This window comes from Pholis gunnellus, assembly GCF_910591455.1.
Source record: "Pholis gunnellus genome assembly, chromosome: 22".
Lineage (NCBI taxonomy): Eukaryota > Metazoa > Chordata > Actinopteri > Perciformes > Pholidae > Pholis > Pholis gunnellus.
This window is the reverse complement of record NC_136549.1, coordinates 14,527,777-14,588,317: the sequence shown is the minus strand read 5'-3', so window position 1 is coordinate 14,588,317 and position 60,541 is coordinate 14,527,777. Positions and strand designations below refer to the sequence as shown.

The 60,541-nt window shown below is 44.4% G+C and overlaps 2 protein-coding genes across 6 annotated transcripts; one reads left to right on the top strand and one right to left on the bottom strand.

Annotated features, from left to right (window-relative positions):
- Positions 1 to 5,560: 5,560 nt before the first annotated feature.
- ppp1r12a (protein phosphatase 1, regulatory subunit 12A) lies at positions 5,561 to 43,125 on the bottom strand. Of its 5 annotated transcripts, none has more exons than XM_079183828.1 (26): positions 42,842 to 43,125; positions 28,269 to 28,399; positions 26,147 to 26,265; positions 23,389 to 23,548; positions 22,698 to 22,842; positions 22,541 to 22,615; positions 22,289 to 22,380; positions 21,928 to 22,085; positions 21,640 to 21,761; positions 19,311 to 19,535; positions 19,051 to 19,142; positions 18,705 to 18,818; positions 17,873 to 18,025; positions 17,432 to 17,608; positions 17,110 to 17,283; positions 15,847 to 15,937; positions 15,474 to 15,656; positions 15,201 to 15,372; positions 14,023 to 14,153; positions 13,830 to 13,895; positions 12,751 to 12,767; positions 12,538 to 12,655; positions 12,134 to 12,238; positions 12,002 to 12,049; positions 10,645 to 10,695; positions 5,561 to 7,530 (listed from the first exon to the last, which is right to left on the bottom strand). In XM_079183828.1, the coding sequence occupies exons 1-26, from the start codon at positions 43,076 to 43,078 to the stop codon at positions 7,444 to 7,446; spliced, it is 3,243 nt and encodes a 1,080-aa protein (XP_079039954.1). In that variant the 5' UTR covers positions 43,079 to 43,125; the 3' UTR covers positions 5,561 to 7,443. The 5 variants fall into 5 exon arrangements, with proteins under 5 accessions (XP_079039954.1, XP_079039951.1, XP_079039952.1 ...); XM_079183825.1 differs by lacking the exon at positions 5,561 to 7,530 and adding an exon at positions 9,280 to 9,664; XM_079183826.1 differs by lacking the exon at positions 5,561 to 7,530 and adding an exon at positions 9,280 to 9,664 and having other exon boundaries at positions 21,649 to 21,761.
- Positions 43,126 to 57,786: 14,661 nt separating this feature from the next.
- On the top strand, positions 57,787 to 59,980 carry rps16 (ribosomal protein S16). Its single transcript, XM_079183833.1, has 6 exons — positions 57,787 to 57,836; positions 57,926 to 57,977; positions 58,489 to 58,590; positions 58,890 to 58,986; positions 59,100 to 59,147; positions 59,796 to 59,980. Exons 2-6 carry the CDS (start codon positions 57,930 to 57,932, stop codon positions 59,939 to 59,941), a joined length of 441 nt encoding a protein of 146 aa, XP_079039959.1. The 5' UTR covers positions 57,787 to 57,836; positions 57,926 to 57,929; the 3' UTR covers positions 59,942 to 59,980.
- Positions 59,981 to 60,541: the final 561 nt, after the last annotated feature.

Genomic DNA, 60,541 nt, shown 5'->3' with positions numbered 1-60,541 from the left:
GATCAAACAGAACGACTCCCTCAGGCACCGGGTGACTCGTCCAACCAGCTCTGATCACAGGAGAACCTCCGTGTTCACCTCATGCTGACGTACGCACACACACACATTCCAGCTGAAGCGAAGGTTGAGTACAATAAGATTGACAGGTTTATTGCTCGCTCTCGTGAAGCTCTATGATGAGTCACGTGAATACTAATACTGAAGGTAGAACATCTCCTCCACACCTCAGTACTTTTCTGTATACAGGCCACAGAGACAGCGATGCAGAGCCTTTATGTCCACATTCAGCTCTTTATGAGACGTTTTCAGTCGATGTGTAACACACATAATAAGGTACAGGTCGTTTTTACAGCAATTTTCAAAAGCAGGGTCACCGAACGACTTCACATGAGAGAAATAGAAATATAACAACACGTAAACACAAAAACAATACATACTTTAAGATGAGTTTACAGACTCATTATCTCAGTGATACTTTAATCTTAAAAACAGCTAATTATAGAGATTTAAATCAAACTGGAGGAGGGAGGTAGAGACGGTTTTAGTAAGTTTTATCATTATTGTGTCTATTTATTTGTTTTATTTTAGGTTGTATTACTCCTATTGGTTTTACTTTTGTTCACTTCGCTCCATTCTAATGTCTTTTATTGACTTTGTTCTATGGATGTTGGTTTCTATGGTGGAAAGTCCAAGTAAGAGTATGTAAGTATTATTAGCAAAATGTACTTAAAGTATCGAAATTAAAAGTACACATATTCAGAAAAATGTCCCCTTTGATTGCAGTACTGTTATACTTTATATTATTGGATTATTATTCCTGAGACATCATTGTGGAAGCAGCATTTAGACGTGGTTGGTCGATGTGTGTTTTATAAGCTCATCATACATTTTGTATGTTAACAACAATTAAGTAGCATGAAATGCAAACACTCAAGTAAAGTACCTCAAATTTGTATTTCAATGAAAACTGAACAAACTCCATCTGCTGAAGGAGACTGATCGGATGGAAACAGTTCACTAACATACATCAGAGTCTAAAAAACAGTCAAACGTTCAGCGTCAACGTCTGCAGCTCTCCTGCGTAATGATCCACGCTGAGAGGAAATAGAAAGAATCGAACATTCTGCGAGGAGTCATCGCTGCGTGCATGACGCAAAGATCCATCGTGATCACTCTGCACTGCATTCCAGTGACATTCAGTCCCTGAGCGTTTCTGTCATTACCTCACCGAGCAGGTTTCTCCCCACACAGTGATTTTAACGTCTGCTATAGGTGCTTACTGTCAGAGAACCTCACTATAAGTTAACTGTGCTGAAGGGTAGGAGCCTCGTGGCGTTGGATTTGTGTGCTCCCAAAGGGTTGCCCTGACTTTCAGGCAAGTGTATGAAAGCTATCACTGATAAAAGAGGCTGTTTGTTGTTTGCAGCACAGCTCCACATCCCCACGTTGGTGAGTGGGAGACGAGGCATTCGGCTATTATCTCCGTGAGTACCAACCCTGCTATGCACATAATGAGAAAACTTGGGTGGAGCAAAAGGGGAGTGAGGCGCCTTTCCTAAAAATAAACCCTGATCTGTGGACTCAGGTCACACTGCTGCATATTTAGCATATTTCTGTCTGCTCTTGAGGAGGAAAAAGGAGAACGAGGGGGCTGTTGTCGCCGACTGTTTTCCTCTCATGCCAACACAAACACCGCTGTGCTGCTTTTAACTGCATCCCATTCCCAGTTATGCATTCCCAAAGTAAGCGTGCTCAGACTCCACGCTAAGTGTTTTCATTCAAGATGCATTCAAAGCGTTCTGCGCCCTCTGAGAGCTCTTTAACTAACAGCCATATCGTGCAACACTTTCTTTTTTTGCGGTGAAGAGGAAAAGAAAAATGCATTGCTTTCTGTCAAATGAGCAACGCCAAGTAATCTGAAATTCCTATTAAACACGACACCGTGTAATGGCCACTCATGCGTTCACACATTTTCATTTTATTTGACAGTAATGTTTCAGTCAGAAGCCATTAGGTGGGTAATTTTGTAGCGAGGAGCTCACTCCCCCATGAAATTGTTTATCCAAGTATTCAAGAAATGTTTCTCCCGAGCCTCACAAAGCAGTTGTGCAGAGAAACTCTGCTGCAGACGGGATAAGAAAAGCATGAAACAGAGAGAGAGAGAGAGAGAGACTTGGGAGTCTGGTTTTTAGTCGCGTTGCTCACTCAGACATTGACGGTCATGAAGGTCAATAACATGATGATCTTCCATCGCAGACTGGATACGAGTTCTACACGTTATACGTACAATTGAACCCCTTTATTCATCAGTAAGGATTGCTTTTGGCAATGAAATGCAGTAATCCCTCTTTCTTCTTCTCTAAAGGAATAGTTTGACACTTTTTGGGGAGATATACTTATTTGCTTTCTTGCTGAGAGTTAGAGATATATTACATGATTTGTTACATGTTAATTAGTGACATTTAGATGTGCTGTGTGAGCCGTTTTTAATCCTTGTACTAAACAAAGCTAGCCGGCTGCTAGCGGTAGCTTCATATTTACCACACAGAGGACAGTGGTGTTGATCTGAACATCTTCAACAACAGATATTTACTTAGGCATGGCTAAAATAAACAGGTGGGAATGCATTAACATGGTCAGTAAAACACTTAGCTTTGATAATAATAATAATAATTAAAAAATATACATTTTTATCCTTAAAATAATTGAAATTAAACAAGCACAAAAACTTAAAAACATGCAGAAAAAGAGTAAGAATAAAATGAAAGACAATATGATGTAATTTACATTTTTTTATTTTTATAAAAGCGCTTGAACATGCACGGTGTAGCCTTAAAAACCCACCAGGTGTACACACAATGGCTCTCATCACTAGGAGCTGTCTAGTGAAACCAAAGGGCCTTTCTGTGATGCAAGAGGTTGAATACAGACACTCCCTGATGATCCTGGATTTGAGCTGCTGAGCTTCCTGTCACCAGCCTGCTGTGGCGTAACCCTCCTCTGTGAACACGACTGTGAGTCAGGACGTTTGAAGTGAGCTGAAGGCAGGAAGGAAGTTTAGTCGAGGGACAACAGAGAGCTTTAGGTGACACACTTCCTGTGAAACACAGAGAGTGAAAGTCATTATCTATGTGTACTTAATAGATAAAACCCTTCTGCAGCTGTAAGGTTGGGCTGGGTACCGTCCCAGCGCCATCTGCAAAGAAATAAGTACACTCAGCTCAAGAACTTCCGAATTCCGTCTGCGTCCGATACCGACACACAGAAGCACCCTTCAGTGTTTGCCTGCAACACGCTGGGCTTTCATCTGACTCCAATGTAAACCCAACGCGTCATTATTAGACGTGAGAGCAACTGAGGTATAAAGAGTGAGATGGTTCCCGCATGGGCAGGTGAACAAACACAGGACTTTCATCCAGGAGACCGCTGTTTGTGTCCCGTGTGACAAGAAAACATAATAAATAATAAATACATTACGGTGCAGGATATTAACAACGCAGCTGCTGACACAGAAAGAGACGTCTCCATGTCGTCTCTTCTAGATGCATCCTCACTCTTTTCTGAGTGTTTGTTTCAGTGAAGGACTCGAGCTGTCGCTTCATCAGGACGCCTCGATTTGTCATTGTCAGCGGAGAGAGAAACCCTGCTGCTGTTTGTCCCTCAGCGCGGAGAGGTTTTGCTCATCCAGTGTGTCTAAGTCCCAGGGGGTTTCAAAAATTGCAACTAGGGAGGTTTGTTTGGCTGGCTGCTGCACTTTACGGTAGAGGAGGACGAGTGTGAGTGTCTCTGATCTAATTCCTTCTTTGTGGATTATTTCCAACCTGGAAAAGCACAGCCCGTCATCTCACGGTGGAGCTGCTGTCAACAATCAAAGACACCAGCCAGCAATCAGGAGTTTTCTTCTTCTTCTTTTCTTTTACATGTCTCTGCAGCTCCTGCTGAGCCGCATTAATGTCCACATTTCTATGACACCATAGCAGTGTTTTCTACATGTTTTATTCAAATTCACGACACACGTTCTTTACATTCCGGCTGACGAGGAGGACATGTGGAATAAAATATGCAGGCTATCATGACAAAAAAAACCTATTCTTTATTCGCATAAAGATCCCATGAGCTATTCTTCCTGGGGTCCACACACACACACACACACACACAGTCAAACACATTTTAGCCACAAATACACAAAACAGCTCACTTTATTAAATTAACAATCACTTACATCTTTAACAAACAATCCTCATGAATTCCTAGGAAATTTTATCCAAATAAAGTAATTCTTAATGCACTTAACGCCTTCTCCATATGACCTAAAATTATATTTATCCACCCTGCGATTTCACACATTTAATTCCAAGAAAAAAGGGATGTGAATTACATTTATTATTCTCTGCTACTTTCCCCAAATGTTACATTTTATTTCTTACACAAACCCAATTATGGATCCTAAAATGTTTGAAGAGATCTTTAATATTCAGTATGCCTTTGAGCCAACAAAACGTCACCAAACAAGCAGCAGAAATTCAAACCATGTTTTTATTTTCTGCTCGTGATGGTTGAGGAAGCACGTCCGTGCCTCAGTAACGACACAAAGCAGACCTCCCAGCAACGTGCTGAGGCAACGGAAAAACAGAGAGGCCCGACGCTTTAGCATGACTCTGAGCAATTACAGCAGATCCCACTGCTGATCCCGCGAAAGCTTCATCTGCAACACCGGAGCCCTTCATCACGGATACAAAGAGCAAGTCACACCCAGTGAGCGAATACCGAGTAAAAACTAGAGCTTAAGAGTAAAGTTGGTTTCATCATCACTGTCGTATAAATCACATAAAGAGAGAATCTGTCTCATTCTGAGGTGCAAGTTGCCGCAAACGCTCTCACACTCTGTCACTTTATCATCTGAACCTTTTGTCATCTGGGAGCACAATGGAGCGCTGCGGATTAATGAGTGAGACTAAGAGAAATCCCTCCGCTACATTCTAACAATGTGAAGTGCACCTGATTTGAGTCTGCAGAGCTGTGCTCCATCTACTGGCGTGATGGCGCAGCAACAGTGGAAAGGCTCTCTGCTGCCCCGGATCAGTATTGACTCGAGTCCTTTGAGCAAACTATCATCAAAGCTCATCAGCCATGTTGGGAAATTTATCATGTAGTCGAAACTAAGACAGGGTTGGTAGTAAACAGCAGACATGGCCTGTTCAATTTAAATGTAATTAATGTAACAAAATAGGACAGTTGATGAGGATTGTTTGGTAACACATGTTTATAACGCATTATAAACACTTATAATGTACAATTATAGTTACAAGCATTCATTTTCATAATGCTTTAACAATCATAATACATTGTAAAGCATTATATTATAAGGTCAAGTATAATACGTCATTATTTCTGGTTATGATAGTTGCTATTGTTTTGCAAAGATGATATAATTTACATAGCTGGAGTAACTTTTAATCACATTATAACAGCGAGTATAATGCATTATATAAGTGTAGATATACCTTTAACATAATTATTATTAAAACATATTTAAATAATCAGACGGGGGAACTTTACAATGTACAAGTTTATTTTTAATGAACTCTTCAGTGGTTGGTAGTCACAGCACAGCTTGCATGTATTAAGCCACACACCTATTTTACAAGATGACGGGAAAAAAAAATAAAAATAAAGAAAAAAAACAAAACAAAACAAAAAAGTCTAAACCAGCGTAGATCATCAGTCCATCTACAGTGACTTTTCTTTATACTTCTTTTGCTAAAATATCCTTAAAAAAGGCCACTGAAATGCATAAAATGGTTTCAGATGCATGGAATATTTGACGGTGGCGATTTGCTTCAACCGGACGTAAAGACTCCTCACATGGCATCGACAGTGCATGTAGACATTTGTAAAAAGGACTGGGTTAGCGATACCTAAGATATTCTTTTTTTTTTTTAGTGACAACACCTTGCCTATAATACTACAGCTTTAAAAAAAAAGAAAGAAAAAGAAAGAAACAAAATGAACAGCACTCTTCCAAGTTACTGAATACAACGAAAGTGAAATGTAGTGAAGCGATTATTTTCTTTATCTCACAATTACGTGAACACTTATTTTAAACTGGAAAGAAGAAGAAGAAGAAGAAGAAGAAGAAGAAGAAGCACTGAACACCTGCCAGCCGTCCCGGGTAGGAGAGAGAGGCTCTAACTGAACTGTGTCCAACGTCTTTAGACTATAAAAGAAAAAATAATTAAAAACACACCTTTTCATCCTCTGGAATTTGTATACTTTTAATAGTAACAGACGGGAACCATAAACGCATGCCATGTGCTGGTCTCAAACAAATACATACAGGTATATACAGCATCACTCAGTACCTGCTAAAACAAAGTGAGAAATACAGAATATAAACGGACTACACTACAAACTTAAAAAAAAAAAAAAAAAAAAAAAAAGGAGGAAGGTGAGCGATGAAAGCAGTGGAAGAGTGAAAATCCTACATGTGATGGATTCATTAAAGCATAAAAAAAAAGAAAGAAAAATGCATATTGCACATACAGTGAAAGCTTAAATTCCACCAGGTCCGCCTCGTTTCGCTAAAGCGAGATTTCAAAAAAACAAATTTCCCTCTTGGAGGAAGACACAGAGGTAACAAGAAGTAGGAGTGTGTGTGTGTGTGTGTGTGTGTGTGTGTGTGTGTGTGTGTGTGTGTGTGGGGGGGGGGGGGAGTAAATGGAGAAGCCACGAGGATTGAATATGGGGTAGAAGTGGCACTCTGAGGGGTTGAAGAGAGGGGGGGGGACTGCACAGCACACAACACCAACACAGGGAGGAGAAACAAAAAAAATAAAAAGAGAGAGAGATTGTGGCACAAATAAAATCAGGTGTTGGATAATATCTGTTCTTCAGTGATAGCTGAGAGAGAGAGAGAGAGAGAGAGAGAGAGAGAGAGAGAGAGAGAGAGAGAGAGAGAGAGAGAGAGAGAGAGAGAGAGAGAGAGAGAGAGAAGAGGTCGCTGCAAGTGTTTTTTCTCTTTATGTACAACTAAGGCTTATTGGTTAAATAGTTTTCAGGCTTCCCCGCCCACAATGCTTTTACATGCCGATCACACAACCCTTTCTCCTGTTGCTCTGTAAACTCAAAGTGGTTCTATCGGGACAGCAGCCACACAATCAAGTGGGGAATAGTCGAGAAGGATGGATGGAGGGAAGGATGGATGCTGCAGTGGTGGTGGTGGTGGTGGTGGTGGTGGTGGAGGAGGTGGAGGAGCAAAAGGGAGATAAAGAGCCGAGAGGAGATAAAAAGGAACAAAAAAAAAAAACGTCTCGTCTCTGATGTCTGTTGCAATTAATATCTAAATGTGCAATTCCATTAGTCACTGCCATGGGGGACTAGGGGGTGCAGAGGACGGGGCGGGTCAGGGTGGTGGTGGGTGGGGGTGGGGTAGGGGGTCTGTTTCTACTTGGAAAGCTTGCTAATGACTCGAATGAGTGCTCCGTTCTCGTCCTTTAGTCTCTGGTTGTCTGCTTTCAAGTCTGGGAGCATCTGAAAGGGAATAAAAAGGAAACAAGGGAAGGGAGGAGGAGACACACACAGAGAGAGAGAGAGAGAAGGCTTAGACAAGTCTCCACCGATACATGAGTCGTTACACCAGTCAGGCCACTTTGTTTTTTACAAACTGTTAATTACAGCCTTGCAATCTTAGAGTCACACAGCATCTCTCATGTTTTGTTCTCCTCTTAAAAAAAAAAAAAAAAAAGAGAGACACACCACAGGCCAAAGGTCTGGAGGAAGCCATGCAGCATCTGAACAGCTGCTCACCGGCAGCCATTAAAACACAGCAGAGACACAAATCGTCACTTTTGGATCATCGTATAGGATCTCACAGAGCCCAGCGGGTGGCAGGATCATAAATATCATTATGTTATGGTTTTTATTACAGAACCTCAACACGCTATTGTACAGTTGTGACGCTACATTGGATGTTGTTTCAGCTTTGGAGGCTACTGGTTATGTGCACAGACTGGATGCAGCTTTGTAGTGGAAACAAAGTGCTGAAAAATGAAGCCAATGTTCCTGTAAATGGCTCCAAAACTCCCAACTACACATGTTTACACTTTGGTAGGAAAAAAAAACCATTTGGTCTACAGCCGATATCTTCCTTCATGACAACTGTATATGAGTGAGTTTATTAATATAACTCACCCGTTTACATCATATTAAGGCATAAAGTTCTGATGAATTAAGGGCCCCTTTGAGTGACAGGTGGGGGCCTCTGGGCTCCACCAAGCAGGAGCTAATCCGAATGAAACAGGTGGATTCAATGCAGATCTATTGAATCTGAGGACCTTGGATATGAGCCAGATTTCTGTAGCTCGTTAAACAACATCTGGGAACATCCATTAAGCACATGTCAAGATGTCAAGATGAGATTATTAATTAGTGCTTTAACAAGACGGACGAGACTGTTTGAGGATTAGTTTGTGCACATTATTTATGAATAGTGTGATGAAGAAGGCATCTTTTCTCAAAGTGACACCTGCCGGGTTCCATAGTATCCGAGGTAACGCTCCACAATATCCTCTTTTTGGATGTTTATCGATAGAACAAGACGTTATCTGACTGCAGACGAGTTAAGTCTGAGACACACTCCTGAAACATCCACCTGTTCGTGCAGCGGTGTGCCTTTGATTCTACTTGATCACAGACTTTACTACGTGAACTTGGTGTTTTGCTCGTCTTTAAAGAAAACTGTACAGATGCTGTGATGACGACAACTTTAAGTAGAAAATCATGATCAACACTCGACAACAAGAGAATTCAGTCCCCTTAAAAACAAACTAATTTATTTAATACAGATGACGATCAACTGCTAGCTTAAATATTCATGTTCTGACGTATAGCGAGTTACTTTATACTGGATGCTGATCGGACACTGCTGTCGGTCCATGCAGCGCACTTTTAGAATTTGTTGATGTCATCTGTCAAATTAAAAATTTGGGGGAGTAAAGAAAGAAAATAAATAAAGTTTCAGTCTCTGAAGATTTACAGGGAAGCCGGTTCATGCAAAGAAGCCAGAACAAGCCAAACTGAACCAGTGAGCTCCCTCTGATGGAAGCGTCACAGCTAGAAACTACAGAGGACACTTTCCTTTACAGCAACCTTTGAGTCAATGGAGTCAGTTCAGACGTCCGACATACTTACCCGAGGCTTGTTTTATCTACCATGTTGGTTTAGGATGTTTTTAAGATACTGAAATGTGTGGAAATCACCTGACAGATGTGTAGAAGGAGAGTGTCCTGTTGTAAGAACTAAAAAAAATAAATAAAACACCCTCCCCAATCTGAAAACCAAAAGCTCTGGGGAGGCAGAAAGTTTACAAAACCAGAGGTGGTTGAGCGGCCGGGCACCTGCCTGTCTATGGGTGCGGGCAGAGCACGAATGGAGCATGAGAAGAATGGGGTTTGGGAAGGGGGGAAGGTGAGGAAGAAAGAGGAGGAGGAGGAGGAGGAGGAGGAGGTGGTGGACAGACGGACGTAGCTTAGAGGTCGACGGTGGGCAGCTGGCTGCAGGCGGACTGCGAGAGCTTTGCCAACACTCGGGACAGGGCCCGGTTCTCAGCCTGCAGCCGCTCCTTAACCTGCCGCAGGGCCTGAACCTGCTTTACCTGGGGGAGGTTCTGCAGGGGGGGTGGAGGGGGAGGGGGGGGAGAACAACAACCACAACACAAAGAAAACAAAGTGAGAGAGAGAGGGGGAGGAGGAGGAGGCAGAGAGGGAGAGAAATAATGGCAGAAGAGGAACATATTTCAACAAATTAGGAGAGAAAAAGGTTTAATGAAAGACAAGACAATAGAAATTAACAGAGAAGAGGGGCCGAGGAGGAGGAGAAGGGGGAAGACAGAAGAGGGAGATTGTTAGAAAAATGGGGACAGATTTTTGGAAACCGACGGAATGATTAAGAGCTTTTCCGGTTCAGCCTGATGCTTGTAGATAGAAATGGGGAAAGTGACACTGATAAGATCAGCCAGCTGCCGAAAAATAAACACACTTCGTTATCACAGCGATGGGAACAACGCTCGCTTACTAGAATCTAATCTGTCCTCCTACGAAAAACAACAACAAAAAGGAACCTCTAATTAGCTTAAATGTCATGTCAACACGGATTATAACAGCTGACCTGAGATGTGCCCCGAACAGACTAAGAGATGCACATTTAGCAGGTAGACAAGCAGTGGAGCACGGGGACCGAGGTGAGGGGCCGTACGGGCAGAATACAAAACGCTGTAGTCGGCCCAATACGGTAGTTTGGGTTCAAAACTAAACCGAATAACGTATTTTCTAAATAAACACACCACATGTAGTCTACACACAGAATAGCTCCAGGGTCCTGTTCTTGTGCTTTATAGCAATATTACATCTCAAGCATTGTGACATTTGGGATAAACTCACCCCTCCTTTCAGAATACATTTAGAAATGAGTGATTCAGATTTCTATATAAAGGGACGCTGAGACGTTAAGTGACAGCTGTTAGCACTATGCTGGAACTCACAAGTACCACCTACACACTAGCTGTGATCCTGACTCCACTAATGGAAATGTCCTAAACCCAACTGCACATGAGAGAATACAACGTGTGACTGTGTGTGTGTGTGGTACCTTAAGTTCCTCCTCCATCTCAGAAATCTTCCTTTCTAGAGCTCTTCTTTCCTGCGGGGCGGAGAGCAGAGCGGGTTAAAACTCGGGACTATCTCACAGAGACGATCAGCAGAAAGCACACGGTGGTGCAGCCTCTACACACTGCATTGAATACGGTGGGGGGAAGATGGTGAGGGTGTAGCGGTAGCACACACACTTGAACACACGCATGTCTTGTGAGGCGTCTGCAAGCAACAGTCAGTAACAGACTTAAGTATTCAGTGAATCTATATGTTGAGGTGTCCAAAGACAGAGAGCTGTAGATGTTAATGGTCGAGCGATGACCAAAAAAATGACATTCTTGTCTCATAAGAATCGTGAAGACAAAATGGAGGATGGTCTTAAAGTCACTACAAGGAACGTTTAACTGCTTGTAACGGTCTCAGTTTAATACCGATGCCTCTATACGACCTACAGGAGAAGACTGGGTTTCTATGTCAGGATTTTTAATGCCCGTCACCGTCCGATAACCCGCAAAAAATCAACAAGTTCTCCAGAAACTTCTTCAGCGCCGACTCCAGCACAAAGGCCCAGACCTGCGAGGCACGGGAGAACCAGAACCGGGCCTGAGCGGGGCAGACTGTCAGACCCCGCTGCAGTTAAATGAGGTTTCCTAAAAGGGGAGTCTGGTGCTCGGAAACACTACCGCTTTTGTCCACAAGGGCCGCTAAAATCAACAGAATTAAAGTTCCTTGTAGCAGCTTTAAATGGGGCTTAAGAGTAAAGGATGGATTGGTTACGGTTCCACGGCTACACAGCTGTGCAGCTGAAGACGACAACATTATTACTGAATGAGTGATTGAGACAAAAAAAAACATGAAACACACACACATGCACAGGTTCATTCAATTGTTCTACTTCCTGCATAAATTGAGATAAACACACTTTCACACACACACACACGCATGAAAAGAACAAAGTAAGCAGTCTGGAGAAGAGGTGACCACACGCTGCCGCTGAGGGTTTAAAACACAGTGAGAGAGAAGTTTGGCGGTGTTCTGGGTGGCGAGGAGGGAGGAAGTCCCTTTGACCCCCCCGACTACATGTGACAGCCAGCAGCAGAGAGCAGACCGATACAGAGAGTCAGGTTAAGATCATACCGCTACCCAGATGATATTGGGGCCTGCTTGTTACCTTCAGACATAAACCCATTGGTAGTGTTACCAGCATGTTTGAAGCGAGGTGGATTTATCAAAAACAAACACTTCTGAGTTCTAGGTTTACTTTGAGAGACAGAAGTTATACATATGGTCAGTTCAGTTCATAGTGTTACCAAAGAAAAGGACATTTGTTACAGAGCTTATTAAACTGTCGTTACCCTTTTCTCCATCTCAAGCTGTGATCGGTCGGCATAGCGTTCCTGCCTCTGCAATGAAAAAGAAACACGTTGTCAGGAATCCTAATCGTCTCATCGATACGGATCAGCTGACGCAGCGAGAGCTCGGTGTACCTGTGTGGCCTTCTCTAGTTGTAGCTTCAAGTCTGCCAGCTCCACGTCCGTGTCACGTAACTGGGCCTTCAACTTCTCGTTCTCAGCTAAGATCTGCTCGTAGAGCTGAAGGGAGGAGACAAACAAATCCAACGGTCGACGTGTGTGAGACGAGCAAACCACCAAGGCAACAAAAAAAACACACAACGCATAGGTTACAACCTAAAAAGGGTCGAGTCTTACGTACATTCCACATTGTGTGGGAAGGAAACTCAAACTTCTCTCAGCTCTGCCCAAACAGCTTTGAGACCCACTTCTACTGTTTGGCCTGTACTGTTTTTGGGGGTTACGTAGTACCGGTACCGGGATTAAACCCAGGATCCGAAATGAGCAGACGCATCAGTTCACGTTTGTTTCACACACACCTTCTTGTAGTCAGTGGCGTCGTCTCTGTCCAGTCGGCTCGAGTACGTCCTCCGACTCTCCCCGTAGCCGCGGCTGAAGAGAATGTCGTTGCGATCTATCGATGAAGTGCTCTCGTTCCTGCAGCAGGAACAACAGGCGGTCGTTTTAAACACAGATCACATACGAGAGGTAATAAGAAAGAGCAGAATAACACGAAGGGGGGGAAAACGTACCTGGACAATCTGTCACTCTGTAAGAAAGGAAAAAAAGGAAAGCGGACGTTAACGTTGATTAACATCACACACACACTACATACTAATACATATAGACTTATTCCCAAACAGCTGCCAATGCAGCAAAGTGCCTCGAACATTGTATTTTTACATTTCGGTGCTGTTAATTGAGAGTGCCGGGCAGGAACGCTTTCCGATCTCCATGCGGAGATAATTGCTCGTTGTCCGTTTAGCGCTGTGTTGTTGCTGCTCCACCCTTTCTTCTGTCCTACGGAGAGTGAAGCGGTGGGTATCCCCGCTGACTGTAATCCACTACTGTCTGCTCTCTGTGTTGTTGCTGCTAAAGACACTCCCATTCAGACAGGATGTTCTTCCAGCCAGCAGTATTTTCACAACACTGCGCTTTCTGCTCTTCCATGGAGCCTCCAAAAGCTCACGGATAGTTTTTATTGTTTATTTCAGGGACTAGTCCATGTCTCACATGTTCATTTAGCCCATCACTGGTTCAAAATCTTATTTATTGACTTCAGATGAGCACAAACTGAGGGTTGAAAAGGGTTTCGTTGCTCCTAAATCTCATTTCAAATTGGAAAAACTCTCCTTCGTGTGTGTGTGTGGTCTGACCCCAGTGACCCAGACTTCCTTGCCTTTGTCTGTCTGCATGTTTTTAAAACCCACTGATCTACAGCTGAGGCCACTTTTGGTTTGCAAGGTCACCGCAGCAAGCAGACAATCACCAGAAGATGGAAACGACGAGGGAACAATAAAAACAAATCAAAGGGCTGCAGACGGTGAGAAGGGAAGATTAGTGGGAGGGGAGGAAACCATAGCTGAACGGGAAGGAGAAGTGGATATCAAAGACGACTGGAGCTGCTTGGCCTTGACTTCATGAGAGGAGACATGAAGAAGCACCAGGATGGAGAATAAATGAAGGAGGGCAAGAATCAAACGGAGGTCGGAGCCGCAGAAGAAAAGCAATAGGACTTTGGTTTTGGCTGGAGGGCTTAAAAGTCAGTTTGATCTACTTTCTACCGGGAGTGTGTGTGTGTGTGTGTGTGTGTGTGTGTGTGTCGAGTTACCTGTGGCTCTCCCTTAGTGCTGCCCTCCTCTGAGTCGGACAGCTGGTCAGGGTCATTTTCATCACCCTGGAATTAAAAAACGCAGATAACAAGGGTTACCCTTCAACTGATCAGAGAGGAACAGAAAGCGTTGTGAACTGCTGCACCTCATCAAGAGTGCTTTTAAATACTTATGATGGGCAATGTCTCTTACATCTTGGGTCCAGAAGGAGACGCCGGTGGAGCGCCTCTTCTCGCGGGGCCGCCTGCGATCCCGGATGGAGCGAGGCTGAGACTTGTCCTCTCCCTCCTTCTCCTCCTTCTCCTCCTCCCGTTTGTCTATTTCTGTCCAATCGAGAAGAGCGACAGCAGGTTTAACAAACACACGCACAGGGGATGTTGCTGCCGTGATGCAAACATTACAGTGTAGAAGACCAGGAGTTTGCGTATAAAAGCAGTGAAAATGCACCTGAAAATGCACCAACAGTGTGCAGGTGCTCATACAGTAATCCTAAAAAGAATTCAAAGTGAAAAACGAAAGAAAAAAAATCAAACAAGGCAATGACTTGACCTTCAAAAGACGCGATCAGGACAACTTGACTTGGCTCGAGTTCAGAGGGGAAATAAAAGGCCATTGTGTTCGTGGGAGAACAAAGAGGTCAGTGTTTCCTTCTGCCTCCTGTTTTCCCAGAGATGCTCCATGGGTTTATTTGTTAAGAGAGGAGTGACTTAATATTAAACGCAACCCAATCCCTCCCAGTCTGGAGGCCCTTAATCAGCATGTGGCACTTTGCCCATGAGAATGTGGACCGAGCGGTTTTCTCTCCGTCTCTGAGACGCTTCACTTATAACGACACGTGTTTTATTGTGTTTATTGCTAGATTCTCTTCTTGTGACGTCAGTCTTCATTTTTTGGGTTGCTTTGCAGTGTTGTTACCAATGCTGGGATAGCAGCTTTTCCCTGCAGGATACTCCACTGTTAAATCCTGCTTTCACAATGTGAAGGGAGGCACACGCACATCTGCATTTGCAGAACAGCCAATAGGAGCGTTCTGTCTCTAATCGGTCAAAATCTCCCGCCACGGAGCCAAGACGAGGTGCAGATGTCTAGTTTTCTCTCAGACCACTTGAATTACAATATGCTGAAAGGTTTTTATGGATTTTTACCCAATGATGCCAAAAATAAACTTCCCTCCCCAGCTTTAAGATAGCCAATGCTGGCATTTTAGCCGCGTTAGCTCACCTATTTAAGAGCACACACACACACACACAGAGACTGGATCAGATAGAAGTTTTACAACACCCTCTACGTAGTGAATCTAAAGCGGGTGAATAGATCCAGTCAGGAAGGAGCTGCTGTAGAGGTGGATGTGGATGGAGAAAGGCACCGACCTTTTTCTGTGTCTCTGGAGGAACGGCTATAGGAGGAGGTGATGCCCGTCAGACTGTTCGGCCTGTTGAGGGAGCTGGAACTGGAGGACAAAGCGGTGCTAGTGTACGGGGTGGAGGCTGTGCTGACTGTGGAAATGGCCGAGGTAGAGGAGGAAGACGAAGGCCGGTATCGCTGGTAAGGAGAGAGGGAGGGGAACGGGGGGAGTTCAGATATTTAAGGTGTAGATTAAAGGTGTCGATACGGTGATTGGTTGGGCTGTAGCAGAAACTTACCTCTTCGAAGCTGCGGTACTTCGATCGGTAATCGTCTTCCTTGACCTCCAACTCTTTCTTCTCCTCCTGCTGCTTCTCCTTGTCCTGCTTCTCCTTCTCCTCCTTCTCCTCCTCTCGGGTCTTTGGGGTACGACTCCTGTCGATTGTTTTCTCCGCCTCTTGCAGGTCAGTCAGAGTCACACCCTGCAGGAAGAGAGCAACGCACCATCTTTAGAATCGGAATTCTCGAAATGTGTTGGATGATTTTTATGAATTTTATAACTAGAATAAGTCGTCTGATTTGTGCTTTACAATGTTATGTCTCAAATAATCAAATAGTTCTTGATTAGATGTGGAAATCTGTCATTTTACTTAGTTATATCGGTTAACTAACCTGGGTGGACCTCCTTGACTGTCGAGCCTGTCTGGAGCGAGCTTTCCTCTGGGACTCTGACTCCTCATCTCGCACTGGCGTCAGGTATGACCTAACACACACACACACACGCACACACACACGCACACACACACGCACACACACATACATATACACGAGGTTAATCATTTTGGAAATAAGAGCAAAAACACAACCATTTCAAAGCTTGAGGTCACTGTGGTGAAAGAGGATACACGCGTCTTTGGCTACAGTATCGGGCTCAACAGGCAGCACGGTGCTTCATTCTAGCACTTTATCTCCGTGTGCCTCCGTTGGCCACACAGAAGTATCAGTGCAGCAGCGTCGTGGGGCCTTGGCCTTGAGGGGAAAAAGTGCAGCTTCTGCACACCTTCCTTAAAAGGAAAAGTCTCTGGACCGGTCCGGGCTCTGAAACAGACCCGACCCACTCCCACCATGACAGGTGGCTCATTTCAGCACTGCAACAGGAAGACACGCAAACACATGCAGAACCAGACAGACTCTCTCCTCCCCTCCCCACTGTGTGTACAGAGTTCACCATCACACACACACACACACACACACACACACACACACCCTGTTCTCAAACACAGGAAATGCATCCGGATTACCGTTTGACTGATGGGAACTTTCTGAGGTTAATGCCAGTATTTCTTGAAGCTGCTTTGAGTAAATGTTTTGCTCCACGCTGCCCGATTTTGAAAATGTCATGAATATACTAAACAAAAATAGTAAATAAATACAGTAAGTAAATAATGATACGGTTTTAAAGTATTCATGCCAAGAGGAAAAACAAGAAGAAGAAGAAGAAGAACGCGATGCTCCGGGACGAACCAACCGGGAACACCAATTAAAATCTACTAACTAAACAAAACTACAAACTGTACATAAATAAATAAATGCATCATATCCGAGGCGAATATGAAAAGATGATTATTTCCATCCACCAACAGGCCGGCATCAGGGAATAAAAACAACCATTTAACACCAATCCAGATGACATCAACCCAATTTAAATTTTAACGCTTCAGTATCAACTCCTATGTTACTGTATAATAAAAAGTTGTAAGGCTGCCTTTCCTGTCCTTGCACCTCCTTGCATTGACAACATATTGTTGTTATTCCCTGACCTTTCTTATTGTTTTGGCGTGGTATTGTTTCAGTATCAGTATGCAGGTAGTTATGCAGGTATCGTATCAAAGTCAGAAGTATGGTATCGTGACAACACTAGTGTGTTTGTGTTACCGGCGTCTCTCAGAGCCGGTGACGATGCCCGTGGTGGTGGTGGTGGTAGATACGGCGCTGGTGGTAGTGGTCGATGTGCTGGTCGTAGTGGAGCCGGTGTTTATCGTGGGGATGACTGCAGCAGACTCCTTCTCCTTCTCCTTTTCTCTCTCTGCACTCTCCTCTGACCAGTACCTGTTTACACACACACAAGCATTTTTAGAAAGAAACATGTGTAGCCTGACAGATTCTTCCATTTCAACTGCTTTTAAGTGAAGCCAACAATATCTACAAGCCATGTATTAAAAGGTGAACGGTGTCTCTTGCGGTGCTGCTCGTGTACCTGCTGGTGAGACTGGTGGAGCCAGAGCGGGTGGAGGAGGAGCCCAGGCTGGAGAGCAGGCCGCGATGGCCAGTGGGCGAGGTAACGGATGAGGAGGTGGTGGTGGAGGTGGTGGTGGTCGTGGGGGCGGAGGTGGTCGAGGAACTCAGGTCCTCGTGTCTTCTGCCAAAAGAGCCGCTGGAGGACAAAATGTCGAGGCATAAACACACACACGTGCGGAGTCAGCAGGAAGCCAGAGCGATGATACAAATGTTGATCGCAATCATTTACTCAAGATGCCATAGCGGTTCTTAAAGTCAAAACAACCATCTCTTTCCCGATCATCATCTGGACATTGAATTACAACACAGTACACATGGTGGGGCCCTCCAGCGGAGCAGGGACACACAGTCAGAGAGGACAGACAGGTGGGTGTAGAGGCCCCGGGCGAGGCTGGTGTACCTGCGGTAAATGCTGTAAGACTGGTAGTGGGAGGTGGGTGGCTGCCAGGGTTTAGTGTTACAGGTGTTAGGGTCCAAGCTGGAGGTGGACGAAGACTTGGCTGGCACGTCCCGCGTGCTGCCGCTCCGCCCTAGTGCTAGCGTGTGGGACGTGCTGGCGTGTTGGCAGGCGGGTGGGCGAAGAGAGGCATGTTAGCGGTGGAGGCGCACACACACACACAAACAAACACACAGATATAGTACAAGAAACACACATATTTTAAGACTATTAAGCTTTGACAAACTGTTGGTGCATTCATGTCATATGGGGATCAAAGCAACAGAGAGGAGAAGCCATAAATTAAGGTTCTTATTCAGTTAACAGGTCACTGGTCATTTAAAGAGATACAAAATGAATTAATATGTTTTTCCCCATATGACATGAATGCATCATAAGTCCATGTCTAGGTTTTGTGCCACAAACAACTGTATGAATTTGATTTATGTGGGAGTCAGACAGGTGCACAGGCTCGTTAAAATGCAATGAGTAATGCATCGCAAACTCAGTGGCACAGCGACCTGACAGGACAGGTGCAGTCATGCAACAGACTCTGTGGCAGTGACAGAAAAGCCTTTCTCGGCAGCCGCTGCTGTGCATGGAAGCATGTACGTACATATCTCTGGTGACATAAACCGAGCCAAATGTACAGCGGATGATTGATAAACTACTATCAATGCCGTCTACGCAGTGGCTTTAGTTCAACCTCACAGCGGATGAAAACATATCAGACGGAGCAGCGATCTGATGAGGAGATGGAGGTTTGCCGGACATTTGTATCGCAGCAGAGGCTAACCTGCGCTGGTAGCTGGGGGTTCGGTTAGTGGAGGCGCTTCCTTCGCTGTTCTTCACGTCGTCGTCCCAGCGCCGCCGGGTGTACGAGCCGCTGCGTATCAGAGCGGTGGAGTCCCTGGGGAAGCACAAGCTACAATAGAACCTCAGGCTTCCCTGAACAGATACTGGAGATGTGTGCAAATTATTTCCCACATTAAACTTAATTCTTTCTACCTAAGCCATCGCTGCCCAACGTAACAATCTAACTAAAGGCAGAGGCCTATTGCCGGCAACACATAGCAGTGGGCAGCAGGGGGCGCTTGTGCCAATGCATGTTTGCACAGAGCCACTTGGCTCCTGGGTTTCACCTGTTCTCCTTCTCATCAATGTCTGAAGTACTGGCGAGTCTCCTGGGCATGGTGGGGGCCACGTAGGCGAGACGAGTTCCTTTATCCTTTTCCTGCAGACAGAGGGACGAAAAGAAGGACCTACGTTATGGAAGATTTGTTGCATCAACTATATTTACCATTAAAAAGTATCTCGGATGGAGGATTTATTCCTTTTCATATGGGAGGAAAAGAAGCTCATTATGGCTATAAGACATTTCATATTCTATACAATAGTTGACCTTCTCTTTGTCTTTGTTGTCCAGAGAGGAGGAGAGGCGAGGGCTCGAGGCCGAGCGCATCACCCCGGTCGTGTCCTTCTCCCGCTGAGCCTCCTTGGCGGCGGTGATCTCGGCCAGCGCCCCGTAGCTGCCCGTCTTCCTCAAACCCAGCCGCCACGACGCCGGAGACTCGTCCTTCCTCTCCTCCTCCACTTTAGTCGAGACCTTTCCAGCAGGCTGAGTGGGCTGAGAGGGAGGAAGCGACGGCGGTTTTAGTGTGCAAAGTAACCGTTACGGTCGTGTGAAGATGTGTTACGTTAGTCACGTTGGTGAGTAACACTAAAGTCAACCAGATTAATCTCCAGGGGCTGCAAAGACGAGACCATTAAGAGGACATGCCAGTTAGGAGATCACATCCACTCAAAGTTATTTCAGAGTAAGTGCAATTCTCAAAATATGATAATTATGTAGCGCAACTAAAACCCTTGGGATTTTGATTTTGATAGTTTTCAGTTCTGGCAACAAATTATAATTTCTTTAAGAATCGATGCACACATACACACGGTGAAAGCACAACCAGGACAGTCCTTTGTGTGTGTGTGTGAAAACAACACCATGTGGGGTTGAGGAGTGAAGGTCAGCATCACCGGGGCGGTTAGAGTCAGTGCACAGGTGCATGTGGGATGAGAGAACAACTCTGGTGCACACCAATGCCTCACCATAGGTTTTTTGGGCGCTAGAGAAATGCCAGTTTTGCGCAAGCCTCGACGCCACAATGCAGGACAGCCTGGCTCCGCCACAGGCATGAAGGGAGTAACGCAATCAAACTAAAGCCGACCGAGACAAGAGCCCAGGCGTGAGGAAAGACGCAGAGAGAAGGGAGGGCAAGGGAGGAGGTCGACACAGAGAAAAAGCCAGAATAAGACAGAAGCAGCAGCAAAAGAAACAAACTTTACGGCAAGGACAGATCTTTTTGTTTTGAAGGCGTCGTCACACCACACAATGCTTACTGGCAAACCAGTTGGAATAAGTGACATTTGGTAGTGTCAAAACCTGGAGGTTGTTAATGTTTATTCTCACTCGTGTTAAGACAGAAGACATTGTGACGTGTGAGCACGAGGCTTCAAAGCAGGACTGGAACAAGGACGTCGTTGCGAGAATAGAAGCAGAAAAAGAGTGAAAAAGAGAGTCTCGGAGAGGCGGCCATTGATCGCAGGACGGTGACTTAACGGTGCCGGTTCAGAGAGATAGAAGGCTGTAAAGGAACCCTCCTCTTTAGGCTGCGGTCACCGAGTGTCAGGCTGCTATTCAGGGGTTTAGCTTTTAGTTCAAAATGTTAACTCTGGCCACACAAAATACTTAAAAGTAGCCTTCTGTTTGGGTTTAGAACAAACTCCCATGACAAATAAGACAAGCAACTTCTGTTGATAGTTTTAAGAAAAATGTATTAACTTATTTTGTGTCTATTTTTTGGATTTTATTGCTTTTGCTCCTTGTGTCACCTATTAAATACATGTTTTATTGATTTGTTTCTCTTGTGAAGCACTTTGAGCTGCATTGTATGCTACGAGAGGTGCTATGCAAGTTAAGCGTATTATTATTATCATCAATAAATATTATGTTGCATTAAATATTTGTTTAAAGGTGTGGACTTATGAAGCAGACAATCCCTTGGAAGAAGTCACCAGGTTCACTTTGGTTCACTGCTTGGCCTCATTCTGCCAGCAGAGGGCAGCAGACTCAAGAGTGGGAGAACGCTGCCATGCAAGCCCTTGTTCTATTCCTAACAACAAAACCTCTCTCACTCCACTCCGGCCTCCTGGGTTCCTAACAGTCTTATCGTAAACTGTTGACACCACTCGTGCAGCCCGGTGCCATGTTTGTTGAACGCCACCGACAATTAGTGGTAAATGTCAATTCTCGGGGCCTCCGTGACATTTGTTAGCCGTTGTGCGCTCATTGAACTGCAACACCGAGAGCAAATCACGAGCGGGGAACTATTTCTGTGATGGCCTGGAGTCTGAGCTGCAAACTCATTTACAGCAACGTCAGCCGACTGTGAAATTAGGTTTGTGTTCAAGGGGGAGGAAAACTAAATAGATGGTGAATTTCACTGATTTGTGTACAGAATGAGGCACCAGCATGTCTCAGAAGAGCAAAGCTGAGGCAACTATTTGAAGTGGTTTGAGGGGAGAACAGTGACGTGGTTACATCACAGCATTTAAATTCATTTTTAAAACCAATCAGCTGCTACTTTGAGTGAGATCCGTCTGTTTTTTGTTTTAATGGCGGTACTGCGACTGCTGTCTGCGCAGGGTGGGATGCTGAACACTCGTCCACCAGGTCGCACCTTATTTACCGGTGAAGTGGGGGTTGTCACCTGGTTGGTTGGGCTGGTCGGAGGCGACACGGGGATGCCGGTCGGGGCGGGCGTCGTGCTGTTGCTCACCGAGGCCGACGGCTTGCTCTTGTCTGGAGGGATCAGAAAGAAAAGAAAATGAGACTTGTTCTAATGAAAACATGCTGTGTGAGAATTATGGGAAACATTTCAACATCTTCAGACCTGATTTACTGCAGTCTAAAAATCACACACACACACACACACACACACACACACACACACACATGCACGCAGTACCTGCTTCAGTCTCCGACTCTGAATCCTCGTCGTCCTCTTCCTCACTGGAGCAGCTCGATTCGTCCTTCTTCCCCTCCTCTCCTTCATCCACCTTCTCCGGTTCTAAGGTCTCGATGCGTGGGGCGATCTTCTCTGGCTCCAGAAGCAGCGTTTCTTTGCTGCAACACACACACATTTAAACACCATCAGTACAGAACCACAGCATCAGTGAGGTGCAGTATTTCTGGACCAGCAAAGTCCCAGATACAATATAAAATATCGAAACTTTCACTTATGCTTGTGCTGTAGTTGCCTTAATAATCATAAAACTCATTTAGTGGGCCATTTTCATTGATTATTTTTCCACCATCAAACTATTCACCTCTTGAGCGGCTTCAGTGATTGGTTGTTGTCCCCGGTGGTTGTCGTTTCAATCAACGGAGATTTCTTAACGTCTTTCTTGTCGCCTATCAGCTGGAATAAAGAAACCGCAGCAAGGCGAACAATCTTACAAAGAATCCGAGTGAAAATGTGTGAATCTCATTCCAAAAACATGTTAACAGAACTTTATCCACCAATAAAACAACACAACATTGTCGTGTACAGATAGAAGTCACCGGCCACATTTACTTACTAGATTCTGTTTCTTTTGTAGTTCTTCTAAGTATCCGACAACATCTTCGTCTGCTACGTCAAAAGCTGTCTGGCCCTGAGGGAACGAAATAAAACAAAAGTTATCTAAAATATAGACTGCGCCGCACTCAATGACAGGACTCATGACAGTTCCTCACCATTTTATTGATGAGGTCCATGTCACATAGATTCTCCACCAGTATCCTACAGGCCTCCTCTTTGCCCCAGTGTGCCGACGCATGTAGAGGAGTCCAGCCATCGTAGTCCTTAATATTTACATCATACCCTGTTTGGATTAAAAGCCTGAGAAATGACAGCGAGGGGAGTGTGAGAGAGAGAGAGAGAGAGGGAACAAAGACTTGTTAGAATTTACAAATCTTGTCTTCTTTCAAGGCGCCGACAGCTTCCAGGCCTTAAGAAGATCAGATTTATGAGATGCAGAGTCCACCCTCTAGACACATGGACACAATCTGAAAATCTTAGTCATTGCTCAGCGAGAGCAGAAGGATTTTGGCAAATTTGAGAACTCTAATAGTTCAGCCCATAAATCTGTCGTGATGGGGGAAACATTAAGATCCCAGTCTTGTACAGTGTAGCGGCGCTAAACATCAGAGATCTTTGAGCTAGCTATGGCAGTAGAGTTTGTGGCTGTGGTGCCTTTCCTCGAGCAGCGTGGCTGTGTGAGCAGCCCACAGAGAGGATGCCGGAAGAACGCATCGACAAGAAGCAGAGACCAAGATACGTTTGGCGTTAGCAAAGAAAACACTAGTGCTAGGCCTGTAAATAGTATTTATACAATGCAACAAACAGTAAAGGCTTTATGTAACAACAACGAGCCATCACGCTTACTTTAAAACCTCGACGTATCCCTTGGCAGCAGCTACGTGGAGCGCCGTTCCTCCGGACTTGGTGTGCCGGCTGTCTTGGATCTGGCCGCTGTTGAGCCACTGCCGGGCGTCCCTCAGCATGACCCGCTCCTCCTCTTTCCGGGCCGCCTCGATGTCCACCCCTGGTGAGAGACGGAGGAGAAAGGTACCGTCAGAGGGGCATCGAAGGATTGCCTGCTACTGAGGGAGCATATTTACACACTAATGGGAGAATAATAATAATAGCTATGAAGTCTGTTAAACAAGATTCAACCCCATGACCCTTTGTGCTTTTATTGACGTTGAAGACGTGACATTATTCTAGAAACACTAGAGGGTGTTGTAGAGCACTCCGCAAAAAAAAAAAGGTCTCGTGCCAAACGTCTGTACATTTTTCTATGAAATAACGTCTGCAAAAACACAGGCCTCATCCAGTGAAGTGGGTCAATATGTCTGCGCTCTAAGCTGCATGCAGAGCAAACAGGCCTGTATTGTCTTGTTGACACCTGGCTGGAACACGAGACGGGTCTGAAACTCACTGCTGCATGAGTCGCTGACTCGTCAGCTGAGCGCTAACTGTGTTGAGCTACATAAACAGTGATCCACGGACGAGCCAAGGCTTCAGCTGATCTTATGGGTTTTTGTTCTACCCCCCCTAAGGATGCATCATCGCTTATTTCCTTGACACTCTAGGAAACTTCAAGATTGCCTCGAGCTTTTTGAACCAATGAAAGAGGACATCTGTGTCTGCTGCACGTTTGGCCAAAGTTCTCCTCCTGCTTGCACTTTTATTTAAGCCGAAGCTAGCTGGAGAGGAGCAGAAATCTGTTCAGCAAGACGAGGCACCTGCTATGAAAGCTTTTGCTCTTAGGATTTCACCTACAAGTGTTAAATATCAGTAGAATCCACTTTCCAACACAGGCCTGAATTGAGCTCTGGAAGCTTAATATTCTGGCTCGTTTGAAACCGGACGTGCTCAATAGTGGGCTGAAGTCGAAGAAAAAGAAACCAAATGAGAAGAAGACTCTGTGTCTGAGTTCATGTTGGACTGAAGAATTATGTATGCTGTGCATACATGCTACGGAGGAAACTGAACCCAGACTTCCTCAGAGCAGGCAATGGGAGCTGGCCAGGTAGGCCAGCGTCCCGTGATCTCTTGGGAAGTAGCCCACACTGGGTCTATAAAAAGCAGGAGCCTAACGGCCTCTAAGTAGAACTACAGAACAAGAAGAGTGGAAGCGTTGGCAGCCGTTCAAAGTTGAGTTTTTACAAGGAGAACAGCACATCTTCCACATGAGACGAGAAAGAGAAAATCCAACAGACCAAAAAAGGACTCGCCTCTTCCTTCACCTTACGGACAATAAACCTACAGTAAAATAATGAAATATAGGAAGAGACACTGGATTTTTAGGAATAAACAAAAGAAAACAAATTGTTTTATTCTGCGCTAAGAGGAAAACTACTGCCGGAGCTACTTTACCTAAATCAGGGTCAAGGAGGGGATCTAGAGGTTGTCTCTGCCAAGGGGGAAACCATGGCCACTCGCTAACAAGTTTAACCTCATGACTGGTATCTCTTTGAGAGGAGAAAATCACATTACAATCATACAGAAGCGTTACACAACAGCTAGTTGCATAATGCCGCCTCTGCTACCTCTCGCACAGAGAGAACTGAGCTGTGTATTGTCTGCAGCTGCCCCGAGGTCAGGAGGAGCAGTGCAAATACACTCAGTGTTTTAGTATCTCAAAAGCAGTTTAGAAGCAACAAGCACACATTAGAAGTCTATGAACATTTGTTTTTTCTGCACCAGTTACTGGGAGGATCTGAAGAGGAGGGGGGAGCGCGCCGGACGCTCCAGAACCGGGCAGCTCCTCCGTTCCGGAAAATTAAAGCCGACAGCCGCCGCCGCCGCTGGCCGAGGTTGGGCCGGGGCGCACGTCTAGCCGTCGTTATGTAACAGGGAGAAGGAGCGCAACATGCAAAGCAGCACCGGTGCCATGTGTGCTTTGAAAGCACTGGGACTCACCGCTCACAGAAAGCATGTTTCTCAAAGGTTACCGGAGATACTAGACAGCAAACACTAATGCACAATACAGTAAAAACAGTGTGACTATAATAGAGTATTACCTGTGCATCTTCTGACCCACAGCACAGGCCTATCATATGCTACTAAATGGGGCTTACAGGACTGGTTTAGACGTTGCATTTAACACCTTACTGTAAACTATCGAGGACCGAGGTTATAAAATGCAGCATGCTGTGTTAAAAGAGAGAGGACGTAAAGATTGCTTTAAAATGGTGCCACGGAGAAGGGTAATAAGCCAGCCGACCTTTATTAGTGAGCAGAGGAGCACCCCTCTGGCCCGGGGCCAGTTTACACGTCTGAGCGTGGCCTCTCTCCGTAGGGGAGGGCCTTTCATCATCTCAAGAATGCCCCCCGGCCCAAAACAGAAAAGACTTCTCAGTTTCGAATCATCACATGAGTGCTGAAAACACGGCTGGGACGCTTTTTCTAGATTATGTAAGTTGTATTCGAGCAAGCAATTGGGGGAAAAAAAATAGCAGCAGGTGAGAACTCCGATTCTATTTGACAACATACTCGTACGTGCATGAAACACACATCGGGCCCCCGACCAGCTATGTATGCTGACATTTACATTCTTTCTCATGGAAGCATTTCTGCGCTGGGAGGGAAGGGCGACCCGGAGGTTTAGGGGTCGACGACGTCTTTAATACGGTACCTTGTCTGTTGATCTCATTCTGAAGGAGCTCCTCCATCGCCTCCTCTTCAGCGATGTCCAGAGGTGTCTCTCCTTCACTGTTCACAACTCCTACACTGGCACCCTGGCTGATGAGATACCTGCAACAACAACACACACACTTTAGGTATTTGGATAAACGTCATTCTAAATGTGTCCAAAGTCTGGAGTTACTCTCGCCTCCGACAGGGTGAAGAGGAAAGGAGGAGGTAGAGGCAACTGTCAATTCCTTCAACTGCTGAGGAAACAGTTGAAGGACAGGAGCTGTGTGATGTTGTGTTTGGGAACAAATATCCAAATGGAGGAAAGTGTTTTACCGGCGCGCCGCACACTGTTCAAATAAGTAAGATGCTAATGCCTGAAATTGAACAGGGTCTTCTTCAGGCTGTGCAAACACAGAAGAGGGAGACTGAACCACGAGTGGCACAAATCCAGAAAAAAGGTAAAAGGTTTCCCTTTTAGATGAAGATGATTTAGTTTAATTATCACAAGTCTGTGTCTGCATGGCCATTCACAGACCAGGAGTTGAACCATTAAACCCTTTAAATAACAGCAGACAAACCAAAACACACATTTAACACTGTGATTTAACCCTTTATATCTTTGTCTGCCCCCCAGCAGAGATTCCAGACTTCTAACATCTTGACTTGAGCTGCTTCTAGTTAAAGCAGCGGTGAGACTCGGGCCCTTGTCATTAGACACCACTTGAAACGGGCGCAGTGCTTATGACTTAACTTTACATCTCCTTGATTGGACTTTCTATTCTGCCTATTTTGGGTGAACTCTACTTGGATTGATGGCTGTGTGGTGTGTAGCCCCACTGTGGGATTCTTAAGCAACCCTAGCATTAGATGGCTGTGGTGACACCGAGTGCTTAATAGTCCGGAGTTCCCGTTACTGTGAACGAGGATGCTGGGAGCTGCTGGGAGCTCACCACCCACATCTCGTTGCTGAGTTTTCCCTCTACGACATGATTTCTCCATTAGTCACCCGTATCGGGCCGACCACTTGACCTTTTCATTCATTATGCGACAACAAGAAACGTCTTGTTTTCTGTAATACTAGCCCAGTGTTGCGCTATGTTCAAGAGGCCTGCTGCACACAAACTTGCAGGGTTTGACAAGTTAACAACACTAAAATATCTACATTCTGTGAAAGGCATTAAAACGTAAACACCATGCAGAAATTTGCTTTACTACGATAAAGTTTATCTTCTTACATCCAGTTGCACTTTGGTAAAGAAAGATGAATAATAGTGGGAATAAATCTGTAGCCCGGTTCCTGTAATGTAACATAGAAGTAAAGCAGGTCACAGCACACTCCCAACATGCTGAACAATGAGGACGACTGAGCTCCTTCAGCCTGTTCAAAGATCCTCTGATAACATCTGTGTGTTGTGTTCGGTGCCCTACGAGCAGCCGTCTTACCCGACGAAGGACCAGGAGCAAGAAAATACTACAGTGCAACTCTATAGAGCTCCGTTCCAGATACGGTGGCCCGATGGTCTCCATATTTGATTACATAACTCTAACAAAGTGCGTCTGAGCCTCAAAATGAGCTGCTGCTGCTCCTGTCACAAATGTGACGAGAACAGTGTGTGACCGACCATGATGGCTTCTGACATGCCGATTCTGGGTACGCTGGCTGAAATGACCATGAGCGTTTAAAAAACAGTCGACATGCGCCATGAAATAAATTTTAAAAAATGGTAATTTCATTACGACAAATGGCAAAACCAGTTAGGTATGCTGCTGTGGGACCATCAATTTATCACGGACACAAATCCCATTTTATTGAGCTAAAGCAAATAGGATTATAGCGCCGCGCAAGGCCGGACTGAGTAGACGATCACTCTTGCTAGCACCAATATAAAGACAGAGGTCACTAACGGGGGGGGGGGGGGGTCATACACATGACCATGTATGGCACCAGATAAACCTTTACCTCTCAGTTATTTTCACACAGTCTGAACTTAAAAAGGTTTACAAGCTTTCTGAGAATAAACAAGATACAAAAACAGGATGTAAGGATGAGTTTGCAGAAACAGATACTGCTGCTTCTTACAAACTGATTGACCTGGGTTGTTAAACCTCTCAATACTCACTCCGCTATGTCCAGGTATCCGCAGGAGGCTGCAGCGTGTAGGGGGATCCAGCCCTCATTGTCCGGCTGGTTGATGCCGGCTCCATGCTCCACCAGGAAAGTCACCATGTCAACATTGTCGTCTATGCATGCCTGAGAGAAGGAAATAAGAGAGGAGAGGAGTAAGGCCAATGCAAGCAGCAAGGAGCGTGACCTGCCCTGTGTGTGTGTGTGTACACACATGCATATGAGTTTATGTCAGTGCTATAGTTAGCAGCTTGCATTGTCTGATAGATTGCCTCGTGCGTCCACAATTGTTGAGGAATTTTTGGCAGCCGGAGCGTTCTCCCAAAAATGCCTGCACATAGCAGGGGTGCTTGAAATCCCACACAACGTAGTACTGCTGATGGAGCCGTTGAGGTGCAGTGTGCAAAAAAAGGTAAGCGATTTCAATTTTAAAAACACTTTCAAAAAACTGCTTTTAGTTTAGCGCTGAGCTTTGCAGATTAGCCGAATAGTTTCTTACGTGTGATAAATCAAAAAGCGTCTGAAATAACCAAACACGTCGGGCTTCTCTTCTCGTACACCGAGCAGCTGATGAAGCACTTAAGTTATTCCACATCTGTGGGTGTGCAAATGTAAAAAAAAAGGCTTTATTTGACATCTTGCCCCCAGAGTTTGTCCTCATGAGGAGCTCTGCCAGTCGCTGGTGCTGGCGACACGCTACAGATCTCAGATTTCCCTTAATGTAAATAACATCGGACATTCAAAAAGGAAGTCGACACACTGGATTGAAAGCTAGCAGACTACCCACAAACATGTCACGCCAAAGTGTCACCGAAGGGGACAAGAAGACAAGTGGGCGCTTAGCATGCACCGTGTCTAATGTTCTTCACACCAGCAATAATGTCGTCAAACCACTTTCTGTGCAGCAAACCACACCGTATACGACTGATGACACAGTGATGCCCACGGAAATAAATAGCAGCTGCCAGTGGGAGGGATCTATTTTAAGATTCTCTGACGAATGAAGTGGGAGATGTTGTGATTTTACTGACATTATGAAACAGAATTTGCACCGGCGGTGGGAGTACTTTGTGTTTCTGTTGGTGCATTTAATCAACGCTCGACTGTTTCAGTGTAGACAAATGAACCTTTTTGTAAGATCAGTGTTTTATTTGTATTAGACGCACACAGAGCTACATTTGGTCGAGAGTTTTGAAGAGGAAAACCATCTGTATTCTCAAATAGCTGTCCCTAAATGACCAACAGGTAAGCGATATCAAAACCAAACGTTGCCACCCCATCATCACTAGAACACTGTGCCTGGACTGTCTCGCTCTCTCCCCTGGGGTTGCTAGATACACATGAACACACAGCGGCCTCACGTTCGGGGCACACGACTTTCTGGCTGGAATCCTTGTCCAAATTTGGGCCGTTTAGAGCGCCGTACATGGCCAGAGCTGAGGAGCGCCTGCAAAAGGCCTCACTGAGCTTATCTGACAGTGTGTGTGTGTGTGTGTGGGAGCTCAGGCACAGAGTTCATCCAGGTGCAGATGAACTTGTTAACAGACCGTGTTCATCCGACTTTAAATGCGAGAAGGAAGACAGCAACGCAACATATTGTTTTGAAAGTGCTGCAGTCAGCAGCTCTCACCGCTGGTGAAATGTCACCCTTTGTGAGTGTGTTAGGCGGACGTCACCATCAAGTGCAAATGATGCGGCTGCCCTGTGCCAACACATGGCAGCTTGTGGTCCCCATCCAAGTCCACACTTTGGGAATGTCAGCAAAGGCAGACCGGTGGTTCAAATCTAGTACCGGGACAGCCAAGACTTCTGAACAGGATCGGCCAGCACATCGTATCGGTTTAACTCGATATGATGGTTATTTTTCACGGTCACATTCATGCCAAGTCTGACCTTCCAGATATTCATTATATTTCATTCTACTTCCTTTTGAGATGTGAAATAACGATACATGTATCAGGTGATGCAGGGCAACATATAGCGTTCAATCAGTCCGCCCCTTTTACATTTAAACCGACTTTTCCTTAAAAACATGGATTGCTACAGCTTTCGGCGCCTCATCTGAAACCTGTCCTCCATGTCCTCATCTAAATCCTCCCCCTCAGTCATTCCCCACACACTTATTATCTCTTCAAAGTCTTCTCCTTCTCCAGGAATGGAAACAAGCCCCTTAAGGCGAACGCAGCAGCGTTGGCTGTGACCTCCCCTCTGCAGTGCGTCACCAGCCTGGCTCCTCCCAGCAGCTATCAGGAGCCCAACAAAGGTAATCCCTTAATGGCTGCGATTGTGTGTGTGGCTGACAGGTGATGTAAGGAGGCAGCAGAGGCTTTTACAACCCCACACTCACCTCCATGGTTCATATATACACATCTACACAGACAAAATGCTAGATATCGGGCAGCAGGCGGAGTAGCGGAGGGGGATCTGACTACTAATTTAAGCTATGTTAAGAAACATCGTGGACTTAATCCTGCGTCTCACACAATCACAAACAGCATGTAGGAGCTGCGCTCGCAGAGAAACATTCAGACATGTTGTGACTCACTGCTCGAGCAGACATGTTGCCATTTAAACCCGTTTGGCCAGTGTGCGTGAGAGCGCGAGAAGAGAGTAAAGCATGACGGCAATAAGACGGACGGCACTGCGCGGCGTGAGCTAGAGTTACCGTCAAGTTGCAGTTTACGTCCACGTCATCACTTCATCATTCTGAAAACAATTTGGGTTGATTCTTATTCTTACGACACCAATGGCTGCTTCACATGTGCACGGATGATTTTAATTCATGCTTAAGAGTCACAAAGTTACACATATAGTAGACCTGAGAACACCACGGTAGCTGCATTGACAAAGAGACAGAAGTAGTGACTTGCTAACCACCATGTGGCTGCAGAGTGTTAGTGATCTCCTGATGTGTGCTGTCAGTTTGCCAGCCAGGACAGGATGAGTCCTTGAAGCCCTTTCTGATAAAAATGACCTCCCTAATGGAAGCTGGGGCTTCTGGGAAGTTTACAAAAAATCCACTACTAACCTAATCAATGTACACATGAAGGTCCTATAGATTGATTAATAGAGTTTAATGTACATTGTGAAATAAAGAGGTCATCGTTAAAACATTTTCCTTGAGGCTTGAGAGAGAAGTGTCACATGTAACAGACTTCATAGTTTGATTCACTTTGATTCAGCGCTGTAAAGCAGAAACACAACATCACAGGCTCTGTACAGTGTAGCAGGATCTTCTGCAAAGCTTCCACGGAGACGATTTGATCCGTGAGAGTGCGACGGACTGCTTAGCGTCGCATTTCACGATACAGAACTGCTCCTACCATGTTCTTCTCCAAAACATGGACTCTCAATCACGAAATGCGTCTTCTGTGTTTGTGAGCTGGTGTAGTGCTGAGGGGAGGAGCACGACAAGATAAACATCAGCCAGACGTCACTGGACAGTCAAAAGACAAAAGGCCTCCGGTGGCACCAGCCAGATAGAGTTAATGTAAAGCACATCAAGGAAACATGACACATGCTGTTCATACATACTGTACATCAACATGCAATCAGGCCTCACCTTTGCATTTCAACAGTAGTCATAAATGCAAATAACTCGACAGCGTTTCTCATGTTGACTTGTTTTGAAACAAAAAGCTTCAAACGAGTAGAGCTGCACTCGGGCAACAAGTTCCTGAGACAAAACGGTAAATAAAGCTTCACGCTCATCAGTTAACCGGGGACGAATATATAAACCATCAAGAGATGAACTTAATAAACCTTTTTGGAGCCAGTGGGGATAAAAACTGAGAAGATTAGGACAGAAACAATACAGTGTCCATCATATGCACCGGTCTAATCCTGAAATAATATGTACAGAACTCAAGCCCGACTCCCTGCTAGCGCCGCAAAGAAGATGGGCTAAGCCAAAAAAAAAAAAATGCACCCATGACGTGCACTTAAGAAAGGAGGCCAGTCTGTTGCCACGACAACAAAGCCCAAAAAAGAGAACATGGGTTCAGGCCTCGTCAGGCTTTTGTAAGAAACATAAATAAATAGAGAAAAGGCTTCATTTTAAAGCACACAGGGGTTGCTCGGATGGCCCCTGAAGGCAGCGCAAACAGCAAACCACTGTGAGGAAACATCAAAAAAGCCACTGTTGAAAGGAGCATCTCGAGGTGCCATCTTTGTTTTTAAACATGACTTCTAGCTGTTACTGGAGCGATTCTCATGACCTTCTCTGGCAACAAAAAGCAGAGATTTCTGGTGCGACTATGCGGGTGCCACTGCGACTTATAATCTCCGATTTAAACCAATAAAAACACAGTGTAGTTAACATAAATATCAGCCAAAACGGTATCAAATGTGTTGGTTACTCACGTTGTTTCTGCAGATGTGATGGCTAGAACATTTACATTATTGCCACAGAAAGGCAGAGACTACATGACTTCTTTAAAACCAAATTTACATATTTTATTGAATAAGATCTAGAAAAAGTTACTTAGACAAGTAAACACTTTAAAAAGACAGACTTCTTCATGATATAGTGAAGGGGTAAAGCTACTGTGTGTGTGTACAAAAGAGTAGATTTATTATCTCCTGGGCCATCGGGCGGAGAGCTCCGAGCTTAATTTAGCAGCACTTCACATCAAGGAGACACTTGAAGACCCCTCCCCTCCTTGACTTCCTTTAGTAGCACCCTCAGATGGCCAACTCGAGCTGCAGGAAAGCTCCGCTTGTGGCTCCTGCATTGTTTTTACTGCCGAGAGTGAAACAGCTAAGCCCATTGTGCAGATATTCTACTATTTAATGACGACGGTGCACGGCCACTATATCACCCTCGACTGACAAACCTTTTCACCCCCCATGTTCCCTGATGCTATCCAGCCTTTATTTGCCGATGGTGGTGAATGGAATTTCGTTCGTGGCGCTCAGTCATTGAATACCGTCACTCTCAGTAACACGTCTGTAGTGAGATGGATGATAGTCAGTAAAGCCAAAACATGATCTGGGTATTGTGGTATAAGGTTACTCAAACATGTACAAAATGGAGAGGCTTGTTCGCTGAGGGCTTCCGCAATAAAGCTTAGTTCCACAGAACTTGTTTTTTACTTTTCCTCAAAAAAGAGCAACAGTGTTGACAACAAAGCAGCCTCCTCTGGCGCTCAGAGCTGGCCTCTCTCCGTCTCTCTATAGTAGTACACCGTCTAACTGCAGCCCCCCAAACCTAGTAAGCAACACGGCCCTGGACGAGCATACCAGTGGAGAAATTCCCAGATAAGTAATACTCCTAGCCTTGGGGCTCTTCAGGCATCAGCGCTCTGGCCACTCCTCGCTGGGCTACGTCATCGGCTCAGAGGCGCGCAGCCACTTCCACAAAAGGAATTCCTTCTTACCGCCTGCATGTAAGTATGAGTGCGTTACGCGGCTGCGTTTGCATGTGCGCGTTAGACAAAAATCAGCCCAGACAATGAAAGATGTGGTGAGAAAAGTCAACATGCTATTGGCAATGGAACAACCTGTAAAATCTATAAACTGTGAGACTTTAGTGTGAATGTTCATGCTGAAAGGTGTACATCTGTGTGTGTTTACGCTGGAGACAAAGAGCTCACAGCTCCTGTGCTTTTGGTAGGGTTCATGAGGCCAGAGGGTACGAGGGGGGGTTAGAGCGCTGCAGGGCGACCAGCTGGGTCCCTCCGCTAGATGAGCCCTGTTGGGAGCTGTAACCAGACTACACACACACACAGCCTCTGCTACTGAGGACGACCATATAAGGCCCTGGGATTCCCATGGAAAAAGAAGACCAGGATTGAGGAAGGGGGAGGAAAAAAGAAAAAAAAAAAAATGCCGGCAAGATTGTAACTGTATGTTTCACTTGGGCTTTCGCTCAGCAGCCAAAACAATAGCCCCACTTGAGAGAGCCAAATTAGTTTCCATGTGAGGGGTCCAAAGGCGAGAGAGGGGGCACCGAGGTCGGGGAGCCACGGAGAGATGGCAGAATATTTCCATATAATAGAAGCGTTATGTGGAGGCTACTATGCGGAGGACAGTCACTGACAGTGGGTCTACTAAAGAGGCATTGAGAACGGTCCACAGTGTCCAAGACCATTTCTGCTGCTTTGAGCGGACTGAAATAAGATAAATACAGTGTGATCTACACTTTAAGGACAATACCCTCCTCGTATGTAAACAAATGGAACAATAAAACCTGTACGTGATCATTCGATTTGGAAATGTTGCACTTTGACAATGCAGAATAATACTTGCTTTTCATATGTTGTGCAGCCCCCAAAAAAAAGACTTCCAACTATGATCAGAATACATCTTTGTTTGGCTGGCTTTAGGTAGATTATCAGTGCATACGGCTGTATGCTTTGTGTGTGACAACATGAGTCTATGCGAGGCTGGTGTCAGACATAAAAGCAGAGGGAGTGGAAGAAGCAGGCTCACTAGTGGAGCCTCAAAGAGGAAATGAGAAAAATAAACAGCCACTTCCTGTTCCTCTCTGGCCTGAAATCTCCAACACCCTGACCCCCCCCCACCATCACCACCAGACGAGCAATACCCCTCTCATACTCTAGATGGATAGCAAACATAAAACTATGATTAATCTGTCATCAGTTGATCATAGAGTGAGCTTCCTGCACAGTGGACGAGGATTTAACATGATCTCTAAAACAGCCAGAGGCCCAGACGCTGAGGACGGTAGCCGTGTCTTAGCAGGACTGGTTGTGGTTCATTAATTATTCATCTAACAGTCAATTAACATCTCAGCGTGATAGGACTCAGTGACCTGACATTTATGCTCTATAAAACATGGCGATAAAATTCAGTTTCAGGACACTCGTGAATTTCAGCGTCTCATATTTTGGAATACATCTTAATATTAAAAATGTATGAGTTTCGTTAGCCCTCTTTGATGAACAAAAGCATTATTCACTACTATGTATTATATCACTACTTCCAGACTAACTAAAGGAGAAGAATGTTAAAAATGTTTAAGAGAATTTATCATATATATATTCCATTTAGTAATGCACCAGCAGGAACATTGATGTCAGTGAAAGCCTACTCTCACCTCGTCAATTGAATCTTTTTATTGCCCACTGAGGAACATGTGTGAGTGCAACAAGGTTTGAAAGCATTTAGGATTATTCAAATTAGAAAAACAGATCTACTGATTGAAACACAACAACAACATCTAGCTAACAGAGGCCATGCTGCTTACGCGAGTCCATTTGAATCACGAGTACTCAGACCGCCGTGGTCCCGGGCCCATTTACTGACACTGCGGTTTATCTGCAGGACGAGCACCACTTGCATGCACTTTATTCACCGGCACACTAATGGGCTAGCTCCACAGCAAAGAGCGGGTTCACTCAACCTCATGGCCACACATGGATCAGCGCTAACAAGAATCGATGCCAATTAAGCATAAAGGAAGCGCCTTAGACTATACAGCAATGTGTTAGCAAGGCCTAGAAGCGGATATTAGATCATGTATCGGTACGATGGTATGGTTACTGGCGATGTATGCGAGATTTATTAGCACTATCAAATAAGCAGAGTAATCATCTCATGTCGGGTTTTTCAGAAACACAGTAAGCTATTCTGTGACAGGCGGAAGCAACGATGGATGAATAACGTGTAATAACTGAGAATGTAAGGATATCATGTTCCGCATCTCCTGGCTGAACAATAACACAGAGTGTAGATTGTGTTCACCTCTATCCCTCATTCCGTCCGCTGAAGATGCAGCCATTTTGAGGATGAATGGAAAGAATGTAACCTCACCCTTCCACAGACAAACAAATGGACATGCGCTCTCTGCCTTAATTGCGCTCGCTGCTCCGTAAAGACAATGAGGAATTCACGGTCTCTGGGTCCAGGTGTTTTCACTTCAACAACAGCTCATAAAAAACAACAACAACAAAAAAAAAACACTCAGCGTGAGACATGTGAATGCCGCCGAGCAAACAACAGCGGGACGGCTTCAAGAAGACCTGGCTTAGGTAGAAGACAGACACTCTGTGCCACGGGGTGGGAAACAAAAAAAACAAGCTGAAGTCATCCCGCAAACATTTCACAGCGGCTCGATACTATGCACGGCTTGGAAGAGCAAGCGGTGGGCAGTAATCTGTTGAGGCACCTGGCAGGTTCCTTTGCGCTGTGAGCAGAAAGGAAGCGATAAAACATGGCAGCCTTTGGTGTGAAATCAAACCGCTCATTTGGATGGAATAAGTGCATCAGGTGAAACGGTTTGGTGGGACATACGTACATCAAATGTGCTTTTAGTGCAAGGTCAAGTCTGTGTCCACAGCCTCGCTGTCGAGTCAGCGCAGATCACATACGTGGCAGCAGGTTCACTCTCCTGAGGAATTCTCCGTACGACCCCAGGTAAACCAGTTCCAACCTGCAGCAAAGCTCGTCCGACATACTTCAGAGAACCCTGACTGTTCCAGATCCTCTGGAATATCCGCTATGCATGATCACAGTAGTGTCATATATAGAGTTTGGACGCGTAGGATTCACGCAGACCAGAATCAACTGAGCCACAGACGCCGCGTTAACAGAATGCTTTGAAAAAGTGACCGCACGGTCGGTGTTTTGCAACACTGTCCGTCAAAATGAAAGTCTAACGCAGCCACTGCTGCATGCATGGTTTTTGTTTAAGAGGAAATCAATACTTTCTATAAAAGGCTTTACAGTTTCATGTATAACTTCTCAGCAAACTCAATGAGATAGAAACACACAAGTTTATATGCATCCATTTAACATATGTTCAGCTATAAACTGTTGTTTTGATCTCTTTCAAAGCAACTACATAGCAAGACATTTTACAATGCCTCCAACCCATCGAGCTCACGCAGTGGCTGTCTATTTTCAAAGTTGACATGTTAACACTGTGCGCGAGGAAACAACACCGACGTGTCACAATCAGCAGATGACCTGGCACGGTGCAGCGCATTGGCGCGCAGGCAGCACAAGCACTTCCTGCTGTTGATTATGGGGTTGGTAAGAAATGTTGAATGAAACAGTGAGCGAGGCCAGCTTGACAAGGAGAGACCTGCCAATTATACACAGGTAACATATACATGTTCCGGGACTCGGGTTCTAAAAGTATCGCTCTCAATCATCGAGCACGCTGAGGTTACAACAGCGCTACTGTGATTCACCGCGGACTGGAATTCAGCGTTGCATCGCAACATGACCGTTTCTTTTATGTAAGGAATGAAACGGAGGACATGGTGTTTATCTCAGATCAGTGGAGCTAAAGTGTAACTGCACTGACAGAAGCTCAGAGGGACATGTGCTGTGTAAAAGTAGACACATTTAACCACCTTCAGCACTGGTCACACAAACCAGCTGCTGGTGGAAAATCAAATAAAACATTCCTTAATCTAACTGCACTATTCCATCAACTGTTGGTTCTGCTGTTGTGTCATGTTTGCTTGGCTTTAATCCACAATGATCCGCTCATGTTGTTCTTTCTTGTACTCCTAATGTTGCTCTTACCATCTGCTTAATCTCAATAGGTTTCAAATGACTTCTGCAAGACCGGTTTTGGTTTATGTGGTTAATAAATTCATAATGCAATCACATTTGTCTCTACTGCATTGAACTGGACCACATTACACCAGTCCGTGTCGGCTTCTGATTTGAAACCAGAGTTGAGATCTCAAACAAAGATGTGTCATTAGCAATGGTACACAATAACAATAACTCATATGGAAAGCAGTAAATAGATCTATGTCACACCAAAACATGACAATAGCTATAATGACATTCAAGGAGGACAGGCTGTTAACTATTCGTGCTAGACAAAGAACAATAACATCTAGACTGTCTAGATTCCAGACCATGAATTATTAAGTTGCATCATAATGTATTCTGCAATATATTAGAAATGCATGAGTGACTAGCTGCTACTGTAAGACGGCCTTAAACCATAACAAAGAACCTGGAAGTAAAAAGCTGAAAGAAGACTTGTTCTAAATGGGCAGATATCAAGTGCCTGAAGAAGGCAGTAATTGTTGGGCACGGGGATCCTGTTACAGTCTAAATACTGGAATAGTTTACCATAAAAACCCAATGATACCTGTTCATTTCACTGAGCCAACATTTTAAATGTAGTTTAACATTCATCACGTTGACTTTAAAGCCTGTTTAACCAACAATAGCTCTTCAGCTGGTTACGTCATAGCAGAAACGTTCTCTGCACAAATCCAACAAAAGAAAAAAGGACACACTGGCACTATGTGGTCAAGTCAATCTTACTTATAGAGCCCAATTTCACAATTCACAATTCTGCCTCAAAGGGCACAATAACACTTTAACGGTGAACAACAGCCCGACTGAAAGGCTGCGGTCAAGCTGAATGATTTCTAAACTACCTGGACCTTGATGTTCAACAATAAGTTATTATGAAAGTACTCAATTGTGCGAGTCTACACAACAAATGTGCGACACATCTGTCTCCCCTCCTAAAAATACCCGAAAGTAAAAAATGTCACCACCAGTCAAAAAGACCCCCAGGATGTTGCTTTAGATCGTGCACATCAAAAGGCAGTTGATTTACAATGCATTGTAGGAAAGCACCAAATATCACTCGGCTTGCTAATTAAACCTCAATGCAAAAGAGCATCGTCATCTGGGCTCACTTTAGGCCACATGCTGCACGCCCCTATAAACCCCGCGAGCTGCTGGAAAGACGATGACAGCGCTGTGCGTTACATTTCAACCTCAAACGATGTAATCCGAGGTAGTCTTTATCGAACAGTCTGATCTGGGAGGTATTCTGCAGGAAGCTAGAGCCCCGACGGTTGTAAAGAAAAAGCATAACAGGTGAGAGTAACAGGGAAGATCTGCGTTTTGCAACGTGATGCTTTGCTTGTTTTAGCCAAGGGGCCTATCCACATGAGATGGAAGGATTGTCCTCCCTCAGGCAGAAAGATAGGAGGCTTGGGGTCCGTGAGAGGATGCCATGATGCCTTTATCAGAAGGACAGGAACATGTCAAAAAGGCACAGCTGAGAATCTCAGGGCCGGTCTGATCTGTAGTGAGAGGTCCACAGCAATTATGTAATGTGTTAATATGCCGGATGCCACCTCGCGCTCTGTAAACTGTTCCATTAAAAAAATCCTATGAAATTGATTCTCTGAGCACTGCCAGAGTGCCTCTCTCTCTCTCTCTGCTCAGCCTGTTATGCAACCTCCCACTCTGTACATGCAAATCCACCAACACACGAGTGACTAGCAACCTTCCCTGAGTCGTTGTTATGGAGACAGTGCAAGATAATGTTCATAGACTTCAGGGCCGTAATGAGGGTGTGTAATGTCAACAGAGCGAAGGCATTGTAATACCCTAACTCTGACATGTTAAGCTGGCCTGAGTCTTGTCACCTCGGTGCTCGGGGATCAACACAGGCTCCGAACGCTAAAGACAAAAAAAAAAAAAGTTCAGGTGTGGGTCAGCGTGGAGATTTTCCTTGCGCGAGGCGACAAGCCCCGGTTACCTCCGCACTAATTGCCTTGATGGAGCTCAGTGGGCGACAGTCAGCTGGGCCTTGGCGTTGTACTGGGAGTAGCGAGCCAGAGAGAGAATGACTGGAGGGGAGGGGTTTCGGTGACAGCTGAGGAATGTCTGCTCCGCTCTCTCTTTGCCGTGGTTTCAAGCGACTGTCATGTGAGGAATGTTCGGGCTTGGACGACAGGACCTGGAATGCTACTCTCTGAGACGAATTTAGCAGACCAGATCTGGAATCTCCACTCGTCTGCTGGACCCCTCGTCTGCTCGTGCATCATCTTTACCGTCCACCTGAATCCACGCAGTCTGTGTTTGGATGAACCAATCTGTAAAGCTATATTCAGTCGACATCTTAACCCTGGTTACTAACAACATCCATGTGCACCTGTAATGGTCTTCATCATGAATCACGTTATAGCGACAACAACAGAAGGGAACATGTTTACAGGTGCTTCTGCAACAAACCGTTTTTTTAGGTGCCAGAAGGCCCACGACTCGCATAGCGACAAAACCTCTAGCCTACATTTGAGATCATGCCAGGGCTGCACTACAAAGCAGAGCTACAGACTGTGAGTCATACCCAAACTTAGTATCATCTCCTGAAACCCAGTTCGGAGAACTTGTGGCGGTGGTATTTATAAACCTGCACTGGTCACCACCCAGCATTGGGAGTGATATCGCTGCACCTATTGTGGAGAGAGTCCTCGTGTAACAACATGACACACTTCCCAACAAAGCCAGAGGTCAAGTCATTCCACAGAACAGGGCAGCGCACTTCATGCACAAAATGAAACTCTCAAAATTACCAGTGAAGTACGCTTCTTCAAATGCAAAACAAAGACATCACACAATTGACCGACTGGCCCTCTCCTCTTCATCATCTTGACCTCTGTGAAATTCTGGGATTAGTATATAGACTATAAATAGAAATATCTGCATCGCCTTCTTTAAACTCTTTATAAAAACACCCAAAAAAACCTCTGATCACATGCACACACTTCTCGTGAGAGATGCATAGGTCTGAAGAGCGGCACTGCAAATTTTTTCCTCACTTTGGCTCATCCCTGGACATCAGCCGAAAGAATGGCAACGCTTGCATCCAATGAGTTTGCGCAGGGCGGCCGTGGGAAGTTCAGACTTCATAATAACAGATTCTGAGCACAAAGAATGGTTGATTCAACAACACCATTAATAAGCGCACGGAGCAAATATTTACACAACTGAAATCAACTCATCATCCAGAGATAAAAGCTAATGACCCATCTCAGAAAACGTACTTTTAAAACTTTGAATAGGCGTAAAACAAACAACCGTGCCGTGTAGCATGGTGGTGCAATTAGCAGTGCTCAGGCTTACTAACACAGCACATGTGGGCATGACTAATAAGATGACATCACTGGAAATGTATGCAAGCATTACACATTTAATATTCTATGATACATTCTTTAATCATTTAAGCACTATCAAAACAAATAGGTGGAAAAGGCATCGTTGCTTATGCAATAAATTAAACTGTTGCATGGGTTGTTTCCACAATTAATAACTGGCCAATGAAGTACCTAAGGTTTCCTGTTGTCCTACAAGTGAAAAGGTGTGTAACTAAGACATAATTGCAATGTCCTAGTTACAAATCCATCCAGGTATGTTTTCTTTTGGTATTACAAATGAACTCTGTTAATGCACAGCAGCTGACATTGTTTATATGCCATAATCTTATTCCATTTGTAATAAATGTCCCTAGATCCGATAGCATTATAGTTTGTATCTGATGTAGAATACTATTGATATTTTCTAAGTATTGTTTATTTTACAGTAAAGGGTAGAGAGATGTCACATCTGGAGTTTAGCAGATAATGAACAATCAAACTCTACACATCAGGACGCCCCTTTCTTTTGAATGCACCTACTGTCAGCCAAAATATTACGATCACTGTACTGGTGCTTTAAGAACCTTATAATCTGTCATTTTGCCGTGCTTAGTTTAAAAAAAGCCTCATATATGAATAGCACCTGACGTTACTGACTACCGACAGCCAGAACCGAGCTGCCATTTTCATTATTTGCCTACGAAAGCACCGAGGCTAGTCAACGTAGCTACCAGTGGTTAGCGGGCAAATAGTTAGCATAGCACTGCTGGCATTCCAGCGAAATAGTAAATTATTTGTCACACATGTTCCTCTGCTGACGTAAAAACGTGGAGACAAACTAGTTATCCGCTGACGTCGCTTCTCAAGCTAGCTAACGAATGAATTAACATCAGCTAAACCCTCCATAACAGCTAACGACAGCTAGCTTATCCTAGCTAATGTAGCGTTAGCATACATTCCGCTTGGCTGATATTGCACAGAACTACTGTACCCTTTTGTCACATTCAAGCTAACATACCAAACAGTGCTGTCAACAACGTATATATTACGTAAGTGTCGCATACAGCTGAGGTCTTGGTAGGATAATATCAGCCTGTAATCGAGTGACGTTGTACACAACTAACGCTAGCTAGCTTTGGCTTCTTCCAGAGAGTAGCCGCAGTCAAAAACAAAACCACTTTTACTGCTATAGCCAGGTAGTAGCCATCGGTGTGGAAATCAATGACAACATTAGTGTTTAAGCTCCTGGCACAACTCGATTGTTCCACATCAATGTGCCATAGAAACATTAGTGGTAGCTCAGCTTGAAGGTAACTGACAACATATAAATGACCCGACGTTACAGTTTGAAGTGCAGCAGTACAGCAATTAGACTGCACCCACTTGACTGGAGGATAGACCTGGCTAGTTTACAAAAAGTAGTCCTTAAAGGGAAGCTTTTTTTTTTTTAACGTTGTTGCTCATTGTGGATTGCACTCGGGGAAACTGCAAGCACAGTTAGCACAGTTTTGATTTCAAGTACCCCATAACCCAAGCTCAGAGAGAGAGAGAGAGAGGCCAGTGTGTTGATCTATATCGTCGAAAAGGAAGGTAAACAACGGGATGAGAATGGCTTCCATTTGACAGGTGTTCAACGATACTTGTGTGTCTATTGATGACTGACATTAACAACTACAGCAGGCACAACACAGACCTGGTGGAGGGCGGTGAGACCGTCCACATTGGCGTAGTTGATGTCAGCGCCTCGGTCAAGCATTCGGAGCACCTCCTCGGTATCGCCGCTCGAGCAGGCGGCCAGAAACACGGCGCCATCGTCGAACTTCACCTTCGCCTTCTTCTTCTTCAGAACAGGAGGCTCCTGGTCCGTTTCCGAGCCCAGCCACCGCTTTAACTGCTCATTCCTCTTCTGCTTGGCGTCCGCCATCTTCATCCCCCTCCTGATCTGTCTGTCTCGGGCTTCTTCTTATCTTTCTCCGAGAGAGGATATACTTTATAGTGCCACTATCCCACAGCGCACTGGGGCGTGGGAAGGGAGGGCTGGGGAGAGAGAGAGAGAGAGAGAGAGCGGGGGAGAGAGAGAGAGAAAGAGAGAGAGAGAGAGAGAGAGAAAGAGAGAGAGAGAGAGAGGATTGTTTTCCAAAATCTCGCGAGAGCTGTAGCTCAGGAGCTGCAGTATAACGTCATCATGAGCAGATTATGAGGAGAGAGTGAGCAGGGGTATAATCCCTTATAGACTGTGTGTACACCAAATAAAACAAGAGTACTTGAAAATATGACATAACATTCAGCTATAGCTAGAGAGAAAGAGGCACTTTTACATACAGTAGAAAGCATTTGCAACATACCCTCTATGCTCCATTTTAAATAGACCATAACAGTTATGACACATCATGTAACAATAACATAGGGTATTGCAATATATGAATAGCTTCACAAACACCAAGTCAAATTGTGTCTTTTTTGTTATTAGGAGATGCTGGACCATGTTTGGAGATTCTCCTAAACTCAATATATAATTATCCTTCCATCAAGTACAAATTTGAATTTATTGATACGTTATTGTGCATTTCATGTAATTAATGTAATGAACTATAGAGCTGAAAGACATGGATATATTTGTTGTTGTTTGTTTATTTTTTTGTGATCATCATGGAGTTTTTATTTATTTCAACCCTCTGAGTTGATATATATATCTATATATATCTATAGATTAAAAAAGAAAAAGAGTCGCACTTACATTACCCATGTCACAAACAAATAGAACTCTGCAGTTTTCTTAAAGTCTGCAGAAGTGAAAACCAAACATTATGAATATATTTACGAACCAACACAGTTCCCATTCTGTCTGTTTTTTACAGAGACGAGGTCACTGTTGTCATTAGTTGTGTTTAAGATGAACTTCTGTCCCTCCTGGTCATGATATGATGTTATTCTTAGTTTAGTTTCAGACAGACGTGGCTTGTCCTTTTTCTTTTCATTGCAGGAATGGGCGTGCTAACAAAACTTCCTCCACACATGAACGCATCGAGTAAAATCGCTATTCCAAAGATGTAACATGTTTAGTTTACATGTAATAAAAACACATTGCTCTCTCTTTGGGAAAATTAAAAAAAAAACCTCCTCACCTCAAAGTACCTGTAATGATTTGATGGGTAACACTTGAAGTGCCAGGAATGTCTAGTGGACTTGAGCACCAGGGTGGTCCGGCTCAACCTGGAGTAAAAACAAGGTGGCCAGGCATAAAGTGTTTTTTATTTTGGCACCACCATGTGTTATTGTTGGCAGACAACCATGTGTACTCGGCGGGGGGGCCTCATACACAAGTTGTGGATAAGACGCACACAGCCCTCTTCTTTTTACATAGTGTCATTACAGATGCTAATGATGTTATTTTGGGGTTTAAAGACATTTCAGAAAGTGAAAATGCTGCTGCTTGTGCTTGATTAAATACCACCCACCCGCTGAACTTGGAGTTGACATCCTGAATAACAAGCTGTTCAAGCAGAATCATGATCCAAAACATTTATACAACTGTGACCATGAGCCATTGTGTGAAGTCATGCCACCCCCAATTTGACCATTTCAGAACCATTCCTCATGCCACCGACACTGAAGGTAGACAGATTGAAATGATTTATAGTCTGCAAATGCAATAAATGAGACTTGGGCCGCAGCACTAGGGGACTCTGGGCCAGAATACGGAGGTTAAAACACGGAAAGGCTCAGCTGATACTGATCCCTAATGTTCCAGAAATGTCATGGAAATTACGTTGGTTCTACTGAGTCATAGAGATGGTGGAACACCAACGGCGTCAGTGTCAGGAAGCCGTTGGCCGGAGGCTTCAGTGAGCTGATACCAGGAGGGCTTTGCAGGGAAAGTGATGCGCAAGCCGCTGCTCAGCGAGGAGGGCCGGCCTCACAGTGGCTGACAGCACAAGGCGAGCCATGTGGGTCACGTCCAACCTCATGAGAGTGTGTGTAGGTAAGATACACAAGTGAGTCTTAGAGCTGGCAGACTGCGTTATTACTCGCAGGCCCAACAAAAACTGTGCTTATCTTTATGATTCAGGGTTTTCATAAGGTTGCTTATAAATAAATAACTGTAACATTTTCATAACCTTTGAATATTCAAGCTCTGAATATGGGATAACGTTGACATTTTCAATGTCCTACCTACCAACGAGAAAACATGGAACGGGTATATATGCTCTTTGATTTTAGTTAGGGTTTAGTTATATCTAATACCATACAGTAAAGATATATGCACCTTTCAGTAGAGTCACATATTTATGCAAATAAAAGCTACATTTAAACAACACCACCATCATACCATGGTGCTGTGTTGTGGCCCCCTAAAAACAAATGCATCAATACATTTAGTCCGTAAATCTCTTGTTGCACTGAAAGGCATGGAAACTCCTCGACGTATGTCCGCATATACTCCACTCAACAGCCTAACAAATATCTTGGATGTACAGTAAAGCATCCTGTTTATGCATCCTGCCGTAACCCCCCTGCAGCTCCAATTACCTCAGTGATGACAAATAATTGCAGTTATTAATGTGATGCCGGAGGATGCGTGAGGATTTTTTTTGTTATAACTGATGGGATGTTAGTAGGAATATACAGTATGCTCCACAACACGGGAGGAAAATCATTTATCTGCATCACCTCTGACAGGCAGTTGTGAGCATCCTGCAGTACATGTGTCATGAGACTCCTGGACAAACTCCCGTCTTTCATTACCCTTCGCTTTGATCTTCGATGACTGTTGTTCCTGCTCCTTGAGAGGATAAAAGTGTCTGGGAGTGACTCGAGTGTATCAGTACCACAAAATTACACCGGTGCACTCTCACTGTTTGTCTTCAGCCGCTGAGCGAGCTGATTAAAACCCACCGACAGATCTGTAAGTCATGTCATTTGACATCGCTGTCTGGTCCCTCGGCACCTATGACTGGTCCCCCAGAGGAAGCTCTTGTTTACTGCTTTAATTGAGTGTTTCCAAGGGGACTGTTCTCTGGTGTGGTTTGTGAAACCAGATGAGGTGTTCATGCCAAGTGGTCTGGAAAGGCACAAAGGCAAAGCAATTTAGAGGTGACTATCTGACTTAAAGTATCAGTCTGTATAGTGTTATCAAGTCAAGTCCACTTTAGAGTTTGAGTTTTTTTGTATTATTCTCAAGACACTAGATGCCGAGGCGATTCCCGCTTAGGCACTAAATAATAATACCAATTTCCAGGGAAAATGCTGTACCTTGGTTTCTGTGAATGTTTTTCTCTGTTAAGAAGATATTGCATTTCAGAACAGTTATCAATGGGGTCAGTCTGAAGCCCTGCAAAACAAGCCACAACAGTGGGATCAGACAGGGAAAATAATGAATTGCCATACAGTAACTGTATCCAGTCATAGCCACCAGCATGTCAGCGCAGGTGACCCAGACAAGCAGCACTCGCAGAGGGGTGACTGGCGACGTGTGGACAACTCGGTCCCATCTGAGAGAAGCCAGACGCTCGGCTCCCATGCTCCCATGTCACCCAGTGCCTGTTGTTGGCGCCTGCGACACCGACACACTCATCTCCCTCCCCGAAATACAGGTCCAGACAGCAGCGCTATCGAGCAGATAGAAATAGTCATGCTTTGATGTTATCGAAAGGACGTCTAAAAAAGTGATGTCGAGAAATACCCCGATAGTGCTGGCTCAGCCCTTCAGAGCCTTTCAATTAGTCACCGGTGGATTGAGGAGCTTGCCCCGGCTTGTGGTATCAGGCGAGAGTTAGCAGGTCTACGGAAAGAGAGCCGGGTGGAATATAAAAACATTCTTCCCAGAAGCCCCAAGGTGACATGTCGTGTTGCATTGGGCTCAACCCCAAGTCCATCACTGATGAACATTTGACTGCATGTCAAATCTATGTGTAGATTTCATCGCCCAATGTGCGCCGGGGGCTTCAACTGTCAAAGTATTTAGAGGGAGAGTGCAAGGAGAAAGCACAACGTGTCCAAGGCCGAGCATGTGTCAGGCAGTGAAGTGGGGGAACAGACGGCGATTTGAATGAATGGCAGGTATTATTATTGTCTTTATTCGACGAATAATGATAGCGACCTGATCTGTGGGTTTTTGGATGCTGCTTTACTGCACGTGTCTGGGTTCCTTTTTGTGTGTTTGTGCACCATAAATCCACTCTAGGTCCCTTAATCGTTTGGACCAAATAGGTTAAGCGTTGCAGCAGCGCCTCATATATCGCACCAGAATCCACACATGTGATTATTGCACTTTTTGGGTCAGGACTGAAGCGCACAGACCGGAGCTGTTGCAGCCTCTCCATGGCCTGTGTGCAAACACGAGGTGACGTCTTCGTAAGCATCGCAGGTTTGAGGAGTGTTCATGAGGTGATCTGCTCCCAGACAAACAGCTGAGCTCTAACCCCCCGGACAGAAATAGGGCAGCCGCTTTCACTTAGCAGGGGCTGTACAGCTGGAGCATCACTTGATTCTGCTCTTTTAAATCTCGAGCCGATATGTTGGCATTATGACAACAATGGATGCTTGATTGTGCTAACTCAGTTCAAACGTTTGGTGACAGCGTTATGTACAAATGAACGGTGCTGTTAGTGTGTGATGCAGGCATATTTAATTCTGGGATGTGTGTGTTTCTTTAAGGCCAAATTAATCGTGACAGCCTAATAAGACAAGGCTATTTGAGTGACCTTGTTTCCTCGAGAAAAGAGGCTAATAATAGGCCCAAATCTGGAGCTGCGGTGAAGCCTGTTATAGGTTAGTGCTAAAAGCTACGATGAATCATTCCAGCCACACAAGCCATGGAAAAAAAAAAAATCATCAATTTGTTCCAGCCGGATGAAGATTAGCATGATTTATGTCTTTAAAACGATGACCAAGATTGTGGAGGAGCCTGTAAGGAAACAGATTACAAGATTACAAACGATCACACAGGAACTGTAAGTTAAGGATTGATTCACATCAAACAGTCTTCACATCTCCTGTCTGTACTGGCCATTAAGAGATCCCGTCTTAAAGTGACTCCAATATGAGATGGAGGTCAATATCCTCAGAGCAAATATGAGGATTAATCAGTTGAAGCTAGTCAAATTTAGTATCTTCTAGTAAAAATTCCTTGTAGTATTGGGTCTTATTAAGTCTTGTATAAGTCTTTGTTGTGTATATGGACACGTGTTTTGCAATAAAGAGCCAGTGTGTAGCATTTAGGGGATCTATTGGCCCAAATAATATGAATAAATATATCTTCTTTAGTGTAAAAGAGCCGTTTTAATCTACATACAAACCTGATCCTCACTCTTTACGGAGTCCGCCATGATGCACCTCCACGTTTCTACAGTAGCCCAGAACGGACAAACCAAACACTGGCCTCAGATAGGGGCTTTTGTAAAAGATACTTTTATTCATGTATGATTATGTGCTTTTTGAGAGATGGTTGTAATAACAGATCAATCTAATTAAAGTACAATGCAGTTTCTGAGGTTCCACAAAATTGATTTCCACGTAAACTGAAAAGAATACTGCCATACATCCATTAGCTCTATTGATCTCTCAGATCATGTTAAAGCTCTGGTTCTCCTGTTTTAGAGTTCTTGATTTAGCCATTGAAACCCTCTGCCCTCATTATTTCCATTCACCTTGATGAAAAGAAGCATGAGCGGAAAAACAGAGCCGCATTCAGTCTTTAAAGCCTCGGCCCTATCAGGTTTAAATAGCACTAACACATTGTGAACTGCACTCAACCCTGCGGATGATAAGGGGGCGCAAGCCCATGGGGGGCGCATTCTCCGAGGTGAAAGGTCGCAGACCATCTCATTTGTCATGGACAGTACTTCAGGGTGCTTCATATGCGAACAGGTTCATGTTTCAATTAACAGGTGTCAAATATCTTATTTCCTAACTGTGCTCATCTCCCACGACCTTCGTGATCCCAAAATCTACTGCCAGTTACAATGGATACAGTGTTTCCCGTGACTAGCATCAATCATATTCAGTTTGTTTCAGCCAGCGATCCAGGGATGTCTTCGAATGCATGGATTGCATTTTCTGAGGGGCACCAGAAAACCCACAAAAGGCTATTTGGCAATAATTGTCTGTAAAGCGAGCAAATCAAGTCAAAATCAGACCTGAATTAAACAAGAATTGCGACCAGCATTGAAAATCCAGCTTTTAACTCCCCTATCACACAGAAAGCTCCATCCACACACTTCACAAAGGAGGCCCTCAAGCAGCGGCTTAAAAATAGATAAGTATTACTTGTGCTACTCTCCCTCTTGCAGTGAAGCCACCCACATATGATTATTACCCTTTATGCAGCCATCTGACAGTACTATCAGCACTAACTTCTGCAGCACACTGTATGAGCTAGAATAAAGCCTGCAAGCAAAGAGATATCAAGAATTTGTCACTCTACCTCACATATTGGGACAAATCAATTACTGCTATGAGGAGGCAAAACAGCAGGTAATGCGACTTTGGAGCAGCACTGTTTGTTTGGCTGGATTTTATGCAGGATGACCTGTAATGTTGCATTTCTGCAAGCTGACACCTCAAGCACAGTTCTTTAGTGGGTGTGTAATCGCAGGAAGCAGAGAAGAAGAAAATCAATTATACACTGAGGCTAGAAGTAATCTCATGTAAAGTACACTTTAAGTATAGATTTTCCTCCACAGATCTCTTATAATGTAATGCCGCATTTCCAATGAATGGTAAGTTGGTCAATTTTAATTAATTCAATTGGTTTTCCATTAGCGAAGGTAGCGAAGGTTGTTAGCAGTACCTGGTACCTTTGTTTTGCTGAGCTGATACTAGAGGGTGGAGTTAAAACATTGCAGACTGGCGATTGGTTGAAGAGAATTGTCACATGTTGGACATCCTGCTACTTTAAAAAAAAAAAAAGTAACCAATCAATACTGCCCATAATCTTTTTATTCACTCGACTCAATTGCATTGACCTAAACCGTAGCATTTGATTCAGCCGCGTTATCTGCTTGGCATGGGCCTCACATGAAGGTGTGGCTGTGTCGCAGCTGATAAGGTGACGACTGACGCTGTTCATCACATGTGGTACCTGTCGACAGCTCCGGTCTGCTCTTACCTGAGCCGGAGGGGAGGATGATATAGAGGGGGTGGGAGTGATGGGACGGCAAGGGGAAAGCAGGAGGGGTTGGTTGGAGTCTACTTTACCCCCTCAAAACCCATGCCTGAGCTTCCAAACACAGAGAAAAGAGCACAACTCACCTGTCACATGGGATCAGCATACGCCAGTTTTGTCTCCGGTGTACTGGAAACATACCAAAATGTTCAGAGTTCAAGGCTTTTGGTGGCCCAAAGGTAGACTGATTTTCCAGCCTCATGTCCTGACTCCTTAAGTAACCTTTTCTCCCAACCGTAAGCATCGGCTAACGCTAACCTCAGTCTGACGCCATTGCAAGAAATGGTTTGAAGTTTTCTAAAGTGTGCTTATTTTCTTTCCTGCCGAAAGTTAATTGAGAGGATTGATACCACACTAGCCTAGCATAAATACTGGAAAAGGGGGAATCGCTTGCCTTTCTCCGTTGCCTAAAGCTCCCCAGTTAACAAGTTACATCTTGTTTGAGTAATCTGCTAACTCCATTGACACATTTCTGCTAACCAGCTACATATTAACAGATGTGAGAGTGGTATACATCATCTCACATAGAAGAAAGCAAACATTTTTATGTCCCAGAATGTAAAACTATTCCTTTAAATATCATCAATTTGAAGGTCTAGATAGGTTTACGTAATAAAGACAGAATTCAAATCAACCAGTTTGTGAGGCTCAGATGACATTTGGAGAATACAACACCATGAAGCCCCCCAAAACACATCCAGTTTGACAGATGAATACACACAAACAAACACAACATGAAAAGCATGGCAGTAAGTGTAACACAAGATAAACAATCAGATTTATTTTGAGAGCCTGCGTGACGTCATCATAACAACCTCCATTGGCGGGCCGGCGCTAAAAATAGCACAGATGTCAAAGCCCTGGTACATATATGTCCATGAAGTGTGCGGAGAACATTCCCCATGATAACAGCAGATGGCTCACAGATTGGAGCCGCATGGGGAAAGGGTGAAGAGCTCGACCACTCACGCCTGATGCATCTCACTCCGGGCGCTGGAAGCTCACCTGGGATGAGCCCACGCAGAGGCTCTAAAATGATTGGGTGTGGGGTTAAAGGGGGCATCTGTGTTGGACTTACACGCATTGTGTACATGAAGCGGTTGTTGACCCTTATCGCAGAGGCTGTGATGGAAAAAATTAGTCGGGCTTGCTGAAACAGAGAGGCCAGCAGCTGCGTGTCAAAGACATCCGCTATCTAATGTGTTTTGGGGATATTTCTGATTGGTCAGAGTGCCAGGATGTAGCGGGGCCCGCCGATATGTAAGCGGAAAGTGTCTAAATAAAAAGGTTTCACTCTCAGCCAAACACAACTTGCAAAAGACTACTTCTGCATCTCTTGTTGCTGCCGTGATATTGCATTTCCTCCTCATTTCTGCTTTTTTGTCACACAAATAAAGGGAACTTGGCTGCAGTTCCGCAAATGCAACTACAACAAATAAAATAAAAAGTATCAGTGAGTACATCAGACAAATTCCCAATCCGGGAAACCCTATCTTTCATAACAAGCCTTTCCAGGTTCTGATGGATGGAAGCCTTATTTCAGCTCAATGAAGTCATCAGTGTCGTGTGTTTCTCTGATGTGCATGATGAGTTTGACCAAAGCCTGGCTCTGCTCCTGCTGCCGGGTTTCTCCACTGCTGTGTGAGGGAGGAAAAAAAACGTAAGGGGACGGGGGGGAAGAGAGAGTCCACGACATCATCTCTCCAGGCCTTTTAAGGAGCTCTCCAGTGGAGGGCTGAGAGAGCTGGCCCACTTTCCCATCAGAGCTTCCCAGCCCTGTCTCCTCTCCCCCTGGGAGCCTGGAACACAGAGTGACTGAGCACAGATTCAGAGACACACCAGGAAACACAATATGGATATAATATACTTTAAAAACACACCACCAATACGCTGGCAAAACATACCAAACATACTCTGAGACAGTGAAGACAAACTACAAGGAACACAAAGACAGCAGCATCGGCGGGACGATCATTTGTCACGTGCACTTGTGAGAGAACTGGACCACAAGTTGTAACATATACTTGTTGTCAAGGTCACACTTCATCATCTATCAGACATTTTAATATGAGTGCAGGCACAAGCAAATACAGGGAGAGAAATGAGGGGATGCAAGTTGCTGGCAGCCATAATATTCATCATTGTATTCCCAGATGTTGTCAAGGGCTCAGTGTTCTAGAGCCCATCAGATAGAAACACTGGAGAGCAGGGGAAGGGGGGGGAGAAGAAGAAAAAAAGAGAAGAAGTCGGGGGAATAAAGAAGGCTTTGCTGTAGTGGTGACCCTCTCTGGCTTTATCCCTGCTGATGTCAGCCAGACCCCACACGGTCCCCGTCCTCAACCCAGTGCCACCGCCTCATGCATGAACCCTGGACGACCCGCACACGCTCACACAGAATGGGTGAGATGGAGGCGGGAAACAAGTCGAGGGGGGGGGGGGGACCGAGAGCGAGATGGAACAAGAGAACGAGGAGGGTGATGAGGCAGATTGTGTGGGCGAGCTGAGAGTGTGTGTGTGTGTGAGATTGATCGAGGGGAAGTACCGGTGCATGTGTGACAGCGCTGACAAACGGCGAATGAAAGGCAGTTATTTTGGCAAGTTTGGCCCTGCTCTATGCTGCCAGATCAGCCTCATGAATTCAACGTTACCAGTGCAGCTTTGAGCCGCTCAACCTGCTCCATAAACAATAAGTGACGCTGAAATACATAATAGCCTTTTGAGTGAAGTGGGTGGAATAATTTTGTTTTCTTAAACCAAATCCAATGGCATTAATAAACAACAGTCCCAAAAAAAGCCACAGAAGTTGAATAAATGCCTGTTTTTCCATTACATGAAACACAACAAGAGTCCTGAATGCTGTTTATTCTAAATCTTACAAGACGCTCACAATGAAAACATACATTTAACCAAATCAGCTGGTTTAAGTCTTCGATTAAGCACGAGAAACAATTAAAATGACAATATTCAAGCCTTTTTTCATTTCAATTAGATCTATGCATTGGTGGCTGACATGGACATTAAAAATAGTTTAAACCTGCAGAAAGACACTTCTTCCAATCAACTTTTTTGCCAGATGTTGAATGTGTGTTTCATACTCATACTAAATTACAGTTATTATCGTAAATCATGTAGTATAATCACTGTAAATCAGTCAGAATCTCGCAGTAATATATTGTTGACTTTTCCTAACTTCTCATGACTTCATGATATTTTTCATGGCACTTAAAGAAAAGTAGTCCAGAAAGATCAACTATTTGGGCAGAGCATTGCGTTCTGGGAGTAGAGACAATATGTCCGCTGCATCCCTGAGCCCGCTCACTTCAGCGTCACCCTGTGGCCCCAGCTCCAAGGCCAGATGGAAGTTGACTGAGCATGGGACAGCTGCAAGGCCCATTGCTATGTGGTAAACGCGTGCTGAAATAGCCAAATTAATGGAAGGGGCTCAAGTCCAAACCAGGGTTCAATACCGGGCTACATTTTAGTGGTATGAGCTGTCACCCACTCAGGCAGACATCAATATTTACTGCTGTCATGGCACTGCGACAGGCACGAGGGGTGGCAGCCATTTTGGTTCCTCTCACTTCCAGGGGGGGACCAGACAGTTTAGTGGCACATTGGTGCACCACCTTGGGACCGTTGGTTCTTAGAAAGAGGCTTGAAAGATGACAGATGAACTGGGAGTGATGTTCACCACACAGTGGAAAGTCTGGCTTGTAAATATATACACGTACGTGTGTCAAACACTCGCCAGAAATGAAAATGCTTTAAAGTATTAGGCAAAAAACAACGAAAGTGTTGTGCTTTCAGTATTCAGTTGAAATGTATTATGTACAGCAGCAAAGTATGTTGTTTAGAAAAGTAGGTAGCCTATGTGAATAGAGTATTTTCCAGACACATGTCTGAGTAGCATGAAATGGAGGATGTTTTAAACATTTCACAGGAAAATGGTGAGCTAGCGAGAGCTATTTATGGATCCTCGCACATGGATATACAAGGTAAGACCTGTTGCCTTGAATCCTATTTCTCTTGACTTGCAGATTCACGGTCCTCTCAGACGAGACACTTTTCCGCCTCATGAGTCCAGGAGGAGTTTTCTCTCGTTGCTGTGGCGACCGCACTTTGTGTACACCTCACAAAAAAACCTTTTTCGCTCCCCTCTCGGCTTCTCCGCCTGCCGGGGTTTAGCAGATCTTCTCCTTCTGCTCAGGGAAACTTCAAATTAACCGGCAACACTTTTTCAACCACCGCAAGGCCTATTATGGTCAACCAAGACGCCATGGCCGGCCGGGAACGGCATCTCCTTCCCCTGTAAATCTGAGAGCGTTGTCTCATGCTCACGGTGCTGTGACAAGACGAGGTCGAGGGGTCGCGCCTCCAGGTGATGTGTTTCCATAAGGCCGTGGAGAGGAAATGCACATATATGGTGTGGTCTTTATTTATTGCCAGCTCTCGCACTGGATGAGTGCAGACTCTCCTCCTCCTGTAAGCCCCGCACCTCTTCTAAAGCAATGAGGCTCGGTGTGTCCGCCCCTTTTAGAAAATGTGGGATTTAAGCGTCTCGGATCCTTTGAGAACATTGTGATTTTCAACAGAATAAGTCATGATGTGATTACGTAAGGTTTTCGGTCCTCTGCAGAAGTTGCGCTGAAAACACCACCACCCAAACCTGAAATCTGAGAGCGTTTAACCTGACTCTGATGTAGATATTGACACTGTCAGTCTAAAGCTACATCCCTTGCATTTATCTGTTGGCTAATAAACTCCTCAGACTTGTCACGCTTAAACTGAAAGGGGAAGGGCAAAGAAAAGAGAGAGTGTTGTGTGGAAAAGAGCAGTTTGAGCTTTGGACCGGGTCTTTCATATAATGAAATTCGTCACGACAAGAGCATTAGGGAAAAGGTCCAAATACATTCGGTATGTCATCATTTCAACACAGACCTTTTGTCATTCTTCTGCTGAAAGCAGCCTTGCGAACTCAGAGGTTTTAATGCTGCACGACGCAATGATTTCATATTATAAACAGATGAAATGACTCATGTGGAAGGTTAGACTTGTAGTGAGGACCAACAGATCGTCAACGCTAAACTCTGCAGCTTCCCCATGTATAGTTAGCTAGCTGTTTTGCAAAAAATGTTCACCAAAACAACTTGATAAAGTAATTATATATCAATGTTGTGTCTACAATTTATTCCACTGCCCCCAAGTGGCCCAAAACGGAATTGATTTTTTTTTTTAAAGTAGAAGGTAAAAGCTTTATTTTCAAAAATATTTACAGGTCTTTACTGTAAAAAGGGAGGTAAATGTCTTGAACATAAGAGTATAACATAAACTTTTAAATCTATGCTCTCACACAAATGAAGCTCCACGCACGCCACTGTGGTTTGAATTTGGGAGTCCAGACAGAGGCTCAGCACTCCGATGGGAGTACACATTCCCTCTGACAATAAAAGAAGCCAGGTGCCATTTCACCCGTGGCCGACACTATAAACACCAGTCTCGCTGTAGTAAATGTCAGGCATAGGTAGGCACTGCACACATGACTCACACCACTGTATACAGATTCCCAAGATGCTATCTATCTTCAGTCCTCCTCTGACTCGGGAATGGCCCCGCTGCTCCCCTCCTTTAAGGGTAAGACTGTGCCTCGAAGCTGACACTTTTCTCCCGTCTCCAGTGTCGGACTACCGGATGCGTGTGCTCGAGATTCTGTCAACTGTACGTCCACCGAGCATCTTGAGAAAGCAGAGAGTGGACTGCAGGGTTTAATTTGGTCAGATCAACACTGTCCAACATTGTGGGTAGATCAAAGACTGTCTCTTGTGTACGACTAGGGTTTGATATTTGTGTCCAAAAAGCTCCCCACTTCCCTTTTCCCATGCTCATGTCCCATTCGCATACCCTGACCCTAAGCTCCTCAGCCCTAGAACAACATGACCTCTGCCGTTTGGCTCACCACAAGCTGGAAAATGAACGCTCTGCTCTGATTTCTGCCAGACAGCATCTGGTTGATTGTACAACCTTGCCCCCAGCTGAGATGGGAATGATGTCACACTTAAAATTGTGTTAGTAATTGTGTTAATATTTTCCACTAGAGGGTGGTGTTGGGCAGAGATTCTGAAAAGCGGATGAGGAGGAGACTCACATAAACCAGGCCACTGGGACTACAGTCGTCACAGCTTATGGGGGTTTTTAATATGATGTGATTTCTGATTTGATGGATTGTATTATTCAAAACAAAAATACCATCCATGTAGATTAAAATCTACATTTATATAGCGAGCTAACATTTAGATTATAGCTGTGATTTGGCTCCACCAGATCTGTTGAGTAAACAAGTTATTATATTACCGTCCTTATCAACATAGTTTATGAGCTGGGGGCAGCTTATCACAATTTCTAGGAGCGTCCATGTAAAGAAACAAAGATTCCTCCTTTTTATAGCAACTGTATCCTGATCCTTCCCCTTTAGTTGGCAGCAGAACAGTGCTGCTGCATCTTCTGTTTTTTGTTGTTTAGACAGCTACTTCTCCTCTGAACAGGCAATTTATCTTTCCAGGTATTTAGATTCACTATTTCCAAATATTTTACTTCTTTTTGTTTGTTTCTTTGGATGCTAGATAGTGTTAGAGTACAAATGCCATTTTTCTATTGTTCTATAATATGTATAGCTCTTATAGCAAATAATAAAGTGAGATAAACACTTTTTTTGTCTTTTTTTTTTAAATATTATTTTACAAACGAGCCCTCTTTTACCCACAATAACTGATTCTATATGTTGTATAAAATAATAAAATAAAATAAAGTCTGTTCATCTCACGTATCATTTGCTATAAGAGCTGTACATATTCATCTCAGACTAAAGTTCTGCTTATCAAGTGATTTCACATTTTTATAAAGTACAAAAAAAGTCACAAAAAACTGTTGCATTATCATAAAAAATATAGTCATGACCTGAAGTCAGGGGTGTTAAGCTAACAGGTGTTTGTTTATTTTTACATAACCACACTAACCTCTTAGAGCTTTAACTAAATCATTAAATCAAACATCTTGATCAGTTTCAGAGTTTCACACATTACTGTATATAAAATCTACATTTCTCATTCACAGATTGCTCATAGCACATTATGGGGTAATGGTAATGATGACAATGGAATGGTGATAGAAGAGTTAATGGAGATATAAACCTAGTGTGCTTAAATAATGGAACTGGGACAAGATTTAACATAAGAACAGGGACAGAGTCTGCAAGAAACCTTACTTTAGTATCTAATTCATTGGCAGGTATTAGCTCCTGGGAGGTAATAAGAGGCACAGAGTTTGGGCAAGGATCATATTTGTTACATCATGTTAAGCAATCTATAAGTGAATCTTCTATGGATATATTACTGTAAAATGGAGGTAGAGCGATAGCAACTGTCGCAAAACCTACCCCAAAGCACGTCTGAAGTGTCGTGCAACAGCCCCTGATTTTCTGCGCGTGAAACCCCGTCGGTCTCTCCGTACGGCACCCTAGCTGAAGACGGTATGTTTGTCAGCCTGATCCGTTTAAATAGTATATATTATACGTATTCACCGGTTTCTAGTGTAACACTTGTTCCCTCTATGTTTCAGAAACATGCCAGCTAAAGGTCCTTTGCAGTCTGTCCAGGTTTTTGGACGTAAAGTAAGTAAAATAAGGAGTATTGCACATGTGGTGGTGTGGCTATCCTGACCTGCTAGCGCCCATTAGCTACTTTAGCTAACATAATGCGGTGGTGTGTCGGTTTAACACCGTGTTGTGGGAGCCTACTTTGCTCTAGACGTCATGAAACATTGTTTGATGCTACATTACGGTTGTACACGACCTTTAAGCAGATGTGATACTGTCGCTAGGTTCAAAATCGGGCTTTTCCGCCTGCATAGCGTTACTCTATCAAAGCTTGAGTAGCTAGCTAGCTACTAGCCAGCCTGGTTGCTGGCAACGGTTCTGGTGATACCTAAAACAGGATGTCAACGTTGATTTTAGACTTCAAACAAACACCAATTTCTTACTTTATTGATAAACTCGTCTACCGTTCTCAGAAAACCTGATGTTTGCATTGAAACGGAACGCTACGAGTGTTGCTCGCGTAATACATGTGCCGGTTAAAGTTGATTTTATATGGTATCTGATGATGATGATGCTTCTCTCGTAGAAAACCGCCACAGCAGTTGCTCACTGCAAGAGGGGCAATGGCCTGATCAAAGTGAACGGCAGACCCCTGGACATGGTGGAGCCTGCCACCCTCCAGTACAAGGTGAGTCCTAAGGAGAAGACATCAGGAAGCACATGGCTGATGGGGCGCAAAGCACTTAACATCTGTAACTGAAAGAGGTGACGGGTGGGGATGAGCAGGTCAGCACAGCAAGGGTGCCAGTTGTAACCTGTACCTAACACCATGCATTTTAAGACTATACAAAGTGATGGGTAACTGCCCTTAGCCTAGCAGCTGACATCAATATTCAACAACATGGATCACTATACTATTACTATAATCCTGGTTGCAACACTTGTTTCCTCTTTTCAATGGTTGTCATCTTTTTGTGCTCTTTTTAGCTTCTGGAGCCAGTCCTGTTGCTGGGCAAGGAGCGTTTTGCTGGTGTGGACATCAGAGTCAGAGTGAAGGGTGGTGGACATGTGGCACAGATCTATGGTAAGCAGAACTTCAATTATGAGTTTGTTGCTTCATATTTATCCATCAGCAGATATCGTGTCTTAGGATTTTTACCCTTTCTGCCATTTATTGTCCTTGTTGTTGTCTTCCAGCTATCCGTCAGGCCATCTCCAAATCCCTGGTTGCCTACTACCAGAAGTGTGAGTATAACCTTTTGTTCAGTGCACAAACATCACTCACGCTTTTGATAGAATGCTCGCTGTTCAGGTTTCCACCAAATGAACAGAGGCCCAATGAGTGGGAACTGATTTTCAGACATGTTCAGTAATAGTAACATTGATGAATGGACATGAACGGAGGCTACAGATCCGAGGACGTCCTAGACGGCTGAAAGGTTGTCAAATAACAAATCAGGATAGTTAAAATACAACGCAACACTCAAAAGAGATATTTCTAAAGCTTTAGCATCTAAAATACTTACTTAACTTGCGTTCTTGAGAAAAATTGAACCGGCAAGCACTAAACTGTCTGAGTTGTATGTATTAAGGATTTCAGCTGTGTGCTGAGCTTTAACGTTGAATCATATTGTCAGCATTTCAACACGAACACGTGAACAGCAATCACTCCAGTGATTGTGTATCAGCAACCTGTTACAACCACTTCAGAGAATTCTTATTGATGAGAAAGTTATTTGTGTTACAAAAGGTCCTTTGGGTGTGAACATCTGAATATACATAGTGCAGTGTTTATTATAGTTATGGTATTCTGTACAAACCTAGTAGCCAGAGTGTTGTAACACTTTGGATAGAGAAGAACTTGCAGAATAACTTAGTGTTTTTGTCCTGCAGATGTGGACGAGGCCTCCAAGAAGGAGATCAAAGACATCCTGATCCAGTACGACAGGACCCTGCTGGTCGCCGATCCACGTCGCTGCGAGTCCAAGAAGTTCGGTGGACCTGGAGCTCGTGCCCGCTACCAGAAGTCCTACCGTTAATCCCCCTGTACATTTTCTTAATAAATTGGAGGAACAAAATTTAATTTGTCATTTCTTTATTCATAAGACTGTACAGACGGCTTGCTTGCATCCTCTGTTATTTATTCAATGAGGGATGTTTATCTTGTTCAAATCGCTTTTTCTTGGTCACATGGCACAGAAATAAATGTTGACAGTAAACTACATATTTCTCTGACATAAAGAATGTTCTAGTAAATATGTATTTACAGCATTACTTCATAATGTTGCTCACTGTCAGGTGGATTGTGTGTCTTTTGAAGTCCAAGGCAAATGGATTTACATTGAGCTTGACCTCTGAATGAGGACAGTAAAGTTAAAGTGAACTTATAATATTATAGATACACTAATTATCTGTTCTCTACATTTCAGAAAACGGATGTTAGGAGAATTAATTACAACATTTTTGTAGATATTTTATTTTCAGTTCAATGTTTGTTCTTATTGTTAGTGGTGGTATTTTTGGGAGTGAAAGATGAGAGAAATTGACTCACCAGAGGCCTGTTTCACAGGGTTTGACTTGGAGTAAGAAACACAGGTGTTACTAATCCCATTAACTGTCTGTTTCTCTAAGTGTGCTAC

What these genes read in the sequence shown, in the direction of transcription:
- ppp1r12a (XM_079183825.1), bottom strand. Translation starts at nt 43,078, where the DNA reads ATGAAGATGGCGGACGCCAAGCAGAAGAGGAATGAGCAGTTAAAGCGG. An exon ending in TGGACCTCATCAATAAAATG is followed by an intron (nt 22,616 to 22,697) that starts GTGAGGAACTGT and finishes TCGTTCCCTCAG; the next exon opens with GGCCAGACAGCTTTTGACGT. An exon ending in ACCGGCTCTGAGAGACGCCG is followed by an intron (nt 15,938 to 17,109) that starts GTAACACAAACA and finishes TGTGTGTGTTAG; the next exon opens with GTCATACCTGACGCCAGTGC.
- rps16 (XM_079183833.1), top strand. Translation starts at nt 57,930, where the DNA reads ATGCCAGCTAAAGGTCCTTTGCAGTCTGTCCAGGTTTTTGGACGTAAA. An exon ending in CTGCCACCCTCCAGTACAAG is followed by an intron (nt 58,591 to 58,889) that starts GTGAGTCCTAAG and finishes TGCTCTTTTTAG; the next exon opens with CTTCTGGAGCCAGTCCTGTT. An exon ending in ACATGTGGCACAGATCTATG is followed by an intron (nt 58,987 to 59,099) that starts GTAAGCAGAACT and finishes GTTGTCTTCCAG; the next exon opens with CTATCCGTCAGGCCATCTCC.